General features: G+C 40.7%; 2 protein-coding genes across 2 annotated transcripts; both read right to left on the bottom strand.

Annotated features, from left to right (window-relative positions):
• Positions 1–15,074: 15,074 nt before the first annotated feature.
• On the bottom strand, positions 15,075–16,986 carry LOC114541492. Its single transcript, XM_028561408.1, has 2 exons — positions 15,695–16,986; positions 15,075–15,576 (listed from the first exon to the last, which is right to left on the bottom strand). The coding sequence occupies exons 1-2, from the start codon at positions 16,984–16,986 to the stop codon at positions 15,075–15,077; spliced, it is 1,794 nt and encodes a 597-aa protein (XP_028417209.1).
• A 3,151-nt stretch (positions 16,987–20,137) lies between these two features.
• On the bottom strand, positions 20,138–61,740 carry LOC114541491. The gene is made up of 9 exons (XM_028561407.1): positions 61,459–61,740; positions 60,017–60,127; positions 50,056–50,172; positions 47,705–49,185; positions 41,378–41,479; positions 39,009–39,094; positions 38,626–38,793; positions 21,293–21,486; positions 20,138–20,154 (listed from the first exon to the last, which is right to left on the bottom strand). Exons 1-9 carry the CDS (start codon positions 61,643–61,645, stop codon positions 20,138–20,140), a joined length of 2,463 nt encoding a protein of 820 aa, XP_028417208.1. The 5' UTR covers positions 61,646–61,740.
• Between the last annotated feature and the right edge of the window lie 10,349 nt (positions 61,741–72,089).

The raw sequence follows: 72,089 nt of genomic DNA, 5'->3' as shown, positions 1-72,089 counted from the left end.
TCTGATAGTTTTGAGTCAGGATGGGCAGAAAAACTCGAAAAATATCGATTTTTCTGATTTGTTATTGTTTGTAGCGAGACGCGTTGCTCAGCGCACGCACATGCGGTTGTCGCGTGAGCTTAGAGGTGTCAAAAACTCAACGTTGCCTACCCCCTAGGGGTAAAATAAGCCCGGAAATCGATTCCTGGGGTAAAAATGTCCCTAGAAGTCATATATTCGGCCTTTTTGGAGCGAAAATTTTCCGATTTTTTGTCAAATATGGTGATAATTATATGCAAATTTTCGGATTTTCCGTTTGTAAACACGTTTGTTGGAAATATCACTACAAATCGCCAAAACGACTGTATTTCAAGCAAAATAGATGGAAATATTGATCACAATGTAAGCTACAAACATTTGCAGGTTTTTAGGCGAGATTTCTGGAAGGCTTTGCGTATTTTCGCTTCTCTAAAATTCAATTTCAAAAGTACAAGATCGGCAATAAATATCTTGGCTTATAGGAAAGCTATTGAAATGAACTAAACTTACACATATAGAATTATAGATAAATGTTTTAGCTTTAAGATAATACAATTTCTAGTTGATTTGGTAAAATACTTGCAGATAAAATCGAAATTTTTCTTAATTGGTGCATGAATATCTAATAAAACCGAGAATCTAGAAAGCCAAGCTATCCACATATTATCCCCGAGCGGGCGCGGAGCGCCTGCGAGGGTACTAATTCCGCTCGGAGATTAGGAATTACACCCGGAACCCGGTAGAACATAGGCGAATCCAAAGTTGTCCAAATTCTTTGTCATGGACGGTCGACGTTGGGTGGTTTTGTAAGTTATGCGCATGCGCGAGTAACGTCTGGTAATCAACGAACGTTCTGATTGGCTAAAACAGAAAGTTTGTATTTCAACGAGAACGTCAGCAGTTTATATTAACTGTCATTTCGTAAAAGCGTTTCATAAACTTTGTGCAAAGAAAGTAAAACGAGAAGAAACAAGATATATGAAGCATGACAGTTAGCAAAGATGAACGTGGATACGGTCAAGAGAAAGCCGTGTAAGAGGAATAATTCATAATCTGCAAACTTATAAATGTTTTCAAAGACAAGGGGTACGTGTTTACTTTGTTTATTTCGTATTTGTTTCGCGATAACAATGAGCCGTATTTGTATACTTTTCAGCTTTTTATGCCGTTTATTTGTTAAATTTTCAGCTTTTTATGCAAACGCATAAACCTGTGAAAGGCTATTACACCTTTGCTTTAACTTCAAAAAGTGTTTTTGAAAGTGTAATTTGAATTTTGCTATCAAAAATACACACTATATTTATAAAGTATGAAACTTCTAGCCGCCGGCATCGACTGCAAAATACAGAATAAAATAACATTTGAAGTTTTTTCTTTGTCTGTGAAGATTTTGTACTGTTTTAATCGTTTGAAACTTCGATTTTAAACCGTTACTTAATTGCTGGCATGGTATAATGCAGTGGGCAATGTTTACACTAAATTGAACGGGCAATGTTTACACTAGCTTTATGGAATTATGATTATTTTTGTATTGAATGATGGAAACATTAGCTATAATATACTCGGTAAAATATAATAAGACTGATTTGAGATTTGTGTCATTCCATAATATAAGTTTAGGTCAGGTTAACTCAGGAAATTGTGTACTTGGTTTGAAATAGCGAGGGGTTGCTGCATGCATGTATTTCTAGTTAGGATTATCAAATGAGCGAATATCAGACCAGTTAATTTCGCGTAAGTCATTCAGAAATTCATCATCGTTGAAATTTTTAAATTGCCTCTTAGTTACCGAATGATTTACATCAGCTGCTTGCTAATTAGATTTTCGTATTAGATAGATGAGAGAATAATCACTTATACCCAGGGAGTGAGTCCCCAAATCTTTGACCTTATCAGGATAGTTAGTAAGACATAGATCGATAAGTGATTCCGTTGTATTAGTAACTCTAGTAGGCTTCAATATAATCTGGGATAGATTGTAGATATTACATATATTAAGAAGATTTTTGGTATTGCAATCGGGGTTTGCAGACATCACATCACAGTTGAAGTCCCCTAATAAATAGAATTCACTTCCATCAGCATCAATCTTATCTATTATATTTTGAAAAGCAGTGAAAGCTGTCGTTGGGGAATTTGGAGGTCTATACCAAGTTACTACCAAGAATGGCCTTGAACGAGGTTTACGAATCTCAATCGCAAGTAGTTCTAGGTTCTCGCTATTTAAATCGTCTCGTAATCGGAAGTTTAAATAACTTTTGATATAAATACTAACTCCACCACCATGACGGCCGTTAATAGAACGATCTCGTCTGGCGATATCATAACCTGGGACATGAATCTGATTTGAAGTTAGTGAATCTGATTTGAATGTTCGACGTGCGAATGTGGTTAATTTGACTTTGTAGCTCGTCACCAAATAGAAAGCTTGTAATGGGGACATGAGACGCACACTGAATTCGCGATGGAGTTAAGGCCGTATAGCATCGCGTCGTCTCTGTGATAACTCAAAGCATGTGTCCCAGTAGGGCAGTAACATCGGCATTTATGCGGAGTAACTAAGCAATATCGCGCGCAGCTAGTAGAGTATTGGTTGTTTGCACTGTTATATGGCCTTGTTATAACCTTTGTCAACGCTGATTGAAGGAAGCTCAGCTGTAGGTCGCGCCCTCTCGTAGAGCGGTCAAGTTTGCTCCAAATTTCTGGGTTAATTTTTGGACGATGAGTCGCTCACAATTTGGTCATCGTTCAGCTTGTTTATATCGTTGGCAAGCTGTGGTGTAATTTTAGGAGACGTTTTCTCCGTTTCCTCAAGGACCTGAGTGATCTCATCAAGCAAAGGGTCAGCCTCGTCTTCGTCGTTTGGTCGTTTCTTTTTCTCTGGCCCGTTCTCGGTCAAGACAAGGAGCGATTCGCTAGAGGACTCTTGGGAGTCGCTGGCATTCCTCTTCCGGGCAGATTCCGCCGTTTTGAAGGGATCCTGCATGAGATGACTGCAAGCCTTTGAGTGATTCACTCATGGCAGCAATTGCTTGGCTCATAGTGGTCAACGCGGAGGTTATACTTTGTTCGTCTTGCAATGCTGGGGTTTTGTGATCTTCAAAACCTTCTCCGAGAAGTTCTTCTGCGTCGTCCATCACACTGTCTTGAACATGGTCACTCTCGGTGGTAGAAGTCGCCATCGCAGTTATACAGTTGAAAAAAGTTTTCTCACAACAGATCGCTAGCAATACTATGCTCGAACTGATTGCTAGATCGTGCGCGCTCTATCTCACGTGACTTTCTAGTGACGAACAATGACGAAATAGAACCCGCCTTATAATGTAAACGTAAAAACCTAGCACCAGACTTTTATCACTCCTTGACAAATACTTCCACCCGTCTAACAAACTTCACGCCATTTTCAACCGACACAGCATAAGAGTATATTATACAAGTAGATTACCCCCCCCCCCATATAGCGGAAAAATCACGCACCGCGTGATTCCCACGCGGGACGTCGAAAACTGTCGGATTTTTCCGAGGATGTGCGTGGTCTCCACGCAGGGTGAGAGTGTGACGTTATTAAACCGTAATTAAGTACACAGTAAGGATTTGCGAGAAAAATATTTTATTTGCCAGGTTATACACGCTTAGTATGTCAACATTTCAATACTATGTTTCTTTCCATAGCATTAAGACTGTTTATTTTACTACGTGATATTATGAGAATGTTTCTTTCAATCCTACTAGGACTGTTCGTTCATTTTAAGAGTTCATTTCTTAAATAATCTGAAGGGAACAGGTTTTTTATTTTTGCTTGTGATTACATTTGTCTCTCCAGCCATAACCCGTACGCTTCTACTTCAACTTTAGGACAATGTTGATATGCGTCGGCTGCCAAATGCTTCCCACAGGTCTCCAGCCATACTAGATTTTTTATCAGTATTTGCGCTTTCGGGCATCCAAAACACTCCAAATTGATGGAGGGAATGTTCAGGTTTGCGAGGAGATCCTTCTCGTATCAAACATATTGTTTACAAAAGGTAATTTGTGAGCGCTACGGTGTGCGCTACTCCCACGCGTGATGATGTGCGCACAAGCATTTGTTTACACACATTGTCAGTTGATGACTTTGTTCAAACGCGTTTATGCATACATTACTGGTAATAGGTTTTAATGACAGGACGAACCTGAACATGTTCCCCTCCAAACAAAGAGTAGCTTGCACATAAATATCGCACATCGAACAAAAATTGCCCGAGAAAACACAGCAATGGAGTGCTTACATGGAGTGCCTGCGACCGCAATCTCTACCAAGAAAGGAAAGTTTTGGGTTTGTAACAAGAACAACCCTAAATGTTGTGAATTCTTTTGCCCTGAACAAGATCGTTCGCTCTTTGATACGGCTATGATGATGTGGAGGGCGAATGGCGCGATTCATCCGCTGTGTGACACACACCAAAGACCGACCAAGATGAAAGTTGTGAAGGATCTAAGTAAACGTAACTTTGGGAGACCGTTCTTTGTTTGCTGCGATCGTAAAAATCCGTGTAACTTTTGGCAATGGGGTGACAGATTAGAGCTCCCGAAACCGAAGTGTCAGCACGGGATAAACTGCTGTGTGGGGGTTGAACGCCGGAAATAGTTGTATTAAAACAGATATAGATTTGCGTTTTTAACATTTATTCATCTAACGATTAATTACAGCAATAAATTGTAATACATCAAAATCTCATTTCGTATCCCTTTTTAGTGCAAAGTTTGAGAAACTTTGCAGTATTGTGATGAGTGGCGAAAATTCAAACGAGTCAGTCAGACAGTCAGTCATAGTGTAAACTTTACGGGGGGTAGGTTGATTTATGCGTATAGTAACTTTTTGTATATGATCAGTAATTTAAGGTTTTTAAATCAGTTTAACTTGCTTTATTTATTAATGCACTATACCCCTTTTGCAAAGTTCACCAAAATATTGAGGGATTTTGGCGGTTACTATAAATTTTGAAGCATTGCTTTTCCGCGGTTTGGGTTTTGTTTTAAAGGGATTTGCACAGAATTACCCCCCGGAACACCCGATTCTTTCTTACACGTCGCAACTGCGCATGTGCCGTCGAGACTTGAACATTATTCACGATGTAAAGAAACGAGGAGCGACGAGCATTGCTTCAAAACATTCCGGGCGTAAAAATCGAGCAATTCTTTGAGAATCTGCGCACTTTATCAACTTATGTTATGAATTACGAGCATTCAATTCAACACAAATATAATTTGGAAGGTTTATTCCATAAATAAAGCTAAAAGGTTAGGAAGAAACGACGCTGTGTTGTTTATGTATTGATAGACTCTTACACGAATGTATATTATGTCGATAGCAAGTCGATACCTGATATTCTGCATACAGTACATAAATGATACTATACAAAACGGACATTTTGTGCATTAATCAAATCATTTTGGCGGTATACAGTATTGATTATAAGTATATTGTTTTGTATCGATTTACGCGTCGAAGTATCCACATCATATACATAATATGTTCCGCGGTTTATTTACATTATTTACAACGCAACTATTTTGGCTATTCTTATGAAGTGACGGATAAATTGTAGCCATCATATAAATGTAGTGAATGTAGTCACAGTTGTTTGACGAAGAAAAGAGACTACACTGAGAAAATCGCGCCCAGTTTGGCCGGTTTACATGGGCAACTAAAATTAGCTATAATTTAATAGTGACAGTATCCGCGGCTAACGTAATTTGAGTACTTTGAGTAATTTCCTTTTGATTAATGTTTAACCTAGTTCGTTATATCTTTACTGGCATAAGTCAAAATGTCTATGTTGGTACAAACGTCTGGTTGCTTAGGTATTACAGGGCATGAAAACTTTGCACTATCCTTGGATCCCTAGTTGTTCGTTTGCCATGGATTCGTCAACAAACGCTCTATTAGTAAACCTTTTAAATCGCTTTCTTTATTTTACTATTCATCTTCAAACTTGTATTCGTTCAAAAGTCTTTTGATAAGAAACTTTCTCTTATCAATAGCAGCTTCTATTGCTTCTTCTGGATCAAAATCATCGTTTTCAACAAATGCATCTTTTGTGTTCATTATTTTCTTATGTATCGGGTCTTTCTTTAGTTGTCTCATCCACAAAAGGCGCTCCATATAAATATTTTCTAATTCTTTCTGAAGGTTAGGCATGATGTTCGAGAAAGCTTTCCCTTTGGCAGAGTGCTCATCAAAACCACTGTTTACAAGGCTTTCTTGCATTTCTTCGAAAGCTCTATTACTTCTTTGCATTGCTTCTTCTATAAGCGGCATCCACGGGTCCATTTTTTCTTCAGATTCTGAGTCAGTCGTCGTCGCCGAACTTTCAGACTGCTGACTGGAAGTGGTCGAGACATCCTCTGGAAATCTCCACCTTCGCTGTCATAGTCTGTTTGAGACATGTTTCTTTCTTGCTCTCGTAGTGGACAATACTCCCGTTCGTGTCTGCGCTGATTGTAACTGCGGCTGAAGTATCTTCCGCAAAATTGGCAGCTCATCCCCTTAGCACTAGCAGTGTGGAAATGCCTTGTTATCGAGCAGCAATGCAGTTTTATGAACAGATGAGCAACTGCTCATGAGCAGTTATGAGCATGTGCTCATAGGCCCGTTTGGGCCCTATATGGCCTTATATGGCACTATTAGGCCCGATGGCCCGATTGCTGACTGGGCGTCCCAACCCGCGAATATGGACAAATATTCCATTAAACATCTACGCGGTACTTTAATTTCGTAGTCCAGTACATGCACACAAACTAAAATGTTAACCATCCCTTATGTACTTTCTTCGTTTTCCCCGAGGTAGAGGTTCTTCGTTTACGACTAGGCTGCACATGCTTTAATTTTGCAGTGCTTAAGTAAACATTAAAGTTTCTCTCCATCTCTTCTTGGCGCTCTAATAAATCTTCCAGACACTCCTCCATATTGAATTCCTTTGGTTCTTTACTCTGTCGAGGTACACATATTCCTATCTTACTCCACTTTAACCATTTCTTGCGTTCCTCTGTGTCCATACCGTGTACTTGGTCGAGATGATTTGCTAACCTTGCTAAATTTGTACTACCACAGCCAAACACAGGGCAGTTCCTACGCGTGCGACCCATATTTAGATGATTGCTCAACAAATTCCTAATAATAATTGGCTCATTTTTTCGTGTGTCAGGTATTTTATTAGGCCCGTTTGGGTCCTATATGGCCTTATATGGCACTAAAAGGCCCGATGGCCCGATTGCTGACTGGGCGTCCCAACCCGCGAATATGGACAAATGTTCCATTAAACATTTACGGGAGCAAGTAAAACAGGAAGAACAAGCCAACATGACAAAATTCCCAACGTCTTCGCAAGCTCTACCAATACTAACACGAGAGGAAATGGTCCCCTACAAGCATTATGGGCAAGGGAAAATTGTTGTCAAGTTAGACTACGGCACAATCTACCAGGCTGGGGATAATTTGGAAGAACAAAAGGGGGTATGGTGAAAGCGAAAATGTATACATTTTTAGATATATATTGGTGTTATGGACACCAATATATATATAGGAACGCAAGAAATGGTTAAAGTGGAGTAAGATAGGAATATGTGTACCTCGACAGAGTAAAGAACCAAAGAAATTCAATATGGAGGAGTGTCTGGAAGATTTATTAGAGCGCCAAGAAGAGATGGAGAGAAACTTTAATGTTTACTTAAGCACTGCAAAATTAAAGCATGTGCAGCCTAGTCGTAAACGAAGAACCTCTACCTCGGGGAAAACGAAGAAAGTACATAAGGGATGGTTAACATTTTAGTTTGTGTGCATGTACTGGACTACGAAATTAAAGTACCGCGTAGATGTTTAATGGAATATTTGTCCATATTCGCGGGTTGGGACGCCCAGTCAGCAATCGGGCCATCGGGCCTAATAGTGCCATATAAGGCCATATAGGGCCCAAACGGGCCTATAAGCACATGCTCATAACTGCTCATGAGCAGTTGCTCATCTGTTCATAAAACTGCATTGCTGCTCGATAACAAGGCATTTCCACACTGCTAGTGCTAAGGGATGAGCTGCCAATTTTGCGGAAGATACTTCAGCCGCAGTTACAATCAGCGCAGACACGAACGGGAGTATTGTCCACTACGAGAGCAAGAAAGAAACATGTCTCAAACAGACTATGACAGCGAAGGTGGAGATTTCCGAGAGGATGTCTCGACCACTTCCAGTCAGCAGTCTGAAAGTTCGGCGACGACGACTGACTCAGAATCTGAAGAAAAAAATGACCCGTGGATGCCGCTTATAGAAGAGCAATGCAAAGAAGTATAGAGCTTTCGAAGAAATGCAAGAAAGCCTTGTAAACAGTGGTTTTGATGAGCACTCTGCCAAAGGGAAAGCTTTCTCGAACATCATGCCTAACCTTCAGAAAGAATTAGAAAATATTTATATGGAGCGCCTTTTGTGGATGAGACAACTAAAGAAGACCCGATACATAAGAAAATAATGAACACAAAAGATGCATTTGTTGAAAACGATGATTTTGATCCAGAAGAAGCAATAGAAGCTGCTATTGATAAGAGAAAGTTTCTTATCAAAAGACTTTTGAACGAATACAAGTTTGAAGATGAATAGTAAAATAAGAAAGCGATTTAAAAGGTTTACTAATAGAGCGTTTGTTGACGAATCCATGGCAAACGAACAACTAGGGATCCAAGGATAGTGCAAAGTTTTCATGCCCTGTAATACCTAAGCAACCAGACGTTTGTACCAACATAGACATTTTGACTTATGCCAGTAAGATATAACGAACTAGGTTAAACATTAATCAAAAGGAAATTACTCAAAGTACTCAAATTACGTTAGCCGCGGATACTGTCACTATTAAATTATAGCTAATTTTAGTTGCCCATGTAAACCGGCCAAACTGGGCGCGATTTCTCAGTGTAGTCTCTTTTCTTCGTCAAACAACTGTGACTACTTCACTACATTTATATGATGGCTACAATTTTCCGTCACTTCATAAGAATAGCCAAAATAGTTGCGTTGTAAATAATGTAAATAAACCGCGGAACATATTATGTATATGATGTGGATACTTCGACGCGTAAATCGATACAAAACAATATACTTATAATCAATACTGTATACCGCCAAAATGATTTGATTAATGCACAAAATGTCCGTTTTGTATAGTATCATTTATGTACTGTATGCAGAATATCAGGTATCGACTTGCTATCGACATAATATACATTCGTGTAAGAGTCTATCAATACATAAACAACACAGCGTCGTTTCTTCCTAACCTTTAGCTTTATTTATGGAATAAACCTTCCAAATTATATTTGTGTTGAATTGAATGCTCGTAATTCATAACATAAGTTGATAAAGTGCGCAGATTCTCAAAGAATTGCTCGATTTTTACGCCCGGAATGTTTTGAAGCAATGCTCGTCGCTCCTCGTTTCTTTACATCGTGAATAATGTTCAAGTCTCGACGGCACATGCGCAGTTGCGACGTGTAAGAAAGAATCGGGTGTTCCGGGGGGTAATTCTGTGCAAATCCCTTTAAAACAAAACCCAAACCGCGGAAAAGCAATGCTTCAAAATTTATAGTAACCGCCAAAATCCCTCAATATTTGGTGAACTTTGCAAAAGGGTATAGTGCATTAATAAATAAAGCAAGTTAAACTGATTTAAAAACCTTAAATTACTGATCATATACAAAAAGTTACTATACGCATAAATCAACCTACCCCCGTAAAGTTTACACTATGACTGACTGTCTGACTGACTCGTTTGAATTTTCGCCACTCATCACAATACTGCAAAGTTTCTCAAACTTTGCACTAAAAAGGGATACGAAATGAGATTTTGATGTATTACAATTTATTGCTGTAATTAATCGTTAGATGAATAAATGTTAAAAACGCAAATCTATATCTGTTTTAATACAACTATTTCCGGCGTTCAACCCCCACACAGCAGTTTATCCCGTGCTGACACTTCGGTTTCGGGAGCTCTAATCTGTCACCCCATTGCCAAAAGTTACACGGATTTTTATGATCGCAGCAAACAAAGAACGGTCTCCCAAAGTTACGTTTACTTAGATCCTTCACAACTTTCATCTTGGTCGGTCTTTGGTTGTGTCACACAGCGGATGAATCGCGCCATTCGCCCTCCACATCATCATAGCCGTATCAAAGAGCGAACGATCTTGTTCAGGGCAAAAGAATTCACAACATTTAGGGTTGTTCTTGTTACAAACCCAAAACTTTCCTTTCTTGGTAGAGATTGCGGTCGCAGGCACTCCATGTAAGCACTCCATTGCTGTGTTTTCTCGGGCAATTTTTGTTCGATGTGCGATATTTATGTGCAAGCTACTCTTTGTTTGGAGGGGAACATGTTCAGGTTCGTCCTGTCATTAAAACCTATTACCAGTAATGTATGCATAAACGCGTTTGAACAAAGTCATCAACTGACAATGTGTGTAAACAAATGCTTGTGCGCACATCATCACGCGTGGGAGTAGCGCACACCGTAGCGCTCACAAATTACCTTTTGTAAACAATATGTTTGATACGAGAAGGATCTCCTCGCAAACCTGAACATTCCCTCCATCAATTTGGAGTGTTTTGGATGCCCGAAAGCGCAAATACTGATAAAAAATCTAGTATGGCTGGAGACCTGTGGGAAGCATTTGGCAGCCGACGCATATCAACATTGTCCTAAAGTTGAAGTAGGAGACCTCCGAAACCTCGGAGAAGCAATGTTGGAAAATTAATATAAGGACTAAATTGACAAAGCCAGTCCAGTAACTTCACTGTGGTATATATAGTATATTGAATATTTAATCAGGCATGTACGGGTACAAATATGCATGCGTATAATAAGGTGCTTGTTTGCTTGCTTGCCGGATGATGTTATAATTGTATAAAGAATAAAAGCTTTTCTGTGAATCCGTATCAATCCGTGTTTGGGAAAGGTCATATATGTCGCGCAACTTCGCCTCTCTGCAAGTTACGCTGCTGCTGGCACCAGATTCAACGAATACCACAACTCGGGGACTGTATTTTTAACTTTTATTAACACTCTATGTACAGGTATATTTTGTACACACTTAGTGCACGTCGATGACACAATACTCTTAAGACGGCACGCTTAAGAAGGACACACTCACTCTGACGTTACGGTGACAACACACCACACAATACAACTCTCCTAATAACACTAACTTAAAGTTTACAATTCTACATATATTTATACTAAAGCTATAGGGGATATTATTCCATTTTGACATCAATTTCCTTTGCGCAATTTATGCACGTCCCAGGATGTTTTTTTCCCGCAACGCGGTTAACTCTCTAACCGCACTGCCCCCATTCTTCCATCCGTTTGCGTTAGCGTGTGGGACAGGCGGTTTTCTTCTTCGTGGTTGGACGTGCGTTTGTTTGCGCGCATTATTTCCCCTGTTTTCAAGTTACTCTATTTCCACATAAATGAATATAACTATATGAATATAAAATACACACACAACACAAACATGACATTTGACACATTTTCACGACACACTCCCCGCCTTGACTAGCGCAGCTAGTCAATTAATCATGTTTCTCGTTCTCCACTCTGAATCTAATGCTGCTGCTCTTTTTGGTCTCCCTTCTCGCCTCACACTTTCAGCATTCGCTTTGTTTCCCTTTTCTAATCTATCTTTCTTATTTTGCTTCTCTGCTTCCTGGCTATGATTAACTTCGATTGGATAGAGTTTCCGGACAGGGCGAGAAAGAATGACCTCTTTACCGTTGCGTATCAACCTAACCCTTGCACCCCTGATCACCTCATCTCTTCCAACAATCAACTCTTCAACAACAGCCGTCTTCCAATTTCCTCTCTTCACATTATCCTCAAATACAACCACAACATCTCCCTTTTTACCCCCTCTTACTATCTTCTTGATTTCCACGATGGAATTCTCTAAGATCAGTAAGATATTCCTTACGCCACCTATTCCAAAAATGCTGCTTTTTTCTACACAAATACCTAAACCGTTTACTACAGTATTCCTCGTCCGACTCCTCACCAACCACACCGTCCGGCATTGACTTCAGTCTCCTACCAACCAACAAATGAGATGGTGTCAATGGTTCACTACCAACTTCGTCATAAGCATATGTTAGTGGCCCTAGAGTTGAGCGCCCCTCAACTTCCACTAACATCGTCAACAACTCATCAAAGGTCAGTCTCGCACTCCCCAGCACCTTCCTCAAACATCTTTTTACCGACTGCACCATCCGTTCGAAAAATCCACCCCACCAGGGAGCTCGTTCTAAGTTAAATTTCCACTCAATCCTATTGACTCCTAAGAAACCCTGCAAGGTCTCGCACTTATATAGTTTTTTCACGGCTTTGGCGGAGGCTTTAAATGTTTTCGCATTGTCGGTTACTATCAGTGCCGGAGTTCCTCTGCGAGCTGAAAATCGTCTCAAACACCGCAAAAATTCTTGTGTTGACAAATCTCTCACTAAGTCTAAATGTAATGCTCTACTCACACAACATGAAAATAAGGCAATGTAAACCTTATCGGTTCCGTTGGTCGCATTTTTGACAAACAATGGTCCGGCGAAATCTATCCCAGTTTTTGAAAATGGTTCGCTTTCTTTTACTCTGAATTCCGGAAGATCAGCTTCCTTTGGTGCGCTATAAGGCTTTCCCTCTAATTTCTTACACACCGTACATTTGTTTATGATACTTTTAACCCTTTGCCTACCCTTGGGAATCCAATAACGTGATCGTATTTCCGCTAACGTTGCCCTTACCCCACTGTGATGTATCTTATTATGGCAGTTAATAATTACTAACTCCGTCAATCTACCTTCCTTTGGTAATAACATTGGGTATTTGGCGTCTTCGCTTAAGTCTGACTCTGCAAATCTTCCTCGACATTTCACTATTCCTTCTTCCTCAACTAACCTAAGCTGCCTTTCTAACTGCTTATATTTTTCATCTTCTCTCAACTCTACTTGCGAGGCTTTTACCCAAAGTCTTTCTGCTGCTACTAATTCTTCACGTTTCAAATAATCTGATTTTGCAAACTCTTCTTTCCCCTTTGTTTTCGCAATCAATTTCCGTACAAATCGTTGCACCCATGCAGTCACACGTACTAATCTCTCTAGAGAACTATATCTTTCTATATTAACTATGTTGCCTACTGATGCAACTTTCTTCGTATTCGCAACTAGCACAGTTGCTTTCTTCTCCTCTGCCTTACTACCTTCTGTGGCAATAATTTTCCCCTTTTCTGGCCATGCACTTCCCCGCTGCTCAGCCATTGTGGCCCAGTCCACCACAATGAATCGTTTTGCAACTTAGATGCTAATACTCCCCTACTTCCTAAATCTGCGGGATTTTCCAGCCCCGGGCAGTGGCTCCAATTCCCCTTATCGCTCAGATTTAGAATTTGATTTACCCTATGGCGTACAAATTGTTTCCATTCGCCATGATTTTGGATCCAATATAAGGCCGTTATGCTATCTAACCAATATCTAACGTTAGTAAACTTAACTTGCGTCGCAAGAGCCTTCTTTACGGAATCTACCAATTTAGCTAACATCAGTGCTGACATAAGTTCAAGTCGCGGTATTGTAAGAGTCTTAAGCGGTGCAACTCTGGTTTTTGCTGTCAACAACTGGACATAAACTCCTGTTGATGTATGGCACACAAAATAAACTACGGCGCAATAAGCTTTCTCGCTTGCGTCGCCAAATCCATGCAGTTCACACGACTGAATTCGCCATTTATATTATTGTAAACGCATCTATCTAACGTAATCGATTTTACTCTTTCCAAATCCTCAATCCAGTTTAAATATTCCCTTGAGTTTTGCTCAACTAATTCCTCATCCCAGCCTAAGTTGTCGACACACAACTTCTGAAATAGGATCTTCATCAAAACAACTACGCAACTAACCAAGCCTAGCGGGTCGAATATCTTGGCCAACGCACTTAGTAATTTCTTTTTGTGAATTTCTCTTCCTTGAAACTCTCTACTAATTTCAAAAAATCAAACATAATAATATCCTTTTCGTAATCCCAATTGATCCCTAATACTTTATCATTATTTCCATCTTGCGCAATTCCTAAGCTTGCCTGCGCATACGTCTCAATGTCGTCTAACCTTGTGACCTTATCCTTCTTAGCCTGGCTCTCGTTTTTGCCTATATGCTCTCGCAGTGCTGCGTCATTCGTCATCCATTTGCGCAGTTTGAATCCCCCCATAGCCATTCGATTTTTGGCTTTTTCATACAAATCTCTAACTTCTTCAGTTACTCTACCTCCTGAAACTAGATCATCTACGTAGAAACCGTCCTTGAGTTTCTGAACAAAGATTGGATCGCTCTCATTAAACTGTTCAATATGATGTCTAAGGGTCGCGTTTAACAAAAATGGGGATGCATTTAACCCGAAAACTACTCTGCAAAACCTGTATACTAAAATTTCTAAATTACCTCCTACAGCATCTCTTACCCACAAAAATCTCAAATAATCCCGGTCCTCTTGTGCTACTTCTACATTCAAAAATGCTTTTTCTATATCACCGATTAACACTACTGGGTTTTCTCTAAACCTTAGTAAAATATCAAATAACAATGGCGTCAGTGAAGGGCCCACATGAAGACAATCATTGAGGATGTTCCCTTCTTACCCTCCTTTGACGACGCATCGTAAACAATACGTAATTTTGTGGTTTTTGCGTCCCTACGTACAACCGCTTGATGGGGTAAATAATGCACTCTTTCCTTTGTTTCCAGTTCCCCCACCCTCTCAATTATACCTAGGGTTTCCTGCTCTTTTATTATCGCATCGTATTCTCTTAGCAAACTTGGTTCAGATGTAAGTCGTTTTATCTGTCCCTTCATGCGAGCCAAACTGTTCGAATAATTGGATGGCAAATGATCGTGACCTTGTTTCCACGGCAACTTAACCGAATATTTTGATCCGTTAAATGTTATCTTGTCGAGTAACGCTTCATGCACGTCATCACATTCCTTAACCCCTAAGGTATCTAAATCCCATAGTTTTCTATATCCGCTCCTATTGAACTTAACTCGTTTTGTTCTCCGCCCTGTGAAACAAGATTAACGTTAGCTATTTCATTTTCTGAGCTCCCAAGCAGTGGACCACTAATCACCCAACCTAACATCGTATCAACAGCAACTGGCTCATCATCACCACCTTTCAAAACTTTCCCACTTTGAAAGGCCCAAAGATTGTCTGCCCCAATCAACACATCAATCTCTAACATCTCACCCGTTTTACAAACATCCGACAACCACAAACCTTGCAAATGTGGATACTGACCCTTAACAACCTCAAGATGCTCGTTCCTAATTCGCGAGATCTCCGGCACAACCAACGCCTCTACCCGCAACTTCCGATCGCCACGTTTCGACACAATTTCAAAATCAACAACCTTCCTTGACTTCCCTTTGTCCGCCGCCGTACCAAACGTATTAATCGCAAGCCATTCATTTCTAATCACACGCAACTTTGCGTCATTCATTGCCCTGGATGTTACAAAAGATTTCTGGCTACCTGAGTCAAAAAGCACTCTCACTCTTTTCTCTCTTTCACCCTTCAAGATACCTTGCGCTGTTTGTAGGCAACTCTACAACTTGTACCTACATGAAGGCTTTTATGGCCACTGCCTGGTCTGCATGCTCTTCCCTGCTTTTCTCGTCTTCCTTACTCTGGTTGCCACTACCTCCCTCACACTCTTTCTCACAGATCGAAACATGGTGCGGGCCGCCACATACATGACAAGTACTATTACGTGCACGACAATTTTTAGCTACATGACCCTTATTTATACATTTAAAACATCTATTAAACTTACGTAATAGTTCTAACTTCTCCTTTCTGTCCGTGACCTTTCTACATTCCTCGCTCTTGTGATTTCCAGTGCAATAAGCACAGAAAAGTCCTTGTTTCTTTGTTAACAACGTGTTAATTGTTCCCGGTAGACGGCGTCGCCCCTGATATTCTCCCTTTTGGTTGGTTGTCTGGCTGGTTAAATCATGGCACTCACGCAATTCTATCTCTGCCAACAATGCTTTGACCACGTCGTTCATTGTCCATTCCATATACTTCTCACCCCTCGTTATTGTCAGTCGAACGACCTCTGGAAGCTTATTTAGGATCGACGGTACTACGATCTCCGAGTAGACTTCCTCTTTGACACCGAGCGCCTCTAACCCCCGATAATTGGTTTCAACTACGTCGAAAAACTTGCGCAAACGTTCTGTGTCGTTCCCATTGAACACTGGCTTCAAATTTAGCAAATCGTTGATGTACGCCCGCTGTACGATTGTCTTATTACCGAATCGTCGCTCGAGAAGTTTTACGGCCGCTTCGTAGTTTATGGACGTCAACGCAAACCCTGCAATCGCCGATTTTGCAGGCTCCTGGAGCAACCCTCGCAGATAAGTGAACTTGTCTACGTCCGACAAGGATTCGTTTTCGTGAATGGCGCTGCTGAAGGCGTCCCAGAACTCTGGCCATTCTTGTACTTTTCCCGAGAACTTCCGAACTTCGAGTTTAGGAAGCTTTACCCGCGCTTGAGCGCTAGCCTTGGCCCTCGATGTTTCTTGTTGCGACCCGGCTTGCCGATTCGATAATTCGACCCTTTTTATGGCCATTTCAATCGCCGCTAACCCGTCGTATATCTCGTCGGACGTTTTCGACGCTGACTCTATTTCCGCTTCGACGTCTCCGTCATCTTCAATGAGTCCTAAAATTTGCTCATCTAGCTTCTTTATTGTTTCTCTCTTATCTGATAAGCTGAGCTTCAACGTATTAAGCTCCAACACACTTTCTCCTGTGACTTCTTCTACTAGAGTTTTGGCCCGTGCCAAACTCCTGGTGACATAGGCTCGATGCCCGCCTCTCTCTGCCCGTTTTCTCGATATACCTGACATAGCTACACTTCGATACTCGATTTCTGCTGAATTCTTGAATCTGCTTGTAATCCGGCTCGAAGGACCACGTGTCGCGCAACTTCGCCTCTCTGCAAGTTACGCTGCTGCTGGCACCAGATTCAACGAATACCACAACTCGGGGACTGTATTTTTAACTTTTATTAACACTCTATGTACAGGTATATTTTGTACACACTTAGTGCACGTCGATGACACAATACTCTTAAGACGGCACGCTTAAGAAGGACACACTCACTCTGACGTTACGGTGACAACACACCACACAATACAACTCTCCTAATAACACTAACTTAAAGTTTACAATTCTACATATATTTATACTAAAGCTATAGGGGATATTATTCCATTTTGACATCAATTTCCTTTGCGCAATTTATGCACGTCCCAGGATGTTTTTTTCCCGCAACGCGGTTAACTCTCTAACCGCACTGCCCCCATTCTTCCATCCGTTTGCGTTAGCGTGTGGGACAGGCGGTTTCCTTCTTCGTGGTTGGACGTGCGTTTGTTTGCGCGCATTATTTCCCCTGTTTTCAAGTTACTCTATTTCCACATAAATGAATATAACTATATGAATATAAAATACACACACAACACAAACATGACATTTGACACATTTTCACGACAATATACGTAAACCAGAATATCGAGCAATAACATGAACCTGCTGTAAAGTGTTACTGAGATGCTTACCACTTTCTGCCAAAACGTTTCCAAATACGATTTCCATGCCGTCTTTGGGAAATTCATCTTTGAGTATCCAAACAAAACCATACGTTACTTCTCGGGAATCGGGATCTTTTAGAATGCACATTTTTGTCTTTAAAAAATATATTTTTTCTTTAAGATGCTTGTCTTATTTGATTCAATCCGATGAACAAGCACCTATTTCATTTCGAATCGTATCATAGGAGAGTGACAAAGATTATCCTTTTGTGTCTTTTATCAAAAATGACGTTGTAAAAAAAAAAAGCCGGTTCCCGGGTTTTCGCGGAATGTGATGTCACTTTGTCGGTCGTTGGGTTATTACTCCGGTCGGAAATTGGTCTCAGACTTATAAATATTAGGACGAATGTATTATTACGAGGCCGAGTTTACTATTCGCTCATAGCCAAATATCTTATTATTTTATTATAAACTATAGCATTTAATAAGCAGCAGAATTTTGATATATATATATAACCTTATATGTCGGCATATACAGACAATCCAATGAATCCACAAGACATCTTCTGGGTTGTCTACGATGTCGATTAACAAATACGTTATATATACATATTACCATGGATTATAAAGTCACTATTATTGGTTAAAAAAATCACTATATTTCTTTTAGAATAAGTCTTTTAACTATTTATGATATCCATGATAACATTTACATGTGAGCCGCATATGTAAGTATATTTTCACATGTGAAGCACTTGTGAATTGTGATCACATATGAACCATATGTGTTGACAGATATTCCCCATGTAAACACATGCGCATCACATGTGGTTCAAATGTAGACCCCATAATAACCACGTATATTCACATGTGAATCACATATGATCACATGTGAACCACATATGATCACATGTATACACATGTGAATCACATGAGAAACACAAATGGTTTGCATGTGTTTTTTTTGTAAGGTACACTACACTTGGCAACGAGGAAGAACGTTAAAGTCTGAACTGTTATATTTTGTGAACATTTTATCTTAAAAAGCAGTAAATGCCGATAAATGTCGAAATCGACATGCAAGCTTTTGATTGTAAAGGCGATATCACGAGTATAACTCCAAGGTGGAAAAGATGGCGAAAAACCTTTCAGTTTTTTGTTAATGGAAAGGGAATTAAAGATAAAAAGCAAAAGAAGGCCTTACTTCTGCACTGTGCTGGTGTGGATGTTCAGGAAATTTTTGAAGCGTTATACGTCTCCGATGTCAGTAGCGGTAGCAAAATGGACGAGTACGAAGTCGCTATGAAATTATTGGACGATTATTTTCCCCCAAAAGCATGCGTGCCATATGAAAGGCATGTTTTCCGTCAGATGGAACAAGAAGAGAGGGAAACTGTTGACCAATTTGTGATCACGCTGAGGCATCAAGCTGAGTTTTGGAGAACATTTTGGTAAGCAGATCCGAGGCCAAGTAATTAATAGGTGTCGGTCATCTGGATGGAGAAGAAAACTGTAGGAAGAGTAAAGATTTGAAGCTAGAAGATGTACAACAAATCGCACGAGCAATGGAAGCGGTTGACATTCAGGCGAAGACTATGGAGTTCCCCACTACTGGGCACGTGAATCGCATTCGAGTGAGGAAAAGATTTGGTGTTCAAAATGGTAATCCTTCGGGACCTAAGGCTAAGTGTTTACTTAATTCGTTGTGGTCGCGAGGGACACTTTTCCCGTGACAAAAACTGTTCTGCAAAATCAGCTACCTGCAGAAAGTGTCAGAGCGTTGGTCATTTTGCGGCAGTGTGTGGAATAAAGGGAGATTCACAGTCAGGAATGAAAGATAGGAATTTTGGAAAAGGTCCTGAAAATGTAGGTAAAGGAACGAATCGTGTAGACTATGAAGATGAGTACGCTTTTATGGTCCCAAAAAATAAAGAGTATGGAGTTGTGTAATGTTGAGGGAGTTGATATAAGTCCCAAAAATCTGTGTGGAATATTTATGCATATGCCTGAGCCACACCACTTAACACCCGAGGTAAGTTTCAGTCAAAAGTCACGTATGGGAATTAAATATGCATGCGTAATTAGGTGCTTGTCTGCTTGGTTGCCGGATGATATTACAACTGTAAAGAATAAAAGTTTTTATGATTCTGTGAATCCGTGTCAATCCGTGTTTAGGACAGGTCATATACTCACCTGTTAAAACGACTACTTTTTCCAATTCAGATTATAAATATCGCCCAGCATATAGTGCTTTTAGTAAAGGCATAAAAGACAGTTTCGACAATTTAAAAGTAAAAAATATACAGTAGGAGGCAAAAGTTTGAGTCCAGTCGTTGTAGAATTCCAGCATAAAATCATGGCAGGGTATTCGAGTTAAGACATGCGTGCTAGTGTTTCAGTACTGTAAACCATATTAATTGCACACTGTCTTGGTCCTAATGATCTAAGTTATAACAAAATAAAGTTCTTACTCCTTTACACTGCCTAAGATAGTTGGGAAAAAGAGCAAAGTGATGGTGAACCAGGACAAATAGTGTTGAAGGATTCTTTCCTCGTAAGATCGCAGAAAAAGTGAGAATTGCAAAAGGTGGTATGCAACTAACCCCGGAGAGGTTCGAAGGAACTAAATCCTACTCAAGCAAACTTTTAGCTGCTTCGGTCATGCTCGGTTTGGCAATATTGAAAGATATAATAGGATCCTAATTAAAGAAAAGTATAATCCAATTCTTCAAGAACATGGAATTTCATCTGGTACAAAGATGATCGCGCGTCTAACTAAATGACAATCCCCCGAAGCACATGCACATCTTTTATGTGCCACAAATCTTTTAGAAGCGAACTCTTTTTGGTGATCTCGTTCTCATGGCTTTCCACCTCAAATCCTAGATCCAAAACCTATGGAGCACTTTTAGGACCGTTTTAACCGGAAAAGGGCGAGGCACAGACCCGCAAGCCAGGATGACTTGAGGCAAGTGGTCAACGAATGCTGGCAAGGTATTGAACATGCGACATTAAAAAACCAATGGAGTCTATGCCAGCAAGAATAAAGGTCATTTCAAGAGGAAAAAAGAAGGACACTAAGCATTGACATGTAATGCATGTTTGCACATTAAAATACGTAAAATGAATATCATAACATCTCATAGTTGTTGTACAGTATGTATTTTTCTGTTTACTCATTTACTTTTTTGTAGTTCACTTATCGGTAAGATTTTCTGTAGAATATTAATATATTTTCTAAAACAATGAAATACAGTCACTGGACTCAAACTTTTGCCTCCCAATGTATTTGATGTCGTGATGTTTCGTCTTATAATATTTAAAATCTGAATACGCGTCCCGCGCCCGGCACCATGGTTACAGTATTTTCCAATCCAAATTACTTTAAACAGAATTGATGAAAAACTTTAAAGGGTGTCAAGTATTGCTTGATACACTAACATATCAAACTTAAAACCGGCGTACTTTAATAAAATACAGACTATTTTAGGCTGAATACAAAAACTACCAAGAGTTTTTGCGAGTAAAAAAAAACGCTCCAAAAAGCTTTAAAATCGAAAAATAATGTAAACAGTCAGCTAAATTCTTAGGAACGTGTGGCACTAAACATTAAAACACTTACTGTTCTCTGCAGCATATTTTTTGCCAATAACAAGGCATCGGTTGGTAATGCCAAACCATGTGAATTCGACTAACTCTTCGTAGGTACCTTCACCCTTCTTATCCAGCAATAAATATTTGTATCCAAATGCGCGATCTGCGAGCCGAAGTGGAAACTTGAGCTCGCCTTGTAACAGCAACTGTTTGTTAATATATCTGAAAAAGCAAAGTAAACTTGTAAATACTTGGTTAGAAAAAACGAAGGAATAGAATATTGCAATAGGGAGATTCATATCAAAAGTCTTAGAACATTAAACCACTAAAAACCAGTAGGTTACCGAGACAAACAATTGCGTTCGCCCTAATTCATTCCAGTTCAAAACAGAAGGGTCGTTACTAAATGTAAAGATGAATGTATAGCCAACATTTGTTTTAACGCCAAAGCTCCAAATGAATGAATATGTTTTTTTTTAATAATTATACCGTTATTCATTATGGTCCTTCCAAAATTGAATTATCCAGGGCCTTTTTAACTATCACAGGACGAAAAGCGTGCCATTAATTAGCTTTAGCAAAAATACTAAAGGTATTAAATGCGTATCTATAACTTTTAATAAGCCGACTAAAGGTGATTAAAGAAAAAGTTACATTTAATCGCATTTATTTTGAATAAAACATCTCTTTTGGAAACCGATAGATTTAATTGCATTTAGTGAGCATTTTAAAGTGGGTTAAAGCCGACATTAGTGCGCGTATAGTTTAATAAACTTTAACCAGTTGTTTAAATGTTGATTAAAGGCAGAGATAGCATTTAATCACCTTTAATTTGATTTTAAATGAAGACAAAACCTGACACCTACTTTAATTCCGTTAGGACGGCAATTTAATAGGATTAAATATATTGTTATTGCAACAATTATATGGTAACAAATAAACATGATGATATCTGATACGTTTGTTATTATCGAGTAACGTAATGCTATAATGCGCCTTTATTTCACCTGAATTTAAGCACTTCGAGACACTGTCGGACAATATACAAGAAATAAGAAAGACTTCTTATTGTGCAAATTCGCTCATTAGTATAATTATAAAGTGCGGAAGTGATTGATATACAAGTTTATATAAATTTGGCCAAAGTGCGTGGCAGTTATAATACGATATGGATAAGGCGAACAGTTACGTGTTTTGCGACCACTGCGAACAAAACGTTTCGGAAACAACATTCCGTAGACATATGGCTTTAAAACAATCTCGCCAGCTGAAGAGAAGTTTGAAGAAAGATTCTTCAACGTCTTCATCCGACACAGACGGAGAAAGTGATTGTAACAGTTACAGTTTCAAAGGTGAGAGTGTTTTGCATGCAAGTCCATAATATACAGCTATATCATTATTAGCACACTGTCCACCAATTCCATAAAATTCAGTAACCAATATGTATGGCTTTGATTGTACATTGATACCAAACAGAAATGGCAAACCTTATATAAGAAAAGTATTATGAAATTATAAATAAATAAAATAAGTCATGAGTCTTCTTGTATTTCCATGTACAGTACAATTTTACACAATCTGAATACAGAGACATTGAATGAAGTTGATCATGAACAATCAACTATTAAAGCAGAAGTTTCTCAGCTTTAAATTTTGAGTGAAAATACAAACTTCAGGATCAGTTTTGCTAGAAGAGTTGCCATACTGCTAATCATTATTCCACATGATCATACCTAACGGTAAACAGGCCTATCCCCAACATTGATAATTGGTGGTGTGGGGGGGATGGGTGTATTAATATATCCATGTAATTAGTTAGCCAACCCAGTGAAGGTTCCTTTGAGTGTAGATATTAGTGAAATAACCATGCTCAGAAGAAAGTAATGATATTCCGACAACAATCCTCATTCAAACGTCACTACATGGAAACGTCAGTAATAATTGTAAAAAAATGCAGGAACGTGAAAGAGACGCAAGGTCATTAATCAAACGTCAAGGTTAGGCCATTTTGTTCATGCTCAACTATTAACAATTTAAATTTTGGACGTTTGTAGAAACACCCCGTGAATTTAGGTTCGGTCCGTAAGCCATCAATGCAAATAAAAAAAACTTATTAAACTAGGGGTCCAAGGATAGTGCGAAGTTTCAGTGCCCTTCCAATACCTATAGGCAACCTGACGTCTGTCGCGACATACAGGATTTTAACTTTTGCCAAAAAAATCTAAAGAAGCAGGTTAAACATAACCCCGAACCAAACGTGACAAACGGAGGTTTTATTGCTAACAATTAATACAATTGCTCAATACAGCACCATATGCACACAAGGTAGCTTATATGGTAAAATTTGTATGCTTACTTTTTCAGGGTTAAAGTTCATTGAATTTTCAATAAAAAATTGTTCTATAGTTAGATGCGAATTAAAGAGTTGGGATTGTAGATAGTACATTGTACAAATTTACTATATCAAAGCACTATAGCTTGAAGAAATCATACTCAAAAGTACTCAAATTACGTTCGCCGGGATATTTCCATTATTGAATTCTATTTTTAGTTTTAGTTTAGTTTATTTAGTCCCAATTTCAACCGCGGCGTATTTATATTATAATTATATATAATGGAATGCCTCTATATTTATATATTTGTAAATCGATCGTAATATGCCTGGTCCAGCGCTTTATATATATACATTCAGTCGTTTCGTAATGAATAGACTATGTCAATATTCTGTAAATTATGCCTGCACGTTAAGCAATATAAGCATCCCAATTGTTTCAAAATTTCAAAATAACACCGTCCTTTTCATCTCTGTTTAATAAATGCTATACCTCCTGTACACCGGCAAAATGATTTCAGTACTGCATGCGTTTGATGACCGGGCTTCATAGTATGATTTACGTATACAGAATATTAAAGGTGAACTGACACGAATTTTTTTTTCTCATAATATTATAGCTAGACCTTGTTATAATATGAAAACACCTTGTTCGAAAGGGTTTTGGTTTCCCTTGACCTTTTTTAGAGCAAAAACCTATCATAAAATTTCGATTTTTATGGGAAAATTTGGCCCGGGGCATGGGGACGAGCCTTTCGGCCACGTGCGATATGTGACGTAAATTTGTTTGCATGTTCATGTAAATAATAGACAAAGTATTGTGTCAAACCTGAAATAAAAAAGGCAAAATGTCAAGTTCTTCTAATGACAACGACTCTTCAAGTTCAAAAGAATCTTCTAGCGACTCAGAAGAGCTATGTGGTGTGGTTTATGGGCAGTATGAACCTTATGCTCATGAACCACTGGCTACTAGTCAGTCAAACAAACAAAAGCGCACAAGCTCCAGCAATGACGAAGTTGATTTGGATGGTCTTTCCCCTCGTGTTCTTGCTGAACGATACGAAACCAAAGTCGATGTTAAAGATTGGTGTAGTTGTGGCCAATGTAAAGTAGAAGATCTTGTTGGATCTCTCGAGTACAGGTGTTGCCGGGAAGTCGTAGATACGACGGGGAAAATGGCGTTTGACGGCTCGATAGAGCATATCAAGTGTATTACCCAACACGAAGACTTTTTAGCAATCACAAATAAGGCTGTGTTAACTCTAGCTGGGCAGTCATTAGTTCGTATGGATGGAAGTCACTATCGTAAGAAGAAAAATGTACCCGAAGACGAGTAAGTCAGCGCACATAAATTAAATTACTTTTAGCAGTACATTCATTCAACAACTGTATTATATAAACTGTTGCTGTTTTTGTCAACTTATACATGTATGTGCTTTTGTTAACATTCATGTGTTTTTGTCAACTTCTAGATATTTGAGGTCTGTGGCGTATCGTTGGCTAATAAGATGGCTTTGTGGATACATGGGTTGGAGCAACACAAGACCTTTGCCTGCTTGCATCTATGGTTATCTTCGAACAAAATATCCAAGAGGGCAGAGACATGAAAACAAGGGATATCTACCAGCACAATGCAGGCAGGGAACTGTGTAATTTAATGCATTGAATACAACTGTCATGAATATTGAATACAACATGTCAGCTCTCATCGGGCTTTGAACAACCAGCCCCTGGTGTTATATAGAACATATTTTAATTTGGACAACGATTTCGTGGATGACCTAGCATAGGCTTTTTGCATTTTTTACAATGAGGCAATCTTTTCTTTTTGGCAGTAGTACTGGTAGCACTAGAAGTTTGAGTAATATTCTTAGATCTTTCATTCTCTGCAATGATTAATTGGTCTTGAACTTCTAATGCAGGAAACAGTGGGGTTTTCACACTTTGGGTGGTCGCAAGTTGCTGAATTGCATTTTCTCGAGACAACCTGTTTGAAAACTGTGAAGTTAGTGACTTTGGGGCTTTAGATTGTTCCTTCTGATAAATCTTTTCCATATCTTTTAATGGACTTGTGAACAAGATCTCCTTTATATTATCGCTGTATCCTGGAAAAAATAAAATTCTATTTTCCTAATCACTTTCCCACATTAATTTAAGCGGCATACACTATTATGCATTTACTAAAATAGAAAACATGACACCTACTGTAAGTTGGCTCAACTTTCACATCTCTAACTACTGCCTCACCAGCCTTAAACTTTGGCCACCAAACACGTGTAACGACTTCACCATTCTTCTTCCTTTTGACTTCCCGATGCACATTTTCATTGAAGTGAAGTGACGCTAGAATTTGCCTAGTTGTCAAATTGTAAAAGCTCAGTGTATTCACACACAGTACGTAAGTGTTGTTGGATCATAACACCCACTAAGAAAATAATCTTTTGAATTAATGGAGATCAGCATGGGCTTACAATTCAGATGGAAAAAAAGTATGCCGGACTGACATGGAAATTGCCTGACACAGTGGTAATTAGTACTATGCACCTATCCATCGATTATATAAAAAAACAAATTGCTATACTTTAGCTCCTTTTGAGCCACCAATTTTTTTCTCAAAATTTAATGGGAGAGGGGAGGGGCATATCTATGATGTATTTCCAAAACACCCTATGGGACAAGTAAAACAATGTTGAATGTTGCATACCTGCATTTTGTCCCCATCCATGAAAAACAGAGCATTTTGGGGTGCCAAAAGTTCAGCACAGCATGGTATGACTCAAGTGCACTTGTCTGAGTGTCGGGTGACATTTTCTTGATATCATTTACTAGGCGTGTGTTGTTCACAATGGCACTTAATTTGTCATAAGCATCTGTGCCTAGTATAAAAAATACTCAAGGTAAATGCTGTGCCCTACAAATCAAATCAATTTACTGTAATCAACCATATGGTCTCCTCAAAATTGTTTATTTCATAAGGGACAATTTACATTGTATTCACTTGATGGATAATGGATGAGACACTTTTAGCCCTAATTATATCATTATCCAATACTGATTCACCAGGCAGCAGTAAGGAGGAAATAGTTGCGCTTCTCTGATCAACCTGAGAGCCATATGATTACAACATATGTACTTTTAATGAATACTTATGATGAATAAAGGGGTTTGGAAACTTACCTGGCAAAATCCAGTCTCTTGCTTCCAGTTCACCATGGTTGCATTCTGGAAACAATTCATTGGGGTGATCATGGTGCCTGTCTGAAATATGCTGGATCAATGATAACCTCTTAGTTTGATCAATTCCACAAAACCTTGCTTGGTGGAGGTAACACACCAGTACAGGTGGTTCTTTATTGCTTTTGTCCAGTCTTTCAGAATCTCACACCCCTTCTTTTTACTTGCTTTAAGGACTCGCTTTGTGACTGCCTTGGCGACATGCCAAATATCATAAAAGTGGGTAGTGTTTGGTTGTTTTTCACGTATCCACTTGCTGATACCAGAGTGTCTATCTGATATAAAGATAGGGATCTTTACTTGGGCATTATTTTGAAGGTATGAAAAGCACCTCTTTGCTCCTTCCAACTCCATTTGGTTGCTGCCTCCAGTTTCATTTGACTACATTCATTCTATAATAAAAACACATTAATTTTAAGACTTCCAGTAGAAAAATTGGCAGGCCTGAAAGTAAATTAAAATGGTATAAATCACACATCATGACTTGGTAGTAGATTGTTCCTACAGTACTATTGTTGACAAAAAATTTTTTTGCCAGCCATTTTTTTTCTCATTTGTGTTTTCTATGTTTAATATGTACACATCAAGACCTCATAATCCCATTTGTTAGCCAGAGTTTAAACAAATATGTGGCATGCATGCTCACTGGTTAAAATCTGACTGAATAGTTAACTAGCACAACTGGTAGACATGAATGTGGGAACTCACCTGTACAACTTCAAAGTGAACAATTTTTGAAAGGGCATTGCAGAACATTGTGTAAGTTCCGTATTTGGCTGAATGGCCCATCGAATCAAAGCGCCCATCACCACCCATGCACTTTCTTTTAATTTGCATACTTCATTGAGGAGATTCTCTTGGTAAGTTTTCCAGTAAGCAAGAGTTACAGGGAACAAAAATTTTCTCTGGTGAAGGAAAAATGTTCTCCATGAGTAGGCACGAAGACCCATGTTTCGCAAGACGAGCAAAACCTTCTTCACAGTTGCCCCTGCTACCAAAATCCCATAACTTAATAACACATTACCAAGAGGATATCTCCCAAGGACCAAAGGTTGTGATCTCCAAACAAATGCATTTTCACCACATTTTTGGCAATGCTGGCTAACTGTGACCATTGTTCCATTCTGGCTCATTGTTACTTTTGGATTATCATCCTTGCATTTGAAACAGAATATTTTGAAAAGTTGGAGAAGCATGGTATAAAACACCATAAATGAAGGCTCAGCATGGATAGGTGTATCCACAGGAACTCTAAAAAATTCAAAAAAAATTGTATGGGTATTTATGATTCTAGGAATTCAAATTACATAATTATATTCATTATATAAATATCAGTGTTATATAGAGTATTTGACCTCTCGTGTTGAGGAGAATATTCTTGTGTTGAAGAGAATATTGCTCACTCGTTTGCTGCGCTCACTCATGAATGAGCAATACTCTCTTCAACACTCGAAATAAATTCCATACTTCCATGCAACCATCTAATATTCTCTATGTAATCTCATATGGCCATATAGATAACTGTAACTAACAAAGAAGCAAACACTACATGACAATGTGAAATGGACATATTCAGACCACTACAATTTCAGGTTGATTGACTCTAGTTTGGTGTTTTAATAATGTAAACCTTCGACTTACTCAATGTTTTTCTTTGAATGTTGTGTGCCATCAGGCAACTCCTCATTATCTGATGGCAACTCTTCATCATCTGAGAGCAAGTTTTCATCATCAGCCAACTCTTCTTCATTGGGTATAAAGTCTTCAGTCTAATCCTCAGTAAATTCATCTTGGCTAGATAAAACCTCATCATCAATGTCTGAATTCAGGTTGTCTTCTACATCACTATCACACTCCATTTCTACATCACTTTCTTGTAGTCCACCACAGATTGTTTGTTCCATACTGTCCAGGTTGCCTTCAACATCTGGTTCATCAAGTGACACATTTTCTTGCAATTGCCAGATGTTCTTTAAAATAAAGAATAATGAATTAATATTTATATATGTTTTGTACTTAAAAAGGTTTCCTGTTAGGATAGGAAACTACACTATCTGCTTCATGGGATGGTATGCTACACTTTTCAGATACTCATCTCTAACTGTAACCTTCTTAGCATTTACAGTTATTAAAGTGCGCTTCCCAATATTAGTTTCCTTGAAGCCAGTTAAAACCTTCTGCACAGAATTATTAAGATAGGAGACCATCATACTGTGAAGTACCTTTTTTGCTAACAATTTTTTGCCTCTGAGTCTCTTTACTTTTCGTCGAAGATTCTTGCATTCAGACAACTTTTGAAAATACTTTGACTTATATGTGTTTTCCTTTTCTTTATAGCCATCAGGTGTTTGGGTTGTCTTTGATTTAGGCTCTGGGCTAATAGCTTCTGTGCTTTTTTCATTGTGTCCTTGTGCCTCGACAGTGGTTATATAAACCCCTTCCCCTTGTTTGGTCCTTTCATCCTCTGCCGTGGTAGCCTTTCTAGTCACTTTGCAAGGGCTGGTTTTCGTAGCCTCTCGTAAGATCTGGAAAAGTAAGGATTAAAATAAAATTAATATTATATACTTACAAAACATATTACCGAACACCTTACAGGTATATTATTATACCAAGCTTTATAAAAATACATCATGCACTAGCTCATTGATATGCAATATGAATATGCAAAACGCGACTATGCAAATACGGGCGCTGTGAAATAATACCTTCAAATCATACCTTCCTTTTTCCTCTCGCCGTAATGTCATTAGTTTTATTATCCAACACGAATGATGTATCTTTTGTCGGAATAGATCCACGTTCGAGGACTCTATAAGTTGAGCATTCATCTGAAAAGTGACGGGAATAACATGATTCTTCGAAGTGCGCAGAACACATCGATGAATATTTTGTCGGCTCAATGAAATCCACTCGATGTTTTCGAACAAATTGAACCCATTTCTGGCGTGTTTTCGGATCTTTTGGGAAAGGATGCATCTTTATACCAGGAGTGTACGATGTATTCTTGCAACTCACTTTTTGTGGCGTCCCAGCTACACAATATCTGCCTCCTCTTCTTGTTGCCTTATTCACCTCCATATTTTCTGCAGCTTTGCCAAACCAGTGAACTCAAATAAAACTGGAACGCTCACTCTATGACTTTCCCTCATTGATGAGTGAAGCCAAGATGGCGGATCATGATGCCTTTCTTGTAGGTATGATCCAGGCCTCTGGCGCGGAAACTTCAAAGGAAAAATCAGAATTCCCGACAAAATTTCCGCGTGGAGGCCTGGATCATACCTACAAGAAAGGCTTCATGATCTGCCATCTTGGCTTCAAACTTCCGGCAGAGTGAGCGTTCCAGTTTTATTTCAGTTCACTGTGCCAAACGCGTTTGCAAACAAATTGACGTCACAGCCAAATGGTCACGTGCTCGTGACCGCGCGTAATGCAGGCCGTTTTAAAAGCGATAAATCCCAAGAGACATGCCTGACAAATACGGTTTTTTTCCTCTTTTGCCCATTTTTTATTGAAGCTGTAATAATCGCATATGGTGCAATTCAAAACTGTTTAAAAAAAATCGTGTCAGTTCACCTTTAAGTACCAAACTTCATATTCACATAAGAGATGTTTGTACATAAACATGCAGCACAGCGTTGCTTCTTCCTAGCTCTCTGTTTAATGAAAATACCGTCCAAATTATCTATGTGTCTTATCGTAGAATCTCGAGATTTCACGCGATTTTTCTGTCACATGTGTTAGAAGCAACACTCTGTCACTCCTGGCGTTTTCTATGTAAATTTAGTATACACCCGACTGTTGTCTATTACAAATACAGTTCATATTCATTTAGATGCCTTGCGAACCTAAATGTTGTTCGATCGCGAAATTCAGAAGAACATCGTACTTTAAAAAGTATAGAAGTTCAATTGTTCAAAAATGTAAATAAACGGCATGATACATTCGCTTTGTCTTACACTTTGCCTTTGGAATTCGCGCTTATATAGTTATATTAAATCTTCAATCCTGTGCAAACTATGACGAGTCAAAGCGCCCATACACGACCACATCATCTTGTTAAACGGTGAAATAGCAGCGATATTACTAAAATAGGACCAGAATCTACATGTATTAAATATATTCTTACCCAAATTCAATCTAAACTTAATCGAACAGCATGAAAAGAATGGTTTATTTGTTCCTCTTAGAGGAATTGCCGTATCATGCGAGCGAAATCGAATCGCGCATCGGAAAATTAGCCAAAGCTGTGCACCAAAACTCTTGGGAGACAAGACTGGGACATAGATAAATCCAATCACATACACATTTTAAATACTAGTATATTTCGCGCCATTTCAGACTTGCGACGACGAAAAATAAAAAAAAAAATAAAAAAACAAATAAAAAAACAAAACAAAACCGAGGCGAATTTTCAACTCCGTCGCTGACGCCGGAGTAATAAGACAAGTAAAAATGATTAAAAAACCCTTAAGATATCTCGCGATACAGTTTGATTTCTGCCAGAAAAATTATCACGAACTAGTTTAAACATTAACCTTAATGAAACAGGAAGTTTATTGCCAATATTTTGATTGCTCATGCAACCAGAGAGGTGCTGAAACCACCTAACGCTCGCCTGCACTGTTTGTCTAGAATAAGGAATGTATGAAAGGTATCTGTATGAAGCACAAATTACCGATCTTTTTATTAGAAACTACAAGGCTAAAATCCGCTTTGGAAGGTAATATTAAGCACAAACTTCAGATATTAGTTGTGACCTCAGAATTACTGGCCAAAACTGGCCTCGGAATTACATTAGTTTTATTTGTGACCAATATTTCTTCCGTTTCTCGCAATCCGCGCACGTGATATCAACAGGTAAGTTAACGGACCAGGCAAAAGGCCCTGCTTTAAGCCGGGCGCACACACAACGATTTTACGGTAGTTGGTCCATTCAGGTTTAGACATATAGGCAGCCCTTGCCCAGACATGTTTTCCTTCTCGCGGCGCTCGCGCCTCGCGCGTGTACGCGAGTCTACTTGGTCTAATCTGACCAAGTATAGATCGCCAGTCGCCACATTTTGATGAAAACATCCATCTAGACAATCTAGACAGGAATCGGCCGACTAAAATCGTCGTGTGTGCGCCTAGCTTTATGAAAAAGACAAGATTGGATTTTTATATCTACACAAAAAAGGATTATGCATCAAACAACGAAAAGGTATGTACATAAATCTTATAGGGCCCTGTCTACAATTTAACTGGCTTTAATAATATATTTGCATGTGTATCTACATAAATAATATGCAAATATATGTCACATGCGTTGCCATTTGCCTTTGCATTCCGAGCCTATCGGCTTTCTACTTATAAATACTTATGTGCTAAAGCTTGTAATTGCGAATTATCTGACAATATTCTTTAAACTTTAACGTTGGACTATGTTTTATATATATTCACTCCCTGAATGATTTCTATATTAAGCGATTGAATTTTGATACGGCATGTCACAACACAATCTCATAATTTATAATTGTACATGTACAATACAAACATATGGTAGCATACAGGTGAAAATATTTGAAAGTTTCTCATTTGGCTTAGGGTTGTACAAATACTTTCGTTAAATATGATTCAGCTACAACTTTGAACTAAAAAACAGGGCTACACAATAGCCCTGAAAATCGTAATGAGCGTGATAACTCTGGATAACTCTAACATTGACCTTATCATGATGCTAATAAGCTTAACATTTGCCTTATCATTTGATAATTTTGAGCAAAGCTCTCTTTATTATTGTATAAATGTGTACCAAATGGCACTGAATAGTTACACATGCATATCGATGACTATATTTATATGATTCCATGTAAAGCCATAATATTTAAAAAATATAGCATCTTAACATTGACCTTATCATTATGCTAATTAGCTTAACATTCACCTTATCATTTGATAATTTTGAGCAAAACTCTCTTTATTATTGTATAAATGCGTACCAAATGGCACTAAATAGTCACAATGCATATTGATGACTTATATTGATAATGATTCTCTGATGTAAAGCCAAAGTATAGAAAAAATATAGCATGTTAACATTGACCTTATCATTATATTTTGTTGTATAATGTTCACTCCCCTGGTAAATGGTTCTTTTGCAACAAATAGACTCCTTAAGTAGATAAGTTGAAAATAATGGGAAAATAAAAGTGGCATCTTAACATTCTACTTATCATGTAGTGTGGACGCGGATGGGGACAGTGACGGGGACGGTGACGGGGACGGGGACGGGGACGGGGACGGGGACGGGGACGGGGACGGGGACGGGGACGGGGACGGGGACGGGGACGGGACGGACGGGGACGGGGACGGGGACGGGGACGGGGACGGGGACGGGACGGGACGGGGACGGGGACGGGACGGGGACGGGGACGGGGACGGGGACGGGGACGGGGACGGGACGGGGACGGGGACGGGGACGGGGACGGGGACGGGGACGGGGACGGGGACGGGACGGGACGGGGACGACGGGGACGGGGACGGGGACGGGGACGGGAACGGGGACGGGGACGGGGACGGGCGGGACGGGGACGGGACGGGGACGGGGAGGGGACGGGGGACGGGGAGGGGACGGGGACGGGACGGGGACGGGGACGGGGACGGGGACGGGGACGGGGACGGGGACGGGGACGGGACGGGGACGGGACGGGGACGGGGGGACGGGACGGGGACGGGGACGGGACGGGGACGGGGACGGGGACGGGGACGGGGACGGGGACGGGGACGGGGACGGGGACGGGCGGGGACGGGGACGGACGGGGACGGGGAGGGCGGGGACGGGGGGACGGGGACGGGGACGGGGACGGGGGACGGGGACGGGGACGGGGACGGGGACGGGGACGGGGACGGGACGGGGCGGGGACGGGGACGGGGACGGGACGGGGACGGGGACGGGACGGGACGGGGACGGGGACGGGGACGGGGACGGGACGGGGACGGGGACGGGGACGGGGACGGGGACGGGGACGGGGACGGGCGGGGACGGGGACGGGGACGGGGACGGGGACGGGGACGGGGACGGGGACGGGGACGGGGACGGGGGACGGGGACGGGGACGGGACGGGGACGGGACGGGGACGGGGACGGGGACGGGGACGGGGACGGGGACGGGGACGGGACGGGGACGGACGGACGGGGACGGGGACGGGGACGGGGACGGGGACGGGGACGGGGACGGGGACGGGACGGGGACGGGACGGGGAGGGACGGGACGGGGACGGGGACGGGGACGGGGACGGGACGGGGACGGGGACGGGGACGGGGACGGGGGACGGGGACGGGGACGGGGACGGGGACGGGGACGGGGACGGGGACGGGGACGGGGACGGGGACGGGGACGGGACGGGGACGGGGACGGGACGGGGACGGGGACGGGACGGGACGGGGACGGGGACGGGACGGGGACGGGGACGGGGACGGGGACGGGGACGGGGACGGGGACGGGGGGACGGGGACGGGGACGGGGACGGGGACGGGGACGGGACGGGGACGGGGACGGGGACGGGACGGGGACGGGACGGGGACGGGGACGGGGACGGGGACGGGGACGGGGACGGGGACGGGGACGGGGACGGGGACGGGGACGGGGACGGGACGGGGACGGACGGGACGGGACGGGGACGGGGACGGGGACGGGGACGGGACGGGGACGGGGACGGGGACGGGGACGGGGACGGGGACGGGGACGGGGACGGGGACGGGGACGGGGACGGGGACGGGGACGGGGACGGGGGGGACGGGGACGGGACGGGGACGGGGACGGGGACGGGGACGGGGACGGGGACGGGACGGGGACGGGGACGGGGACGGGGACGGGGACGGGGACGGGGACGGGACGGGGACGGGGACGGGGACGGGGACGGGGACGGGGACGGGGACGGGCGGGGACGGGGGACGGGGACGGGGACGGGGACGGGGACGGGGACGGGGGGGACGGGGACGGGGACGGGGACGGGGACGGGGACGGGACGGGGACGGGGGACGGGGACGGGGACGGGGACGGGACGGGGACGGGGACGGGGACGGGACGGGGACGGGGACGGGGACGGGGACGGGGGACGGGGACGGGGACGGGGACGGGGACGGGGACGGGGACGGGGACGGGGACGGGGACGGGGACGGGGACGGGGACGGGGACGGACGGGGACGGGGACGGGGACGGGGACGGGACGGGACGGGGACGGGGACGGGGACGGGGACGGGGACGGGACGGGGACGGGGACGGGACGGGGACGGGGGACGGGACGGGGACGGGGACGGGGACGGGGACGGGGACGGGGGACGGGGACGGGGACGGGGACGGGGACGGGGACGGGGACGACGGGGACGGGGACGGGGACGGGACGGGGACGGGGACGGGGACGGGACGGGGACGGGGACGGGGACGGGGACGGGGACGGGACGGGGACGGGACGGGGACGGGGACGGGGACGGGGACGGGGACGGGGACGGGGACGGGGACGGGGACGGGGACGGGGACGGGGACGGGGACGGGGACGGGGACGGGGACGGGGACGGGGACGGGGACGGGGACGGGACGGGGACGGGGACGGGACGGGGACGGGGACGGGGACGGGGACGGGGACGGGGACGGGGACGGGGACGGGGACGGGGACGGGGACGGGGACGGGGACGGGGACGGGGACGGGGACGGGGACGGGGACGGGGACGGGGACGGGGACGGGACGGGACGGGGACGGGGACGGGGACGGGGACGGGACGGGGACGGGGACGGGGACGGGGACGGGGACGGGGACGGGGACGGACGGGGACGGGACGGGGACGGGGACGGGACGGGGACGGGGACGGGACGGGGACGGGGACGGGGACGGGGACGGGGACGGACGGGGACGGGGACGGGGACGGGGACGGGGACGGGGACGGGGACGGGGACGGGGACGGGGACGGGGACGGGACGGGGACGGGGACGGGGACGGGGACGGGGACGGGGACGGGGACGGGGACGGGGACGGGGACGGGACGGGGACGGGGACGGGACGGGGACGGGGACGGGGACGGGGACGGGGACGGGGACGGGACGGGGACGGGGACGGGGACGGGGACGGGGACGGGGACGGGGACGGGGACGGGGACGGGGACGGGGACGGGGACGGGGACGGGGACGGGGACGGGGACGGGGACGGGACGGGGACGGGGACGGGGACGGGGACGGGGACGGGGACGGGGACGGGGACGGGGACGGGGACGGGGACGGGGACGGGACGGGGACGGGGACGGGAGGGACGGGGACGGGGACGGGACGGGGACGGGGACGGGACGGGGACGGGGACGGGGACGGGGACGGGGACGGGGACGGGGACGGGGACGGGGACGGGACGGGGACGGGGACGGGGACGGGGACGGGGACGGGACGGGACGGGGACGGGGACGGGGACGGGACGGGGACGGGGACGGGGACGGGACGGGGACGGGGACGGGGACGGGACGGGGACGGGGACGGGGACGGGGACGGGACGGGGACGGGGACGGGGACGGGCGGGGACGGGACGGGGACGGGGACGGGGACGGGGACGGGGACGGGACGGGGACGGGGACGGGGACGGGGACGGGGACGGGGACGGGGACGGGACGGGGACGGGGACGGGGACGGGGACGGGGACGGGACGGGGACGGGACGGGGACGGGGACGGGGACGGGGACGGGGACGGGGACGGGACGGGGACGGGGACGGGGACGGGACGGGACGGGGACGGGGACGGGACGGGACGGACGGGGACGGGGACGGGGACGGGGACGGGGACGGGGACGGGGACGGGGACGGGGACGGGGACGGGGACGGGGACGGGGACGGGGACGGGGACGGGGACGGGGACGGGGACGGGGACGGGGACGGGGACGGGGACGGGGACGGGGACGGGGACGGGGACGGGACGGGGACGGGACGGGGACGGGGACGGGGACGGGGACGGGGACGGGGACGGGGACGGGGACGGGGACGGGGACGGGGACGGGGACGGGGACGGGGACGGGGACGGGGACGGGGACGGGGACGGGGACGGGGACGGGGACGGGGACGGGGACGGGGACGGGGACGGGGACGGGGACGGGACGGGGACGGGGACGGGGACGGGGACGGGGACGGGGACGGGGACGGGGACGGGGACGGGGACGGGGACGGGACGGGGACGGGGACGGGGACGGGACGGGGACGGGGACGGGGACGGGGACGGGACGGGGACGGGGACGGGGACGGGACGGGGACGGGGACGGGGACGGGGACGGGGACGGGACGGGACGGGGACGGGGACGGGGACGGGGACGGGGACGGGGACGGGGACGGGACGGGGACGGGGACGGGGACGGGGACGGGGACGGGGACGGGACGGGGACGGGGACGGGGACGGGACGGGGACGGGGACGGGGACGGGGACGGGACGGGGACGGGGACGGGGACGGGGACGGGGACGGGACGGGGACGGGGACGGGACGGGGACGGGGACGGGGACGGGGACGGGGACGGGGACGGGGACGGGGACGGGGACGGGGACGGGGACGGGGACGGGGACGGGGACGGGGACGGGACGGGGACGGGACGGGGACGGGACGGGGACGGGGACGGGGACGGGGACGGGGACGGGGACGGGGACGGGGACGGGGACGGGGACGGGGACGGGGACGGGGACGGGGACGGGGACGGGACGGGGACGGGGACGGGGACGGGGACGGGGACGGGGACGGGACGGGGACGGGGACGGGGACGGGGACGGGGACGGGGACGGGACGGGGACGGGGACGGGACGGGGACGGGGACGGGACGGGGACGGGGACGGGACGGGGACGGGGACGGGGACGGGGACGGGACGGGGACGGGGACGGGGACGGGACGGGGACGGGGACGGGACGGGGACGGGGACGGGACGGGGACGGGGACGGGACGGGGACGGGACGGGGACGGGGACGGGGACGGGGACGGGGACGGGGACGGGACGGGGACGGGGACGGGACGGGGACGGGGACGGGGACGGGGACGGGGACGGGGACGGGGACGGGGACGGGGACGGGACGGGGACGGGGACGGGGACGGGGACGGGGACGGGGACGGGGACGGGGACGGGGACGCCAAGACTATAGCAATAGCTCTCTTGCACTAAAGTGCAGGCGAGCTAACAATATACGATGCTTCCTTTATCAGAGTAGATTATACTGTAGCTAATTCCAAATATTTATTTGTTCTATCTGATGCGAGCTAAAAAGTTGCTGTGCACATGGTAGATTGTTGAAATTTACTAGAAAAGCGCTATAGCATGGAAAAATTACACTCAAAAGTACTCAATTACGTTAGCCGCGATATTGTCACTATTGAATTATATTTTTTGTTGCTCAGGCAAAGCGGTTTCACGCATACACAATATCTCTTCGTCAAACAAGTGTAACTACATGTATATGATGGCAACAATTTATCTTCATTTCAAGATAGATTTTGTATATTAAAATGTAGTATATACGGATCGATTGAGGCGCGATCTAGTTTCTTCCAGCGCGCCAATTCTTTCGTTAATCATGTGCATATAATATGGTTTTTAATTACACATCGAAACCAAATAACTGTGCATTAATTGACGAAAGAAAAATACACGGTATCGTTAAGTGATCGATCTCTTATTGCTAATTGAACACTCTTGTCAGCTGTCTCAAGAAATGAAAATAACTTTTACCCAACAGTATGAAGTATATAAAGAATATTTATAAGAATTGAAATGACAGAACAACTGCACTCGATAATAATTATAACCTACCCTACTGTACTGATAGGCACACCAAGCTCATTCCAACCGCCAAACCCCGGTTCTTCTCCACGGATTACAATCTTCGTGTCGCCATCACAGTCGAATTTATCAGATAATGCTGCATGAAAAACAACGGTTAGAGTTTTCTCCTTCGTGACCATAGGAACAGTGGTTTGACTAAATATCAAGAGCAAAATATTAAACATTTATTAATTTATAAGCAATATAAATTATATATATATATATATATAATATATATATATAATAATTATATATATATATATTATATTATATATATATATATATATGTATATATATATATATTCAAAAAAAGGCGCCGTATCGATCAAATTTGATAAAGATCACGAATGTTACATATAGTGGCAACTTACGTGGAATTCTTGGCGTTTTTCTTATTTTTCTTCCCTGTAGTTTGGTTTTGGGGAAGTGGTTGTTTTTGATAAAAGTAGCCGTTTCCCTAAATATGAAATAGGCAAACATATATATCATCAATTTACGAAAAACTAAATCGTCTTGCAAAATAATGCAAATTAATAACTAACACTTTGGGAGTCTTAGAAAAACGCTATAATTTCGCATTTGCTTTCCTGAGCGTAGTTATAAAGCATCGGGCGGACCTAGTACCATAATGAAATTTTCTCATTTGTGCAGTTGTCCAGTTGTATTTTCTGGAGGTTTCTGGACGAAATATGGGTGGACTCTTTTGATACTTTTGCACCTAGTTTGTATATTATTATTATATTTAACCAGGATACCCACATCACCGTATATAGTGTTTTTCAATATTTGTTTACAGTACTGTGAAAGCAACGTGGGAAACTAACATAAGAAATTGACATTTTGCATATGAATTGTTTAAATTTAAGTTTTAAGATTTGTTGCTTTGTGTATTTTTTGCTGGGAATTAATGCCAGTATAAGGCATTATCATTGCATTATATAATCCATTTATACAGTCAGGTGTATAGACATTACGTCAGACATTTATTGTGCTGAGTCATGCGTGTGGCTACTATATTTAAACTGTCCTAATTCGCCAATAGTCATAATTGTCATAATTGTCATAAACTGTCAAAAATTGCTATTCATGAGATTTGAGTCGATTGCTCTTCTTTTTTTATATACCCTGTATAGCGAATGTAATTACTTTGCTGGATAGTCGTCGAGTTCAGGCCTCGTTGCATATTGATCGCGACGAATGCAATTCAAACAATAGATAGCTAATGAGCTTAAAAAGCTTCATTAGCCTCATTATCATCTCATTAACAATTCTTTTCGATGTGACCAAAATGCGCGTTACAGGCCTTTACGAAATATTGATAAATTGCGCAACACTGGGAACAAACATCTCAAATCTTGAATGATATCGGAGTGTTTATGGTTGTTTGTATATAACAAAAGTATCCAAATTAAGTGCTGGGAGGTCGGAAGGAAAAAAAAAAAGGTTTCCGCCATTTTCAAATTTTAGCAACGAGATGATAGAACGGTAAAAAAATTAGTAACGTTTCTTAAGCTTGGAATTTCACGGAATTTATCAAAAAAAAAATCCTCAAACAAACAAACAACCATCCATGTGTTCTTTATGTTGGAAGTAGTTGTAGGGAAATATACAGCAGATTACTTGAAACAAAGCTTAAAGCCACTTCACGCACGCTTTGCTACCAAACTACCATAATGCATTGCGATAGGGAAAGTCGTCCATTCTAGCCCTCACATCGCTAACAAAACGCAATTTGTTATTGCATTGCATGATTACAATATTATCTGGTAAGCGCATTGAAAAAATAAGAAAGAACAATGTTCAAACAAGTTATTCCTAAAACGAACTGCTTTACGAATACAGATTATAAAATAACATGTATATAACGCGTGTTCTGATTGGTTGAAGCCCGTGTTTGGATCAGGCCATCCAAACACGGAAATTTCGCGGGAATTTAAAAACAAATTTATTATGGTTTGTTATTTTATAAAACAATTACTTAATGGTTTCCGTGTTTGGATGAACTGATCCAAATACTTGGGAATGTTGCTCGAGTTAAGAAAAGCTCGCAAAACACTCGCCTTCGGCTCGTCTTTCGCGCGCTTTTCTTAACTCTCGGAACATTCCCGCGTGTTTGGATCAGGCCATCCAAATACGGAAACCATTAAGTAATTGTATAATACTCAATAACTAGAAATACATGCATGAAAAATCCCCTCGCCTATTTGAAGCAATTAAGAGTGATTTCCAACACTGAAGTGTTATTGTACTCGTATCTATTGAACGATAGGCTTCCCAGTCATATAATTGAAGTCCTTCAAGAGTTGTCATACATTTGTTGACAAATCTACATATCAAACTTACCAAATGCGTGCTTTAAAAAAAAACAAAAGCTGCCATTAACCCGTTAAAAAAAAGACTTCAAAATCGTTGATTTTTTGCCATGCATTTAAATCACAGTTTCTTTCTCCGAAAGGATCTTTTACATTTCCTTTCAATCAATTTCAGGAGTCAATTTTTTGAAAGTTGATCCGAAATGAAAACTTATAAAAAGGCAAAATGTATACGTGATGCTGACTAAACGCGAGCAAACGGTTAAAGAATTATTTACAGCAATTAGAATAAAACAATGTATTGCAAAAATTACGTAACTGCGGACTAAATTTATATCTCGAAATGATTTTTGTCGCTTTTTCGTGTTTTTATGTATTCCTTACTTTGCGATTTAAAAATTGAAACAAACGTCTTCTTAAAATGATACCTCAACAGCAGGTTTTGCTGATTCCTTTGCCCTTGATAAAGGATCTTGAAATTCCTTCTGAGACATATTCAAAAGAGTCTTTTTCTTTTTAGGATCTTCTTCCTGTTTTAAAAAAATTAAAACAGACATATCAAGTTTTACATTAACTAATACGTTAACACCTTTACTATAGTAAGAGTGTTGTGATCAACACAGTTGTATACACAATTATATACAATTTGTGAAGGTTGAAAGTACTTCTATTTTTATATATTTGAATGGTCACAAACAGATTATGAATACATCATCGCTTAAATGTTCTTGTTTTTGGAGAAAACTTGAAAATGAGAGTTAAATATACTATGGTTTTAGGTTACGTCCTAAAACACTAAAACACCACGTCGACAAAACGCTTCGACGAAAATTACACGTTGTTAGACGAATTCCAACTATAATTCGAGCATTTTTTCATAATTTGGAACGGAATTCGATTAAAAATGTTACACAAAGTAAAGCCCACGGGCTGACCACTTAAAGCAGCAGTGCCACCCGTTGCGCATCGGTTCTGCAAAACATTCTATCTTCGGAATCTGTTGGACACAATCGTAACTTGGGATTAATTTTTATGAAGCGGAGCTATGGAGGTGTCATCAAGTGAGGTAAACATATTTACGCTCATGTAACAGAAAAGCCTAAACAATTGCTTTAACTCTACACAGGTTAACCTTTACAGTTGCAAGAGTTCATGTGCCACAAGCTGCTGCAAGCGTGCATGAACGCGCAAGAATAGGGTATGTTAGTAAAACAAATATGCCTATTAATCTTTCATTTGTTGGTAGTATATTCAACATGAGATATAGTTGACCTCCCCCGCAGGCCCTTTTCGGGCAAATATGGCGGGCAGTGATAATTTGCGGGTAGAAATTTAGAAACAAAAGCGAGAGACGAAGGGCCTGCCATATAACATGTCGAAAATCGGGAATGTGTCGAAAATCGAGAATCCAAGAAAATCTCGTTGAAATTTCGTCCATCCTTAGTTCAGGGCAATTTCTCACGCAAGCTGGGTTAATTTTGGACTTGCTGACAAAAAATATTATGGGAATACGGCAAACAAAAAAAAGGAATCGATATACGGCCTACGTAATATTTAGATGAGAATATAGAAAATACAAAGAAATATTATTTAGATTTAAAGTATGCCAAGATCTACCAGTCAACCACATCCAAATGACATATTTTATTTTTCGATTTGTTTCGAATTACATTCGGCAGAAACTTGATCCTCTGAAACATGAAACGGTATTTTTGGGCGTTGTGGCCGTATAGTTCGACAGCAAGCACCGATAAATCTGCGATAAGCATTGTCTATAGCGATAGCGATGTGAATATTCTCAATGTATCGTTTTCTGAAAGATGTATGTGGAGATGTATAGATTGATATTTATGTATAGAATGTATAGATTTCTGCAATAATCTCTCTAAAGTCAAAAGACAAAAAAGAACAAGGGAACAATAAGACGCTATAGTACTTTCTATTTATGTAGTAAAAATTATAGCTATTTACATTGTGAATGTTCTTTATGATAAAATGATAATGTTTATCTTTCAAATGGTGCCTTGATTTGGACGTACCACATGTTTGGCAATTGGCTTGTTGTCATTTAAAACAATCAGTCTTTTCTGTATGGTGTTTTACCCACCAACAACAATATTTGTTAATTCATTTACGACACAACAATTAGCTCAGGCCATATGTCTTTTTCTATTTCTTTATACTTTCAAAACAAAAGATATTTTCCTGTTAATAGAACCATATACGAAGACCAATTGAGTTAATAGAACCATATACCAAGACCAATTAGTCCTGTAGTAGGTTTAAATGTAGGGCTATTTGATTTCATTGGCAGAGGGCAAGCTCTTGCATTTTGCAGTGGGGCATAGGGTTGTTATGTCCAACAAATCTGTGGACAATAGGGTCACAATTAACAGACCGGGGAGGTGCATGTTGGTATCACCTAAACATTGGTTTGGCGTTAAAACATGTCATCATTAAAACCAAAGACACGAGTCACAAGACATAGTGGAGTTGGGGAGTTCTGAAAAGATGCCACCATGGTTGGCACTGAGTGAACATTTTGTTTTTGATTTGGATTAGAAAAATCTTATTATCTTTTATAGTTACATAATGTTTGAGCAGGGCTAATGCCAATAATTTTGTTATCTTTGCTTTTCTTGTCGATTATATTAACTTCGATGTATGCCATCTTGAAAACGTTAGTAAGCAGGCACCCTCGCTTGCAACCAGCATTTTCCGAAATTGCCCGAAATGCTCCCTAGCGCCTGCGGAGGAGGTAGACATATAGTGATATGTTGCGTGAGCAAAGGAGCGCAGCGAGACAGATCTCCACGCTGTCCAAACACGAGGCAGCCAGTTTTCGCGGCCTAACACAAAGCGAAACAGTAAGTTTAGAAACTGAAGAACTGCAAAGAGGGGAAGAAATTAATGATGTAAAGATTTTTAAATTTCTATTAAATAATTTAAACACTAATATGGCAATTATTACAATGACATGTTTATGATGTTTTCATTGTTTTGCAGTTAGAATAATAAAGCTTGTCTTTCACACATTTGATACACAACAATGCCCTTCTTGTTTTTATATAATTGGTGCTTCGTTAAATGTTATGCCTATTATTTGAAATGCATTCACACTGTCGAATTCACAGGCATTTAACCATAAGCTTGATGAGGATATGGTTAGAAAACTGGCAATTAGAAGTCTGAGAAGGGGAATAGGGAGCATGGATTACACCCATACCCTCCTTATGGCAGAGGATGACCTTGATTTTCGTGCAGGTGATTTGTTTCAGCAGGAGTCTGGGCCAATTGGGGAACAACAAGAAAGTCTTACTAAAGTGAAGGAGGTTCTGGCGAGGAAAGGCACCCTAGTCAGCCACAAGGTACTAGCTCAACGGTGGAAGGTGAAGTTCCTCCTTGCTGTGTATGTTTTAATTGTAGGCCTATAGCCTCAAGATGTTAAGAACAAGTGCTGCAATTTAAAAACACACATAACCTCATCATCATGGTTCTCAAAGATATGTTTGGATCCCGGCGTCCTTGAACTATGCATTCGGAATAGAAGCGACATTAGATATGACCGCTAAGACAACAGCACAAGGGTCTTTCGTAAAGCTGCTTATAGACAGTCCATTTTGGCCTGCCATGAATATCTTGGTAAAGGGAATCGGCGAGTTTTCCCCTCATGTGTAGTACTAAAGATAGGGCAGCGTTACCCATCTGTGAGTGGAGTGTACGTTGGATACAGAGAACGATGATACAATAAACAAAAATATTTCGAAAGTTCACCCTTATTTCATTTGTTTTTGTATATACAGTTTGACAAATAATTTATACTTTTAGCAATTGGAATATTGAGATGGTAATTCCTATCTATTGCTGCCAATTGCTTCCGGGCTTTATACACTCTATAACTAATGTATAGAAACTAAAAATTATGCCCTGTTTAAGCATACACACAATACATTTACTGTTACGATGGAAAATGATTATTGCCTTTTAAGCCTTTTATTCAAACATATTATTCAAATAAACAGCTGGGCATTTTGTTGTCACTGTCTAAAAATTGCGGGCGCATTTCTTCAAGAAGAATTTTAATTCTTCGAACGCCAAAAACATGTATTTTGAGGAGATTTTTCTCCTTTTTTACTGGTTTGTTCATGGAAATAAAAGGGTGTATTCAAAGATTACGTTCCCGTGCTTGCATACAAGGGTATAACGACATTCTCGCGTAAATATTTGCGAAGGTAAATATTCGCGTAAATATATTGTCAAAGTCTCAGGACCAGGCTACAGCAGTATGCAAACAACGAATTAACCCTATTTTACTCTTGACAGAAGCTGACATATTGTTGTTTCCACAGGTGTGTTCATTAATCTATTTGTCCCTTCTCACGCGAAATAGTAAGTACCTCAACATGCATTTTTCTATAGAAATAACACCTTTTCCTCTAGGTCTAAAGGTACTAAAGATCATGTCATAAACGGTTCTAAAGATTCCCCATTATTGTATTTTGATGCAAGCAATGTTATACTAAATTTTTGCTCAAATAATTTTATTATACTCTAGTTAAATGATCAGAAATAGGAAGTAACATATCCACAGGCTAATTTATATGTTTGTTTACAGACAAAAATAAGTATTGTGCGCATTTTTCTCAGCATGCCCACTAATTTTTTTATGAAGTTTGAACAATATGGATAGTTTTAAGCCATGTTTCGGAGAGAGGCACTGGTAAAAATTTTAAAATATTTTTAAATATGTGCCATAGCATGACATAATTTCACAAAGCAAGCATGCCCATATTAGAGTTTGCAGTTAGATTCTTAAAACTTACCAAATCAATAGGACTTTTCATAATTCATAACAACCAATACTTGGACATATTAAAATCACTTTTGCAGCAATTTTTACATCATAACAAACTCATACAGAAGGAAATTTGTAAGTATGTTACAACATGGCATTTTCAGAGCATAAGTGGTTTGTGAAATTACAACATCTAGAGCATTTTTCCCATGAGTGGCTAATGTTTCAATAACACAAAACATGATTTAACTTTCATAAAATATACTTTATAACTGAAGGCAAAGGTCAGTTTTCACGAAATCGAAAGAGGAAAAGGTGTTATTTCTATAGAAAAATGCATGTTAAGGTACTTATTATTTCGCGTGAGAAGGGACAAATAGATTAATGAACACACATGTGGAAACAACAATATGTCAGCTTCTGTCAAGAGTAAAATAGGGTTAATTCGTTGTTTGCATACTGCTGTAACCTGGTCCTGAAACTTTGACAATGAGTGAAATACTTTAACTTGTCGCCCATTTGTAAATAAAAATCCTTCGCAAATATTTACGCGAGAATGCCGTTATACCCTTGTATGCAAGCACGGGAACGTAATCTTTGAATACACCCTTTTATTTCCATGAACAAACCAGTAAAAAAGGAGGAAAAGCTCCTCAAAATACATGTTTTTGGCGTTCGAAGAATTAAAATTCTTCTTGAAGAAATGCGCCCGCAATTTTTAGACGACAGCGACAACAAAATGCCCAGCTGTTATTCAAATATACAAAACAAAAAACGATATCGATGAGCGAGCGGAATGCAAAAAGGTACAGCTCCCACTGATCTCAAGTTTTTTACTCGAGTTTTTCCCGCGCCTAGCGTGGAAAACTTTACCCTACAAAACATCCCCCTTCCCCACTGCTGACTAATTGCAGTGGGAGTTAACTAGAATATCAATGTCAGTTTATAAGGTTCAGAGTTCTTCAAAGTAATCTTGAAAATGCCCTTTTTCGGCCAGAATTTCACCTCGACCCTCCGTGCATGGCGCCTGTATTAGACGCCATATTGAAATTCGAAACATGAAAAAGTTCACCCACCCAACCTTTTCAAGTTAACTCACGCGCAGAACCGATGCGCAGTGGGTGGCACTGCTGCTTTAAATGAAGGCAAAAATCAATCTAATTTGGAATTCTGCTGGTTGGACGGCCGCGTCGGCCAAATAGAGGAGGCCGTTTAACAGAGCTTTAGGGCTCTTAGAGAATATTGCTTGTAGTAGTTATATTACAAAAATTTCGGCACTTTGATATGTGACCGTTAAATAGTGAGTGGCCATTTAATGGAGGGCCGCAAAAAGAGGTCAGACCGCAGCATTTGTTTGCCTAAGGTTTGGTGAATACCCCTAAATAAAAACCTTGACTTCTTGGTTTTTATTCAGCGATATTCACCTCACATTCGGCGAATAATAATTGATTATTAACCGAGCGTGAGGTCTGTACTGTAAAAAGCCTCGGTCTGATATTTCACAGTACAGATAGAATAAGCGAGGTCAATAATCTGTTTATTATATGGCTTAATTGTTAATAGTGAAAGATTTGTATATGCATTTCATTTAGGACTGGTAATCTGAACTGCTTTAGGGCAACTTCACCATAGGCATAGCGAAAACATCCGAAACTGACCACACCAAAGAAAAGACATTCTCGCTATGGTGCTATCTGCTAAATCAAAAAAAGCTTTGACTATTCTGAGGTTCTTATGTGGTTCCAACATGGTCATTTCACGGACATGCGTCAATATGTGGCTCGCAACTTCGAATAAACAGCAGTGGTCTTACGCTACCTTTTTCTCCAAGTCTTTTTTTATAGAAACATAATTCCGCGCTTTTAAACTGTCGACTTACAGCTCACTAATTACAGTTGTAACTAATTACAAATTACAAATTGCGTTATCTGTTGCGTCCAGTTTTTTTTATAAAACATACCTGAACCCTTTCGTCTTGTCCTGGATTTAGTAATATGTCTTGTGCCCCGGTAGAAGTCCCATTACCTTTTTCATTTTTGTTTTTCTGGCTAATTTGACTTCCCTGAAATTTATCTTCGTTGCCCTTTTCTTTTAAACTCTTTCCACTTCCGGAAGTTTTCCCCTCGGGTTTTTTGTCTCCAGTCTTATCGCTGTCGTCAGCGTTTTCAGACTCGTCACCTTTTTCATTTTTGTGTCTCTGGCTAATTTGATTATCTTCGTTGCCCTTTTCTTTTGAACTCTTTTCATTTTCTGAAGTTTTCACTCTGGGTTTTTTGTCTCCAGTCTTCTCACTGCCCTCGTCCATTTCTTTGCCAACATTCTTCTCTTTCGATTGTTTGTCATGTTCCTGTGTACGTTGCTCAACGTATTTTATTTCGGTCAAATTTTCTTCAGTAGCAGAAGATTTAATTGAGTTTCCTGTCACTATCTCTGGTAGTACTGCACGTTTAGGATCTGTATCACCACTTACTTCAACTTCTACATGTATACATTTATTGTCAATAGTCGAGATTCTTGAAGAGGCAGGTGACTGTTGCTTTCTATCCCTCTGAATCCCTTGTCCAACTATCTGTTGAGGGTTTGTTTCACCAGAGGAGGCAGAAGACCGTTGTATGCTTTTTGTCTGTATCCCTGGCTCAAATGTCTTCTCAGAGTGCGTCTTATCACCTTCATTACCCTCTACATCAATATCATGATCGTGAACGCTTAAATTCTCTGGAAAAGTAGACAACTGCTGTTCGCCTTCTTTCTGCCTCACTGGAGCAATGAACTGCTTAGGGTCGGTTTTATCACGTACATCAACATTTGCATTAGAAGCTTCATTGCCAACAGCCATAATAGCTGGCGATTCAGACGACAGTGCCATGCTATCTGTTTGTATCTCTTGTGCAACAGCAAACTTAGAAACAGTTTTATCATTTCTTTCGGTGCTTTTGCTTTCTGCTACATTAAAGATTTGATGAGCAGTGAAATTATTCTGAGAAGGTGACAGTTGCACACTTTTTGTCGGCATTCCTGGTAAAGCTGTACGTTCAGGATTTGTTGTACCAGTTGCATTCCTACCACTAACCGTGTCAGCAACTAAGGACTTTTGCACATCTTCTACCAGTGTTTCTGCATGGAGGGTCTCCACGAATTGTTTAACTTCCTGATTTTCACTAGCGACCACAATCGCATGATCTACACTTTCCTCAGAAGTACTGCGAACATTATGGGTGTCTGAAAGATCCTGCTCAACACCACTTGCAATTGGGATCGTTCCACTTTGAGCACCATTATTTTTACACGATGTAAACTGTTGGGATCCTTGTTCCACAACAATTTCGGCCAAAACAATTGGTTGTTTTACTTCAATAACATCACTTAACACTACAGCCACACGGGTTAATGTCAATTCTGAATCACCACACACTGCAACATGGTCGTCAGACGAAATGGCATCTTATAAAGTAAAAATTGTTATTAGTTAGACAGCATAAATCGTCAATTAGTGAGGGCCTTAATTGCTAACTTGTCGCCCTAGCAACATCTAGCGCTCCAAACCTCAAGATTTGCCGTCGGCAAACAATTCGTCCTGCCTCAAATAATGTCAGAATCATTCTGTTTTCCTTCTGTTCTGCTCACACAGCTTTTTGCTAGGCAAGCCTTTATCAATAGCCTTCATGTTCACTGTATGTATAGGATTGCGCGGTATGCTTGAAAGTAGCGATGCAGAAGTGGAAGAACGTCGAGAATCTCTGTTAGGTGGTTTTGGTTGTAAAAGCCTTCTCGACGCAGATGAGCACTTTTAAAAACTAATACTGATCGGGTTTTCCTACATTTGTAATAAAAATTTTCAAAACTGAGCGAAAAAAATTTCCTTTGTCATATGATAAAGATTTCTGAGGATCTTCAGCGGCATGTGTTTTGATAACAGGGAGATTTAACACGAGGAGGTTAACGTCAAAGAGGACATGAAAATGGCGTAATGTGTCTATTTGGACATGCCGCGCCATTTATTCGTCATTTTCAGGTCGTTGTAGCAAATACTGTATAATATGTGTCTATGTATTGGGACCCATGGCTACTAAATGATACTGTACAACTAATGACTTAGAACAGTTAACTGGGGATTTTTTCGATTTTCGCTTTTCACTGATGTGAATGAGTGAATTAATGCAATAAATTGACCTTGTTATATGTTCATCACAGCTACGCCCTGCCCCTATCCCTAACAAAAATTAAGGCATCATTGTATTTGGACACATGTTCAATGGTAAATAGATCAACACAAATGGACACATATAAATGTATTTTGATACAAATCCTTACCTTCCTTACTATCAAGAGTTGAAATAATTTCTTCTATTGATTTCCCACACCCAAAACAGAATTTATGTTCTTTTGGTTTAAGCTTTGTATCACAATTAGGGCAAAAAACATCTAAAACTATAAGCAGAAAAAAACTATTGAATTACAAAACTTAAGAAAGGCCATTTCTATCTAAATTATTTACATATGTCTAGCTTTACATATTCAAGTTTCGCGCTGTTCTTTATAACTCTGTATACGTTGAGAGCGTCTGAATCAAATTTTATTAATAAGGAAATAATTACAGTCTGTATTTAAATAATACTATCCGCTAATAGCAAAGCTAATCGGGGCGGATAGTGAAACGAAATTAGGTAAGATGTGCTCAGTGTTTAAATAAGAAATTAGAGTATTCCTTATCTACTTTACAAAGTGGCCCAATATACTGACAGCATAAAAATATCATTGTTATAAGGAAGCATTAATTTCCTGTTTATTTCCCTGAAAACACTGTTTTCAAAGCTTACTCATATATGTGGGTACATCAACATAGTCATCCTCAATCTCAAACATAGTTAAAAGACTTTTCTGAATTTTCAAATTGAAATTTTTTCTCCCCATCTCTCGAACATCAGTGGGAATACTATTCCAAATTTTTACCCCTGATTTTACAAAGGATGTGGTTGTTATAGTTAGTTTTGAGTATTCAATATAAAGATTATTGGATACACAAGATCTAGTGTTATAAGTATGGACTTCTTTTGATTGGATAAAACAATCAGAGATTGAAGTTGGACAAGAACTATTTGTAACATCGTACATTAGATTACAAATAGTTTTAAAGTAAAGCATATTTAAAGGAAGTATATTGGAGTGAATAAAAAGTGGAATAGCATGTTCCTTGTTTGTTTTAAAATTCATTAGACATAAAGCTCGTTTTTGGAGAATAAGTATCTTGTTCAAATATTTTTTTGGCGCTTGACCCCAAACAGCTATACCATATGTTATATAAGGTAAAATTAAACATCGATAAATGTTTTGTAAAGTAGACAGGGTGGTACAAAATATCTAAGCCTTGTAATTATGCCAATTGTTTTACTTATTTTAGATGCAATATTATCAACATGATATCTCCATGTGAGATTACTATCTAATACGACACCTAAATATTTTATAAATTCTTTACATTCAATGTTAGTTAATATATTGGAATCATTGTCAAACATTTTTAATTGAACTTGATAATCGAGCTTTTTTTGGTATGGATGAAAGATAACATGATTGGATTTCTTTAAATTAAGAGTTAACTTATTTGTGTTTAGCCATTCACAAACTTGTATCAATTCTCTGTTGATAATCGTTTCTAGAGATTTTAATTTTTTATTGGAATATACTAAGTTCGTATCATCAGCAAACAAGTAAAATTTGAATACCTCAGATGATTTGTGAATATCATTTATATAAATTAAGAAGAGTAAAGGCCCAAGAACTGAACCTTGTGGAACACCCAAGTTAACTGTATGTTTTGATGATATGTTACCACCAATTTGGGTTGTTTGTATTCTATCAGTTAAGTAAGATCTGAACCAGTTGTTGATCACTCCACGGATGCCATAATGATGTAATTTATGTAGAAGTATGGAATGATCAACAGTATCAAAGGCCTTTTTTAGGTCAATAAATATTCCACATGAAAATAGTTCCTTGTCCATATTATTGTGAATATTATTTATAATATCAATAATGGCATGCTGTGTTGAGTGTTTAGCTCTGAAACCATATTGTTTATCATAGAAAATTTTATGTTTATCGAAAAACGTGTCCTGAGACGTTTATACATTAATTTTTCAAAAATTAGATTAAAATTTGAGAGCAGTGAGATTGGCCTATAGTTCCCCGGATCAGTTTCATCAATGGTTTGAATGGTTGTTTTAAAGTTGATCTCATATGAGTGGTAGTTGAGGGATGCGTTGTCATGGTTGACTGCATTTCGTTGTCAGGGATGGTCGCTGTGGAATGATTAGATTGTTGTGTATCAGATGCGGGTGGATTTAAGTTATTATTAGTTATATTATTGTGATTATTGACAGAGTCCTTACGTTTTGTCTTAAGTTGCAGATAGACTGCAGGAATGTCGATATGTCTGTTCATAGTATTGTCGTCTGTACTAAACCAAGCTTCTTTGAATTCACTTTCTACAGAATTATCTTTTCAAAACTACTACAGACAAATTTCAGGCACACCTACCGGATCTCCTCTCTCTACCTTCTTCAATAACGAAAACATAAAATCATGACACGTTGACGTGTCGTGACATAACATAAAATCATGACAGATGTAATAATGCTCACCAGACATGAGAGTTATACATGTGTTTATTGATTACTCTATGTTATATATATATACACTATTAATTATGCATGCATAGGAGGCGTGGATACCACATCCCTCCTTCAACTAATTCTAGATCCTAAATGTGTGTCCTAATGTTCTTTGGATTAGTTCGTTATCTATAGTTATTATCCTATAATTTATTTAATAAGTTCCAGTCCACTTCGATTATTCAGATCTTCTAATTATACTAAAGTTAATACGTTACATAGTCCTCGAGGTAAGCCGGTTTCCGTTTCGTCCTTCTTGACCGTTGTCGTTGTTGTTGTTCTTCTCTCACTTCTATTTCTGCCGTTCCTTCTTGATTCGCTCCTGGATGGTTCACTTCTGGTTGATTCACTTCTGGTTGGTTCACTTCTGCTGTCTCTTTATCTTCTAACGGATTGACTTGTACTTGTACTTGTCCTTCCTTAGGCCTTTCTTGACCATTCATATTACATAAAGGGAATGAACCATGCACTTTCTGTTCTGGAATTACCAGCAAACTGTCTTCTTCTGAGGCATCACCTTCGTCAGCAGAGCCAATAACTGAGTTCACCAACTTGAATCGACTTGCGTCGCGGCAGATTGTTCGTCCATCCGTAACTCGCCTTGCCGTTATCTGAGAGCCTCGAATTTCACTTACGACATAGAATAGCGGTTCATATGGTGTACTCCATTTGTTCTTCCTTAGCTGTTCCACTAACACATAGTCACCGAGCAGCAACGTCTTTGCCTTTTTCCCTTCTCTGTTTTTTTTCATCTTTAGTTTGTAAAGTGCGTCTTTCTGATTGATCTTGTTGTCCTCATCAATATTATTTCTCCTGGGTTGTATATAATCAAGTTTTGTCCGTATATTCACTCCTCTCATTGCTGCATACGGCGTAACTCCAGTTGCTGGGTGGGGTGTCGATCTGTATGCTGTCAGCATGTCTTGGATGGCGTTATGTCTTTCAAAACGGTTCCTACTTTGAAGATTTGCTATTCGCTCAGTCTTGTTTAATGTTTGCATGAAGCGTTCCGCTTCTCCGTTAGCTCGAGGGTGCGCTGGTGTTATGGTGTGGTGTTGGAATCGTTCTTCTTTCGCGAATTCTTTGAATTCCTTTGAGTTGAATGGTGGTCCATTATCAGATTCTATTCTCCTCGGTGTACCATACGTGGCAAAGATGTGCTTCATTCTTTCTTTGTTTGCCTGAAAATTCGTTGATGATACTGCTTCTACAACAGGATATCTAGTCCTTTTGTCAATCATGACAAGATTATAATGCCCGTCTGGATACGGTGTTCCATGGTTGATTTGGAATACTCGTTACCTTAATTGGTTCTTCGCGGTTCTCTTTTGTAGCCACCTTGCATTCACAACATTGGTCGATTGCATTGTCAATCATACTGTTCATACATGGAAACCAATATTTCTCTCTCAGCATCTGCTTCGTCTTCGTTCTTCCCAAATGTCCTAGCTTGTGACCGAGCTTGACAATCTTCCTTTGGAGTGTCTCTGGCAAAACAATGCGTTGCTCTCGAAATATCATCCCTTCGTCGACACATAACTCTTGTTTGACATGATAGAACGGTTCAATATCTTTATCTCGTCTGTACTTCTCCCAATCACCTTTTGTAATTCGTTTGGCAATCTTTTGCATCTTCGGATCTTTTTTCGTTTCTTCTTGTATTCGTTCGATCACTGCGGCATGATCACTGTCAACAGTCCATCTGACGATCTTCTCTGTGTGGTCGTTCCCAGTCTCAGGTAGAGGATGTCTGGAAAGGTAATCCAAGGGGTCTGCTTCGTTCTTCCCCGGTTCATAAATTAGCTCGTAATCAACATCTTGCATCTGCATGACCCACTTCTCTATTCTTGGAGGCATTTTTGCTTTCACTTTGTTGAACAAAGGTAACAAGGGTTTGTGAGCTGTTACAATTTGGAATTTCGGTGCTCCGAAAAGGTACGATCTTAATCTTTCCTTTGCCCATTTGATGGCCAATGCGTCTTTCTCTGTTTGGCTGTATCTTTTCTCCGTTTCTGTCATGGATCTACTAATGAAGTGTACGGGTTTCATGCCTTCATTCGTTTTCTGGAGTAGCGGTGCAGCCAATCCCTCATTGAAACTTGCTTCAGTTCGTAAGATGGTCTGTTTCTTGGGGTCAAAATAGGCCATAGTCTTGCTTTCTGAGATGCTGTGCTTTAATTTCATGAACGCGTTCTCTTCTTCTTTTCCCCATTGAAATTTTATTTCTTTCCTTGTCAGCCGATATAATGGCGCTGCCATGGTTGCGTAATTGTCGATGAAGTTGTCCAGATATCCGGTCATGCCAAGAAAACTGCGGACCTCTTCCTTGCTCTTAGGTATTCCACATTCTTTGATCGCCTTGACTTTCTCTGGTGATGGCTTCAATCCATTTCTGGTAAAGGTGTATCCAAAGAATTCAATTTCCTCTTGTTCAAACTTGCATTTCTCTTTATTGAAGGTAATGCCGTAGTCTTTTGCTCGTTGAAGGACAGTTCTTAAACTTTTCCTATGTCCTTCTTCGTCTTTCCCTTCAAGTAGGATATCATCCCTCTGATTAAGACAATGCGGTATATCTCCAAATACTCGAAACATCACTTCATCAAATACGTCTTGAGAGGATTTCGCACCAAATACCAGTCTTCTAGGTCGATAATTCCCCCACGGTGTGCTAAACGTTGCCAACCTCCTCGTCTCGGGGTCGAGTGTTAGCTGATGATACCCTTGTCGTAGGTCTAGCTTTGAAAATACTCTGCAGTCATGTAAGTGGTATTCAAAATCTTCGACTCTGGGTGATTGAACACATCGACTACGCTTCATTGATTTATTCGGTATTCTCATATCTATGCTTGCCCGAATCATCTGGGATTCCAGCTTCTCTTTGTCGATCCCTGTAAACTTGGATTTCGGTTGGACAACCAGCGGTGAACACCACGTGATAGGTTCTCCATCAGGAACTTTCTCAAATATTTCCTCCTCAGTTCCTTGTTCTAACCATTCTTTGAGCGGTTTTAGCAAATGGTATGCTACAGGTCGAGGTTTCTGTGCTACAGGTATCGCTTCCGGGTCCATTTCAAGTCTGACTTGCATTTCATTCCCAGTGTGTCCTTATCTCGAATGCATCCAATTCCCTCGAATACTTCGTCATACTCATCCAGGAGTACTTCCAACCCATCTTTAGCTTTAACTGATTTTATCTTTAATTCGTTGGTTTCTTTTAGTGTTCCATCTGGCTCTATTTTGAGCATTCCAAGCTCGATAAGCGTTGTCTTGCATAACAACGGGGTTGAGTTCATTTTTCCTTCGATTACTAGAAACTTGCTTGTCGTACCCCGATTCTTATTCCGTAATACAGTTCCAAATTCGCCTTTTACTGTTAAGGTGGATTGTAGCGTTTTCAGGGTATCCCTACTACTTCGCAACTCGCTGATCTCTTTCGACCTGTGGCAAAGGGCCTTGAATTGGTATTCGTCCATTATATTTGCACTTGCACCACTGTCCGGTTCCACATGTGCATCAATATCTCCTATTCTGATCAGTACTGTCTCTTGATTCCCTCCTGACCGTACTCTCTTTGCATGGTGCTGGACGTGTCTAGCTGTTTGGTATATGAAGCCTGCGTCAGAGTCACTGCTTCAATCATTATCAGACGTTGTTTTCTTGATGCTTTTGGTTTCTCGGTTGTTTTGCTCTCTCCTAAGTCCCAATTTATCAACATATCGATGATTGCCTTTCTTTGTCTCTTCCTGCCGACTCTTTCCTCCTTTGCAAAATATCGCGAAGCGATTATACCTACCACACTTCAAGCATTGTTTACCAAAAGCAGGGCAGTTCTGACCTGGTTTGTGGGCATCTGTCTTTCCACAGTAATCACACTTCTTCCCCCTTTTCTTTACTCCAGTCCTCTGCTCATACTGTTTCCCCTGTTCATCTCGCTCTTTTGGATATTTCCCATCGTTTCTTCTGTACTTCCATTTACCTCGGTTTGCTCCCCGATCTACTCTAGCTACTTTATGCTCATCCCTCATATCTTTAACTTGTTGGCCAATGTCCTCGCGCTGGCTTGCTTCTTCGATGAATTGTTCCAGATCCCATCGTTTTTGAATACATTTCTTAATGAGATCATTGTCCTTTATGGTCTGAATCAAGTGTTCTAAAATTCTATCATTGACTTGGTCGCCAAATTCACAATCTCTAGCTTTCTCACGCATCCTAGCATCATATGCAACGATGCTTTCTTGCGAATCTATCCGTTGCTTGCTGAACGTATATCTCGCATGATGTTTATTTTTCTTCGGCAGGAAATATGTGTTTAATTTCCTTTTTAACTTCTTATAATCGTTATCTTCTAAGATACCTGGTGGGTCTGGTAAGTTACGTGCCAATTTCTTTAACTCTTGTCCACCATATATTTTAAGAGCCCTGACTTGATCTTGTACATCTTTAATCTCAAAGTATGTTACTTCGTCCTCAAAGTCTTCGATCCACTCCTCCCAAGCCCTTCCGACTTTTAAATGGTCATCGGGGATCTTGAATGGTTCTATCTTTAATGTCTTGCTTGTCGTTAATACTCTGATTTCGTTTCCTTCAGCCGCTTCGGCCATGGTGTGATTTAAAGTTCAAAGTCCGACACGCCTAAGTGATTTTTTTTTCTCTTTTGTTTATCGCAAATCTCGCTGTATTTCTTCTTAAAATCGTCAATACGATGTATTCCCTTCTAAAATCTTCGCTGCTATGTACTCTATCTTAGTCCATTTTAATCCGATCAATTCTTGCTGACTTGCTCGTCTCTCAGTCAATCTCGCTGTACTGCGGTGGCGTGATGTCAACAGTTCGAAATATGGCTTGCTTAGCTTCGCTTTGGTCGCCGAATTCTCTCCAATCTCTGCTATATTTCCACTAATGTCTTCACTACCGTGTGCTCTAGCATAGTTTCTTCGATCTAATTACATTTTAGTTCGTTTCTTCCCCATTTTTCATCCTCGTCGCCAATATAATAATGCTCACCAGACATGAGAGTTATACATGTGTTTATTGATTACTCTATGTTATATATATATATATACACTATTAATTATGCATGCATAGGAGGCGTGGATACCACAACAGATACGTTGACGATGTCTTCGCAACGGCAAAGAAAGACAAGACTCACGATATTTTATACGAAATTAACCAAACGATTGAAAACATAAAATTTACCAAAGAAGAACATAACAACCAACTTGCTTTTCTTGACGTTTTATTAACACGAACTAATGACGGAACAATAAACACACGAGTTTACCGTAAGAAAACGCACATTGATCAAATCTTAAATTTTAACAGTAACCACCCAACTCAGCACAAAATAAGCTGCATTAGGACGTTATTTAACCGAATAGACACACACTGTAACACAAATGAAGCGAAAAAAGCGGAACGCAAATACTTGTACTTAACTTTGGAAAAGAATAACTACCCGAAAAATTTCATTAACAAAGTACTAACGAAACTGAGCAACAAACAAATGAAATTAATGAATCACAAAGAGAACCTGAAGTATCAAATAAAACAATTACCTTACCATACATTCAGAGCACATCTGAAATGACTGCCAGACTACTTCGTCCTTTTAAGACGTAACACATAAACCAGCACACAAACTTAGGTCATATTTTACAAAACACAAGGACAAAACTACAACCACCGAGACAAGAAATGCCATCTACCTGATTCCTTGCAAAGACTGTCCACAACGATACATAGGTCAAACCTCGAAGAAAATCGAAACCCGAATAACTGAACACAAGAACGCTATAAAACGACACGACCTTAAATCTCTACCGCAGTACACACATACGACAACTTTCACACCTTTGCCTGGACAAAAACTGAACTACTGGGACGAGCACAAACAAAACACGCACGTGAATTCAAAGAAGCTTGGTTTAGTAGAGACGACAATACTATTAACAGACATATCGACATTCCAGCAGTCTATCTGCAATTTAAGACAAAACGTAAGGACTCTATAGATAGACGCTCGAAGTCTATCTAATTAGAATTGCATATGATCACATTTGCATGGGATTTCAATCATATTACGCAACATATGCAATTCTGCAAATCATATGTAATAGCATATACATATACATACACACATACAAAACATACATACATAAAAAAAACGCAACCACTTAAATATGCAAGACATTAATACAAGTCTAAAGCGCAATAGATAAGCACCTCTGGGAATTGAAAATGGCTCTTAATCCTTCATTTAAAATGCTAAAAGTCATTTTAGCTGAACTATGGTGCATACCCGAACAATATAAATCTTCTTGCATATTTAAGTGGTTGCGTTTTTTTTTGAGACACCCTGTATAATTAGATTCTAATTACATATGCCAAACAAGAACTCTTTTCAATGTTCACACCCATATAAAATGCATACTTTAAATGTCAGGACATTGAGTATATATTGCTATTAGAATTCTTAAAAGTATCGATACCAAGGAAATGGAAAGTTAATATTCTGGACAAGTACAAATTAATACCCTTTAGGCTTGTGGAAATTTTATAAAATAAATCATGTGCTGAGCCATCCTTTGATCAGTTTGATGGATAACTTGCTTGCCAATATCTCAGTACAATTAATTTTCCAAGACCAAGAACTTGGTAAGTTGAGTTTATGGATTTACGTTTTTAAATTTTTATTCATGTCAATGTAACTAATTCTGATGCAGTATTAAGAAGCGAGTTAACAATTAAAATTTGGTTTTTTATAATGAGAATTTGAGCAGGCAAGACAATGGATGATTATATAGTCCATTAAAAAATGTTTAAATCTAATTGATCATACAGATCTGAGTTGAGTTAAGCTATAATTTAAAATATATTTCACTTTTTTTGAGATACAATATATAGTGTTAAGGTTGTGCTCATAATACTTCATTTTATATCCTACATGTAATTAGTTGTGATTCAATTTGATTTAGCCAATCATAGGAGTGTAATTGTATATATAACAAATTTCTTGTAATATATTACCAAATATATATAGAATTATTAGTAATTATTTTGACCAATTATAAAAGAGCAGTTTGGAACATAAAACACACTGAATGTAAAATGTACGTCAGTTATTGTAAGCTTCCACCGAGTGTGTATGATGTGTGTAATTTGGATTGAATAAAGAAGATAATTAAACTACAATGAACTCGACAAATAGCCTAGCTAGCCACTATATAGCTGCATAAAAAATTAAAAGAATACCAATTTCCTGTCAAGAGCTATATATCTAAGGTAGTCAACCTATTATTTTTGACTCTGTATAAAACAATTAATGCATCAATCTTCACTCCATATCTAGTAATTTACAAATATTGGTAGCATGTATAGCGATTCTTGCTGAGAATTTCTTTTTGACTGATGCGATAAGTAGATTAGTGCAATAAGTGGACATTGTTATATGTTCATAACAACTTAGCCCTGCCCCTGGCCTTTAGAACCTAGTGACAGTAAAAAATTAAGGCATCAATGTATTTGGAAACATACCAATGGTACATGGATCAATGCCAATGCTAACATGCATGTACATGTATTTAGATACAAATCCTTACCTTGCTTACTACCAAGAGTTGAAATAATTTCTTCTATTGGTTTCCCACACCCAAAACAGAATTTATGTTCTTTTGGATTAAGCTTTGAATTACACTTAGGGCAAATGACATCTAAAATTTTAGGCAGAAAAAAAACTTTTCAAAAGGACATTCCCAGACTCTTAGCCAATTGTTTTAAAATATATTTGTCCCATTTTACAGAGCAATTCACAAATCATCTCCTAAATTCATTATTTGTGAATTCACACCACCGGAAAATTGCAGAAATACAACCAACGAATGACCATGTTTTAATTTGGATTTTAAAAGCTGGGAATTCAGTGCAATTAATTTTCAAAGAACTTGGCAATTTGAGTCGATGGATTTTATTTTATTCATGTCAAACCAGTATTAATTCAGGAAGTTAACAATTTATTACTTTTATAGGAGTCTGCCTATAAAGCAAGACAACGGAAGTTGGGTCAGAAAGAAACTAAACGAAAGTGCGCATTGTATTTAAAAACTTTTCAATCCAAGTGTGTACAGATCTGCGAGTTGAGTTAGGCCTGTTTCAAACGTCGCATTTTGCATGCATCGAATACGATTCTAATTAGATTCGACCCTAAAACAATAATCCGACCGTCATTTCAAATGTCGCATTTCGCATGTGCTGAATTCAAATAGTTGCGAGCTCTATTCCTGTTGATCAGCGACAGTCCGCTTGGGCGTAAATAAAAAATTTCATATTTCTAAAAATCCTTTTCTTGCTATTATTTTCCTAATACTCTTGCCTAAATATATTACACTTTATGCAATATCCAACTGCTTCCCAGCCGCTTCCAGCAAGCCAGCCAGCCTTGGGATTCTTCGTTTTGTTCGTGTACTGCGCAACCATTACAAACAGACGCGGTAGGCAAATGTATTTTGTCAACTTTCATGCACACGTAATACAATACGTTTGTTCTGGTTCATTTCTTTTGTCTATACGGCCTCCATATTTCCTTATTTGTGCCTTTCAATATCATAACATGCATGACGTTCTTTGCCTTTTTCTTCAAGCGAATTGAATTCGACACATGCAAAATGCGACCTATGAAACCACGTCGCATCCAGCTCGCATAATACGACCGGAACAGTCGAATTTAGCATCACGGTCGACCGCAATTAAAAACAGCGAATTCAATTGTTTCATACGTCGCATCTCGCATGCAGATAATTCAAACAATTGTATTCGACACATGCAAAATGCGACGTTTGAAACAGGCCTTAAAGGCAGTTTAATTAGTTTTGGAGTTACATGTACAACACTCACAATAGACTGGGTAGCCATATATACTAAATTCCATTCGAGAGGGTAGTCGATCTTCTATTTCGACTGTTTAAAACAATGGCGATGCATCTTAATTCCTTAGCAATTTACATATTCAAGTATATATATTGCACACTAGGTATGAAATACCTACCATTTTTGTCCATCTCTGCGTGGTGATCAAGATTGTCAGGTATAGAGTTCGAGGATAAAGAATCTGTCGAAGATGACGAACCGTCGAATGTTGCTTCGTCACTGGTACAAGTCGACAAAGAATTGATAATCTCGCCTTGTTGCTCGTCGCTACTAGGTGTAGGGGTTTTCTCCCTGTCGCCTTCCATACGAGCAATTTGCCGTTTCAAGCGTTTACATCGATATTGCCTACATTTGAACGATGCTCTTAAATTCGTTGCTCGTCGCTCAATGAGTTCTCGTCAAATAATTGTTAAATCGAAAGTGAATCTGAGTAACAAATAACAATTGTGTACCTGGAAACAAAGACAACATTTGTCTGATTGGTTGATTTTTAAGATAACGTTTGCGCGGTTGCTATGGAAATTACAATATGGCTGCGAGTCGAAGGCACTGAGCAGCTATCCTAAGTGCAGTCAGGCGTAACATCAGCTATATAAGACTGAAATCTCAGTAAATCAGGGTCAGTTGTTAAACGCTACTCCCGAGAAGCAGTTGAGATGGCCGAAGAACAAGATCCACCGAGGTCCAAATTGTTTTGCCACCAGTCGTCAAACAACAAGCCGAGGTGGAACAGCAGCCGCAAGTTGCTCCGGAGTAAATACCTGCTCGCAATCAAGCAGGGGCCGGTTGTATGAAAGCCGGATAGCGCTATCCACCGGATAGTGATTTTTTTAACCGTTCTAAAAATGCTTGAAAAGTGATAAAATTTCATTTTGGAACCAGCAATTATTAAAGAGGATACTCGATTTAGGAATACTAAGACTTAATCAAAGTTATGGCAAACAACGGGTGATTTTGATGCGATTGAAAAAACCACTATCCGGTGGATAGCGCTATCCGGCTTTCATACAACCGGCCCCAGATGCTCAGCCGCATGGTCATGCTCCACCGGTTTAGGTATCTCTCATACTATAGGCGAGTTTTTAGCGGGTGTTGTCGCTTTACATCGACCTTTCTGTTGTTAATTAATGTTTGCCTAACACTTTCAGGGTACTGCGTAGTCCAAGAAACAAAAACAAAACAAAACCAAAGTCGGTTAGACTTTGGGTTTAGCTATGTTAGGATTTGCCGTGTCATTAGGCCTTTAGAGCACAATAAAATTCTCCCGTGCAACTCATTTCAAGGCGAATGATTACTTGGCTTTCAGGGATTGTTCGTATACTGTCTGTACCAATACGCTTGCCCTCCTAAGCTCATTCTCTAAGTTAATTTTACTTTCGTATGGGACGTCGACTGGGTTTTTCAAACTTTCAACGCTTTACTATGCTCTCAATTTACAATTTGTTGGGTGTAATTTGCTCGGGCGCGCAAATGTCATAATGGCCAAGCTTAAGTGTTTGATTATTATAAAGCGAACACAAGTTTTGTTGTCTATATGCGTTATCACGTCTCGGGGGTGACTGAGGAGATCTTAACGTTTGGGCATAAAGTCCTTTGACACGGCAGTGGCCGTGAAGAGAAGTAAAGCGTCAATGTGTTTCATGACTCGGTGATTGCCGATAGTCTGGTACCTGCAAAGGAGTTTGTATGCATTTCATTTAGGACAGATTATCTCAACTGTTTTAGGGTAAAATGACCATGGCGGTCAACATGGCATATGTGCCAAAATGTGAATCCGGTACGAAAGTCCTGAAAATGACCACACCCAGAAACGGCATAGTCGACATAGCTCTAAATCCGGAATTATCAAAGCTACAGTCTTTCTGAATTGTTTATATGGCTCAGAATGGTTGCTTTTAGGGGTGGTCACTGGAGAGTGAAATTAGCCTAAGTTTCATATTTTACAAGAAAATGAATGTTTACTATTCCAGGTCAACTGCTAATTATGCATAAAATTACAGTTTCACCTGGCAAAGTCTAATTTTCCCTATTTTCTAAAAATTTTTGCCATATGATGAAAAAACAAGCTTATTTCAATATATTTATTATAAATTTCCTAGGAAATAACAATGCTTTGTTGCGATACGACATATTTCATTTCACTTACCCCCCGCCATAACACGATTTCAGCCATATTTTGCAAATTTGATCGCCGTTTTTCGCCGTCCGTCGCAAGCACCATCCATGTTAGCATATTAGTCATGACGATGGATAAACTATAAGTCGGATTGATATCCCAAATCTTTATTATAACATCTTTTGTCTTTACAAGCAATGGCGTTTGGAACAAGAACAACAACATGTGGGAGATGATCACATGACAATTACGTCATGTTGTATTACGCAATATGTTTATGACTTAACACTCCCACTTAAACATAGAAAGTGATGTTAACTAAATACAACTATTCTTTTGTTTTCTACTATACTGTTATTACAAAACTATAATAACTAAGTACAACTATTTTTCTTTTCTTTTTCTACTTTCCAAACACAAGTGGGTCAAATGTTTTCATTCTAGAGCCGTTAACCGGCTTGGTTAATATGTCTGCTACATTGTCATTTGATGTTACATAAAATATATGCAGGAATTTACTCTGCACTTCAGGGGTCGGTTGTTCGAAAGATGAATAACTTATCCAACGGATAAGTCCTATCCGACGGATAAATCTGCTATTCAGTGGATAGTTATCCATTGGATAAAAACGCGTTGCACGAAGCGTGGATAGTGAAGTGGATAGCTATCTAATAGATAAGTTAAAATTTACCGGAAGAAAACAGGATTATCCTGAAATTTCGTACCACAACGTCAGCTGTTACTATGCATTTACAACATTGAATTCATAATCATTACGAATTCTTCGAACTTTGCACTTCACATCATAGTGATTTTGTTAATTAAACACATTGCAATTTTATTCCTTGACCTTGCAACGCTTTGCCTTTCGGTTCCATAGCAAATTTAGGAACACAATTTTAATGTTCGTAAATGAAATTACTTAGATATTAGCAAGTTTCCTTGGAATAGGTTGAATCTTTCTTTGCATATTCGCGTTTATAAACTGATTAGAAGCGTATAGTAAATTTACCGCCTGTTATAAATGCGAGGATGTCCAAAAAATCGCCGCTCGGAACGGAATGTGTTGGCAACGTGAAACGCTGCTGCGACAAATTGCACTTCGAAAACATCTTTAATAGTTAACATGCACCGAAGGACTTATAACCTTATTAACGAACGAAACTTGCGTTAAGATCATTGTTCCCTATTGGCTGGGACTGCCAAATTCGTTCGTTACCGTACAATGCCAGGCCCTCATTGGTTGAACGTTTAGTGTCAGGTGTGACATATTCATAATCGAAAATAAGTTTGCAGTTCTGTTTTGCATAAGTTCTTTCAACGCAAGTTGAATGCTTTATGCCTAAAATATATTCTAATCTTAAAACGCCTTTAATTATTATTATTATTATTATCAATTTATTTATCCACGGTACTATTTCACAATGGTTTAAGAAAGAAATATTTACAAGAGTGAAAAGTGATCTTCCAATAGGCCGTGCATTTACGTCTATAATTAAAAATAAGATTAAGTTATATACAAGTATTAAATAATAGAATATAGGAGGAAGTGAAAATTACAATTATCACACATATTACTAATTATTAAGTTGTTCATCACAATTATCACACTAAGACATATTACTAGTTAGCAAGTTACTTTTGAAACACTTTATAGATTCAGAGTTTTTTTGATTAGATGTTAAATTGTTCCAAGCCACTGCACCTCTGTATGAAAAGGATTTTTTACCAAAATTTGTATTTGGCTTAGGTGGTAGAAGATTATGCTCAGCCTGTCTAGTTTGATAGTCATGCACCGCGTTTGTTTTCGTAAAAAGGTCAATGAGATAGTCAGGAACTAAGCTATTTTTTACCTGATACATTGTAGTGCATAATTGGTTATTTCTTTTAACACTCAAATTTGGTATCTCAAGTTCATTAAGTATGTCTACAGACCTATAGTCATAACCACGCTTTGTAATGATACGGACTGCCCTGTTTTGTAAGCGTTGCAGTTTATTTTGCAACGTAATTCCAAGGCATCCCCATATTTGTGAGCAATAGTCAAAGTGTGGTTGGACCAAGGTTTTATAAGCTGTAACAAGAGTTTTCAAGTCTGAGAACTCTCGAAGTCGTCTCAGAACATAAAAACTCCTGTTCACTTTCTTCGTAATGAGTTCTACTTGAGAATGCCAAGTCAGGGTCTCATCGAGCATCAGACCCAGTGATTTGGTGGTGCTAACTCGCTTAATAGGCGTGTTTTCAATTTCAATCAGTAAATCGGAAGCACACTTTTTAATATTATGGCGAGAACCAATTATCATGTACTCAGTTTTGCTCTTATTCAAACTTAATTTGTTGGCTGACATCCAGTCTGAAATATTGGCCAGGTCAGTGTTTAAGCTTTCTGTAATTGATTTTATGTCTCTACCTGCAGTTCCTATTTGAGTATCATCAGCAAACATATCGCAGTCCACATTTTGTAGGCTATTAGGAAGATCATTAATATAAATAAGAAATAATAGAGGACCGAGTATTGAGCCCTGCGGAATGCCAGTAATAATTGTACGTGGCCCAGATAATTTACTATTAACCTGGCAGTACTGGATACGATTTGTTAGATACGACTTAAACCAATCATGGGCTTTACCTCTCACCCCATAAAGATATAATTTTTTAAGTAATATATTATGGTCAACGGTATCGAATGCCTTTTTTAAGTCCAGAAAAACAACTCCATTGATCAAGCCTTCATCCATATTTCGATACCACTGATTTGTCATTTTTAGTAATGCAGTGACAGTTGAGTGGAGAGGTCTGAAACCATGTTGTGAATTTGTTAAAAGATTTGATTGTTGTAGATATGAATAAAGTTGGTTAAATGCAAGTTTTTCCATTGCTTTGGCAATTATTGAAATGACAGATATAGGCCTATAATTATCCATATCAGATTTTAACACCGCTTTTGTAAATTGGGGTAATTCTGGCAACTTTCCATTCGCAAGGGAATATTCCAGTTGATATAGACCTGTTAAATATTGCAGTAAGTGATTTAGTAATGTACGGGGCTGCTAATTTGACAAGTTTTGTTGGAAGTTTATCTATTCCGGTTGCCTTATTAAGTGACATTGTTGTCAACAATTGAAAGACTTCTAATTCACTTATCTCACTAAAAGTAAATTCCTGTGTTGATTCTCTGATGTAGGTATCTGGGAGAATAGAAGTTGGTGGAATTTTTTGCGATAAGATTTTACCTAGATCTGTGAAATGATTATTAAAAGCGTCAGGAATATCATTTGTGTCAATTGTATCACCATGTTTATTGCAAATTTCACTCACATTTGTAGATTTTTTCGATTTATGAATTAAGTTATTGATCGATTTCCAGGTGAGGTTTGCATTTCCTTGATTTTTATGAATTTCTGTTGTGTAATGTTTTTGAATAGATGCTTTGATCAATTTATTATACGAGTTTCTAGCAGATTTGAAAGCGTGCCAATCGCTTTCACTTTTAGTTTTACAAGCCTTTTTCTTTAAGAAATTCTTTAGCCTCTTGCGATGAATAATTTGCTTAGTTATCCATGGTGTACGCTTCTTTCCAATTTTACGTGTTTTGAGCGGAGCATGATTGTCAATAATTTTCGTAAAATTTTTTTTCCAAACACACCACATTTGGTTAGGATTGGAATAATTTGTTAGATCGAGAGTTTGTAAAGATATTAAGTCGCGAAGAAAATTTTCTTCGTTAAAATTTTTGAAATCACGAAATTCGATAATATGCTCCTCGGCCTTCAAAGATGGAAACTTTTTTATACCAAATATTAAGTAGTGGTCACTAATAGATATTTTAGAAACTCCTGCTAAAACAATATTTTCTCTTTTATTGGAATAGAAGTGATCAATTAAGGTTTTCGAATAGTCAGTTTCTCTTGTAGGCTCATCAATCAATTGCTGATATTGATAAATACTTGTAATAAAGTTAAGCTCATTCGTGTTTTGGTCCCTACAGTTATTGTCAAGTATGTCACAGTTAAAATCTCCTAGGATAATGCTCTCTTTATCTTCCATGTCTATTGATTGCAACACGTTTTCAAATTTACCTAGCAAGCCTATAGGAGAGTTTGGTGGTCGGTACCATGTTGAGATCAAAAATGGTTTCATTTTATATTTGTTAATTTCAACAGTAAGAATTTCGAGATCCTGTTTATTCAAATCAAGTCTATTCCGAAAATTAATAGTGTTTCTTATGTAGAAACCAACGCCACCGCCAAATCTATTCCTATTCCTCGATACCCAGGTGTAACCTTCAAGGGAAATTAACTCCATGGGTACATTAGGGTCGAGTTTGGTTTCGTTGATCGCTAGGATATCAATTTGCTGATTATTCATGCATACTCTTAATTCATCTATATGTTTTAGTAAACTGTTTATGTTAAGATTTGCAATTTTGAGACCACGTATATTGGGCATCAAATTTTCAGCCTTTATTGCATTTAAGAAGTTGTTTGCCTGACCTACTGCGAGTTAGCACCATTCGCCATTCGCCGGCTCATCTATGGAGACAGTACTAGCACTCTGAGCAATTGAACTATTAGTTAGAGGGCCTTGGCTTGGAATAGTATTTCAATTATTTAAGAATTCGATTAAGTTCTTCGCTAGTAATGACGTGCCTACTCTGCTAAGATGTAGACCAGAAGCATTAAGATTATTCACTTGGATATTTCGGTGTTTAACTATTTGCCATCCATGCTTCAAACACAAACTCTTAATAAGTTCATTGACAGCATTAATCTTGGTATTCAGTTCAGGATTATTTCTAATTATAAGTTCAGAAATAGCTATTTGGATATCTTTATTAGACTTCACGATACCTTTACATAGATCCTCAATTCCCTTGGCAATAACTTTCGGTTCAGTGCCTTTTGATACATCATTAGTGCCCACATGGATGATCATACGACTCGGGTTCGTTTGTAAGGCTGGCTGAACATAATGCTTCATATCACTTGTCTTAGCGCCAGGGAATGTCTTTATCATAACGTTGTGCCCAATGGAGCGACGCATTCGACCGGCATTTAGCATTTTCAACATTGAATCTCCAACGGTAACCGTTTTACTTTCTGGCTCACGAGACTCTGATCCATTGACCCGAGATGCCGTTTGATCGTTGACATTTGCAGGAACATCAGAAGCACCACATTTCTTTGATTTGCTCGATTTCTTAATTAGCTTGCTGCTTTGATTTTTTGCTTCGGTGTTCAGGTCATCACAGTCATTGCTGGACACAGGCTCATTGTCTGAAGAGCCTTCAACCTCTAGCACATTAAATTTATTCGCTCCTAAGATATCATGGTCACGTTCACGGTCGATTAAACCTTTCATTGAACTTGCGGCGCCTTTATTTTTGCCACTACGACTGCTTTTTGTATTATTGGCAAATACCGTTCTTGATACGCCTTGATCTTGTTTGTTTGGTTTAGCTTTGTCTTGATCTTTCATAATTAGCGTAAGTGCTAATCTTAGAGAGTCCCTTTCTTCTTCTGCTGATATGATACGAGACTCTTGCGCCATGATTTTTTTTTCAAGGTCAGCTGTGGCTTTTTCATTCTCAGATATAATATTCTGCAGTCTTTGACATTCTTTCTTGTAGGTTAATATCTCATTAGGAGAATTCGTATGATCAATGCATAAGCATTGAATGGATTCAATTTGCTTTTGCATCAGAAGCATATCGAACTTGAATCCTTCGAGTTCTGCTTTAAAGATTCGGCAGGAACAGCGGCATTGGTTATCTAGGTAGGGGGACTCGCTTGATTGACTCGACTCAGCATTTTTCACTGGAATGGAATCCACTATTTTGATTTCTTCATTGCTCACATTTGTGTTGGCATCGTTTCCTTCAGCTAAAAGTTCAACAGTAGATCCGCCCTGAAGGTCGTCATTTTCGACGTTCATCGACTTGTCTGATTTATGAAGAATACCATGTATTCTTTCGATTAGTTTGTCGGCTTTGTCCCCTTCAAAGTTCAAGGTTTTACTCTTTACATGCCAGATGACTTTGAGATCTTCGCTCTCAAAGCACCACTTTCCCCCGCTCGGTGATTTCCATGTTGTATTTTCTGCCGTTTTTTCGTCGATTTCTGTTAGGACGAAGGCTTTGAGATCTTCAAGCTTTCCTGTCCAAATCAATTTTGTCTTCTTAAGGTCGAAGAAACGATATAGATTGTTAACGATAGCTGATGAATTCATTTTAAAATTTTGGAAAAGCAGGAGCTCGTCTATACACGTCTACTCGGTACGAACACGTGGAAACAGTTTTAAGTCTGGTTCACACTTGTCTGGGATTCCCTTTGGCTTTGTCTGAGACCGCTGGTGTGCAAAATGCTTTTCTGAGATTATTGGAAAGTAATATAATGGATCCCCGATTCTTAGGAGCTAGTGTGAACCAGGCCTTACACTGATCGATCATTATATGTAGCTTATGCATGTACATTCAAGTTCATTTGACATAATGTAGACCCTAAAAGTCGCTCGATTTCATGGATTACCCTGCGTCCTCTTATTGAAGGCAGTAAAACTTTTAGTTCTATAGAAGTTCATCTATTCTCGCAGCTTGGCAATTTCAACTAAATAAATGTTTGTTTGTAAAAGATTGCTTTATATCTCTATATTTATTGTGCTGAGAGAAAGCATGTCTCTTGCATGGACTAATAGTCTTGATCTATCTATGTTCCATTGTTGGTCGAGTTCAACTGATGGTACTGGCTCATCTATTAGAGCTGTCTTTCTTGATTACAAGAAGGCATTCGACCTGGTCGACCACACCCAAGGCCGAAACTAGAACGATAATTGGGGGGGTGTTTATTCATATATTCAGTTCTGCCCGACGGATTTCCATTGTGAGCTTTTCCACTTACAAAAAAAATCCGCAGGGCAGAACTGAATATATGAGTAAACACCCCCCCAATTATCGTTCTAGTTTCGGCCCTGACCACACCACATTAATTGCAAAATTGTTTAGTCTGGGCATCAAACCTAGTGTAGTAAACTGGATCACGGACTTCCTGCGTAATAGATGGCAAAGAGTGAAGTTAAATGAAAACTGTTTCTCTGATTGGTTAGCAGTTCCAGCTGGTGTCCCCCAAGGCACTCGACTTGGTCCCTGGTTGTTTTTGGCTATGATAAATGATCTTGTTCTACCTGAACACACTTCCACAATGTGGAAATTCGCCGACGACACTGCGGTATCTGAAGTCATTAAAAAGTCTGACTATAGCTTTCTTCAATCGGACATTGATCATATTTCTACTTGGTCAAGAAATAATCTCTTCCAACTTAACCCAATTAAATGCAAAGAAATGATGATATCCTTTGCACAACCACCACCTGTTTATGAACCAATTCGTATAAACGATCAAAATGTGGAAAGGGTAACAACTGTTAAATCGCTTGGAGTTCTCTTAAGAAATGATCTTAAGTGGAAGGATCATGTTAATTCAATAACTTCGAAAGCTGCTAAGCGTTTATATTTATTGAGGCAACTCAAACGTGCTGATGTGGCTTCGGGTGACTTAGTCAAATTTTATTGTAGCTGCATTAGGTCTGTTCTTGAATATGCATGCCAATTATTTAATAGTTCCTTGCCACAATATCTTGTTAAAGACATTGAACGTAAACAAAAGAGAGCATTGAGGACAATATATCCTGACCTGTCTTATAATGATGCACTTTTCAAAGCTGGTATCTCCACCCTGGAAAAAAGACGTGAATATTTGTCCGAAAAACTCTTCAATGATATTGTATCAAATGCTGACCACAAGCTTGCAAAACTTCTACCATCGAAAGCAGGCAATAGAAAATTACGGAAAGAAAGAACTTTCCAAGTCCCACCTGCAAGTACGAATCGCTTTGGGAACTCTTTTATAAATTATTATGCCAAAAAACACTATAAGGAAACTTAAACATTTTATCTTTTTAAATAGTTTTAACAGTATATTATAAATAAATTAGTATTATAAAAGTATTAGACAGTATTATAAAATGTACTATATAAATTGATATTCTATACTATATTCTAAATTTTGTATCCAACACATGTAATTCAGTCTTAAGACTGCGAGATGTTGTTTTTAATAAACTACTACTACTACTACTATCTTATGAGATGAAAATTTACACCGGCATTGCATGCGAGTTATAATTGTTTTCTAACTTCTCACAATGTTGTGCATGTTTCGCGACGATCATACAAAAATTAATAGTGTCAGGTGCAGGTATATGGGATGCTTTGTCGACAATCTTATGCTACAAAATTTATGGAAAATACCGAAAATATAACGAATTTTGAAAATATTGTAATCGACTAATTACTTTTAACGAACATCAACATGCTTACAAGCATACATCGTCTCATTTGCAATTATTATACATCTAGCCAATCACAATTAGAACTTTTACGTTCGTACATTTGCATAACTGAATATAACGTCGCTTATAATTACGGTCTTCGATGCATGTTAACTAATAGTGAATACAATCATGTGTATTAGTTTGTTGAAACACAGTAGCAGGAATATTGAATTTTACCTTGTATCTTTGAATTTATCCACTGGATAGTGGATTTAAACTACCTCCGGACCTTGGATAAATTTATC

The sequence above is a fragment of the Dendronephthya gigantea genome, unplaced genomic scaffold, assembly GCF_004324835.1.
Source record: "Dendronephthya gigantea isolate DGI-Jeju-01 unplaced genomic scaffold, DenGig_1.0 000295F, whole genome shotgun sequence".
Classification (NCBI taxonomy): domain Eukaryota; kingdom Metazoa; phylum Cnidaria; class Anthozoa; order Malacalcyonacea; family Nephtheidae; genus Dendronephthya; species Dendronephthya gigantea.
This window is presented reverse-complemented; position numbering and strand designations above follow the sequence as displayed.

Excerpts from the sequence above, each read along its gene's own strand:
- LOC114541492 (XM_028561408.1), bottom strand. The coding sequence starts at position 16,986 with ATGTCAGGTATATCGAGAAAACGGGCAGAGAGAGGCGGGCATCGAGCC. Across the intron at positions 15,577-15,694 it reads GTGGCCATAAAAGCCTTCAT|GGCAATGAATGACGCAAAGT; the intron begins GTAGGTACAAGT and ends TGTAACATCCAG.
- LOC114541491 (XM_028561407.1), bottom strand. The coding sequence starts at position 61,645 with ATGGAAGGCGACAGGGAGAAAACCCCTACACCTAGTAGCGACGAGCAA. Across the intron at positions 41,480-47,704 it reads GACAAGACGAAAGGGTTCAG|GAAGAAGATCCTAAAAAGAA; the intron begins GTATGTTTTATA and ends TTTTTAAAACAG. Across the intron at positions 21,487-38,625 it reads GTGCCTATCAGTACAGTAGG|ATATATTAACAAACAGTTGC; the intron begins GTAGGTTATAAT and ends TTGCTTTTTCAG.